This window comes from Podarcis erhardii, assembly GCF_964252035.2.
Source record: "Podarcis erhardii genome assembly, chromosome: 6".
NCBI classification, from domain to species: Eukaryota; Metazoa; Chordata; class Lepidosauria; order Squamata; family Lacertidae; genus Podarcis; species Podarcis erhardii.
In genome coordinates this window covers 91,844,880-91,903,507 of record NC_138510.1, presented here as the reverse complement: position 1 = coordinate 91,903,507, position 58,628 = coordinate 91,844,880, and the positions used below count along the sequence as shown (strand labels likewise).

General features: G+C 44.4%; 2 protein-coding genes across 3 annotated transcripts; both read right to left on the bottom strand.

Moving 5' to 3' along the window:
- Window positions 1–299: 299 nt before the first annotated feature.
- LOC309343851 (flavin-containing monooxygenase 3-like) lies at window positions 300–20,928 on the bottom strand. Of its 2 annotated transcripts, none has more exons than XM_081865983.1 (9): window positions 20,693–20,928; window positions 19,438–19,575; window positions 11,976–12,164; window positions 10,229–10,391; window positions 9,345–9,487; window positions 6,988–7,187; window positions 2,958–3,316; window positions 2,057–2,129; window positions 300–698 (listed from the first exon to the last, which is right to left on the bottom strand). In XM_081865983.1, the coding sequence occupies exons 2-9, from the start codon at window positions 19,567–19,569 to the stop codon at window positions 356–358; spliced, it is 1,602 nt and encodes a 533-aa protein (XP_081722109.1). In that variant the 5' UTR covers window positions 19,570–19,575; window positions 20,693–20,928; the 3' UTR covers window positions 300–355. The 2 variants fall into 2 exon arrangements, with proteins under 2 accessions (XP_081722109.1, XP_081722108.1); XM_081865982.1 differs by having other exon boundaries at window positions 20,698–20,926.
- Window positions 20,929–36,434: 15,506 nt separating this feature from the next.
- Window positions 36,435–57,862, bottom strand: LOC309343857 (flavin-containing monooxygenase 5-like). Its single transcript, XM_081865998.1, has 9 exons — window positions 57,508–57,862; window positions 54,567–54,704; window positions 52,649–52,837; window positions 48,141–48,303; window positions 44,080–44,222; window positions 43,295–43,494; window positions 40,413–40,768; window positions 39,958–40,030; window positions 36,435–38,227 (listed from the first exon to the last, which is right to left on the bottom strand). Exons 2-9 carry the CDS (start codon window positions 54,696–54,698, stop codon window positions 37,873–37,875), a joined length of 1,611 nt encoding a protein of 536 aa, XP_081722124.1. The 5' UTR covers window positions 54,699–54,704; window positions 57,508–57,862; the 3' UTR covers window positions 36,435–37,872.
- Window positions 57,863–58,628: the final 766 nt, after the last annotated feature.

Here is a 58,628-nt window from a genome sequence, read left to right as displayed (position 1 = left end):
GTCCCCAAATTCTTTTCTCCTCAGACCAGCTGGGTATGTTCTGAGCAGGAAAAAAGGTACTTGACAAGTAAGGCTGTGGGGAGGTGGGAGGGATGCCTTATTTATTACTACTACTATTATTACTACTACTATTACTGTTGTCAGCCCTTCTTTCCCACCTTTCCTATTTGGCTTCATGTTTAACATCATGCGCACTGATTTCTGTATCTCCCCTACCATGCTTCACTTATGTTTATGCATGCTATTTGCTTTGGGGTTTTTTTCTCTCTCTCTTGCATGAAAAAGTTTACATCTTCAGCTTTTCCAACAAAAACCACATGGCATTCTGTCACGTATATTTTGGCACTGCAGTCACTCAGTTGAACATCATGAAAATGGCAAGAAGGAGAAGGGGGAGGGCGAGTATTTTGAGCATAGAAAAGAGCGGGAAAGAATTCTGGTCGCCCTTCACAGCACGGGTTCTTGTGGCCTTCAGCGTTCGGTCCCACTGCGTCAAGATGGCGTCTCTGGCTCCGTCCCACTTCCCTGGTCCGGACAAACGAAACTGATATGGACTGCAGGGGCCAAAAAAAACCTGCAAAGCCAACTTGGGATCTGTCAGGAAAAGGACTGGAATATTGGGCTTCACACCGATACTGGAGGCAAGTTCATCCATGTAGACCACGTAATCTGTTTGTATGGTATCGCTCTGGCCGTACCTGAAAGGAAAGGAAAGGGGACGTTTGGTAGATGTATTTCTAAGCAGAACAGGAAAAAGGCAGAAGAAAACTGTCAGGGAACTTTATTCCCATGTGGCTAAATTGTGCCATCTAGAACGTCTGGGATTTTACACACCCTGCAATGAACCAAGTCCTTTGCCTCTGAATAAGCAGAAGTGAAGCTCATTGAAAGAACTCTGTGTCTAGCTGGAATTGGCTAGCTCTTTTGACATGTGCATGCAAAATCATTTAGGAGATAAATTTTTCATAATTTTCTGATTGGCCATGGATACCACTGATCCGATGGCGTAGAGTTTGTGACTGGGGCAAAAATTCAACATAGCTAAATGGAAGCATAAAAGCCTACAAAACCAAACAACATATTAATTGTAAAAACACAGCAGCAGCCTAAAACACTTGACAACAGTGATTATCCCTCATCCCCTTCAAAAGCTCTGTTACCTGGGGTTATGGAGCTCCACAACACAGGGGCCACTGTTGAAAAGTCCCTCTCCTTTGTGGCTGCTGAGGGCTTCTCCATACTTTCCCTTCCTCTGCTCTTTCCAGGCAAGGCCAACAATTTAAAATTCCATGTCTAAGAACCCTTTTCTTTTTTGCTCCGGAGCTTTCCCCATGAAAACCCGCTCTTTAAAGCTCAATTGGAACAAAAGTCAGTCTGCGGAAAACCCCAATTGCCGTTTGCTCCGACTGAGCTCTAAAGAGCAGTTTTCGCCAGGGGAAAGCAGTGGGACTGGTGTGGGTGAGCCCTTCACCTCGCATAGAGTTGGGACAGATAGTGACCAAGAAGGCAGCTTCATATAGGAACAGCTGGTCCTTCAGGGTTGATGCTTTCAATATTTCCAAGAACGTTTTTTGTGATCTCCATGGAGGACCAGCTGGGGCAACTGTAGCATATACACATAAGGACGATGGACCAATTGAAGCATATTGTAAATTTTAGCATAGAATCCTCAAAACACCTGATTGCAGGAAATCAAAGAATCCTTTAAAATGCAGGAAGATTGAGGAGTTTCCTCCTAGGTGAGCAGAAAACTAAAAACAAACAAAAAAATCTAATATGTAGAAGAAGACGAAGAGTTTGGAATTGATATCCCGCCTTTCACTCCCTTTAAGGAGTCTCAAAGCGGCTAACATTCTCCTTTCCCTTCCTCCCCCACAACAAACACCCTGTGAGGTGAGTGAGGCTGAGAGACTTCAGAGAAGTGTGACTAGCCCAAGGTCACCCAGCAGCTGCATGTGGAGGAGCGGAGACGCGAACCCGGTTCCCCAGATTACGAGACTACCGCTCTTAAACACTACACCACACTGGCTCTCTAATAGGTGTACTTAAAACTCACCATTTGAGCTTTTTCCCCATTTTCTCATCTATGTCATCCATCATGCTCCTCTGTGGAGGCAGCTTACATAAACCTGAAAAATAAAAAAGAACTAATGTCCCTTGAAACTCACTTTCCCAAATTTATAACAAACAAATGCAAAAAAAACACACCAATGTGCATGCAATCTGGAATACCCAGGTAAAGACGCATAATAGGTTACTGGAACATAGGGAGCTGCCTTATACTGAATCAGACCACCAGTCTATTTTTTTGTAGGGAGGGGGAGTTAAATGCAGACTTTTCTGGGGGCGGGGGGGAGGGGACTGTTAAAAGTCCCTTCTCAGTACTGCATGCCCAAATTGGCTACTTTTAACTTTAGGTAAAGGTAAAGGGACCCCTGACCATTAGGTCCAGTCGTGACCGACTCTGAGGTTGCGGCGCTCATCTCGCTTTATTGGCCGAGGGAGCCAGCGTCATGTGGCCAGCATGACTAAGCTGCTTCTGGCGAACCAGAGCAGCACACAGAAACGCCGTTTACCTTCCTGCTGGAGTGGTACCTATTTATCTACTTGCACTTTGAGGTGCTTTTGAACTGCTAGGTTGGCAGGAGCAGGGACCGAGCAACGGGAGTTCACCCTGTCGCGGGGATTTGAACTGCTGACCTTCTGATTGGCAAGACCTAGGCTCTGTGGTTTAACCCACAGCACCACCCGCATCCCCACTTTTAACTTTAAGCAACCAAATAAACATGGGAGATCTTGAACATGGATCTCCAGTTTAAGTCAGCTTCCTATGTTCATATTAAGATGGGAGATAGCCGCTTGTTTACTGCCACCTAGTATGTTAAGGGAAGCATTGAGATTTGAAACAGGGGTTTCCAGCTCACAGGTCCATTACTTAGCCATGATGCCATGCTCACCTTTAAACACTCTCACGGCCCACCGGGCCTGAAGGTCTGCAGTTGGGATAGCTGCCCCAAGCGACTGGACTAAGCCAATAACCGCCAGGGTGGGTTTTTCCAGCAGAGGAGGGACAATGCTTTTGTACAAGGTGACTTGGTCATTCCTGCATTTGATGATGGACTCGTCCTCCACGAATGGGTAGGCAAAGCTGTAGCCCGTTGCAAAAATGACATAGTCAAGGCCTTCCTGCGCAGTGCCATCTTGAAATATCGCAGACGTTTCCCTGAACTCCTTCACATTTGGCTTAACAACCACAGTTCCGCATGCGATGCGGCTTGGGAGGTCATCGTTGAAGACAGGCTCCTTGCGCAAGGTTCTGGGGTAGGGAGAGAAGAAGAAGAGGAGGAGGAGGATTTGATATCCCACTTTATCACTAAGGAGACCCTAAGGAGTCTCAAAGCGGCTCACAATCTCCTTTCCCTTCCTCCCCCACAACAAACACTCTGTGAGGTGAGTGAGGCTGAGAAGAAGAAGAGGGAGGTGGTGGTGGTGGTGGAGGAGGAGGAGGAGGAGGAGGAGTTTGGATTTGATATCCCGCTTTATCACTACCCAAAGGAGTCTCAAAGCGGCTAACATTCTCCTTTCCCTTCCTCCCCCACAACAAACACTCTGTGAGGTGAGTGAAGCTGAGAGACTTCAAAGAAGTGTGACTAGCCCAAGGTCACCCAGCAGATGCATGTGGAGGAGTGGGGAATCGAACCCAGTTCACCAGATTACGAGTCCACCGCTCTTAACCACTACACCACACTGGAGAGAGACAGAAACCAGAGCCAGGGCTGTACGCTATCTCCTGGAAAGTGACATTTTCCACTGTGAGAGAGACAGGCATTGTGCTCCTCCATCATCCCATGGAAGATGGCCTTTTAGTGCTCCCAGAAGTCAGCTCCACCTTTTGGGAGGGGCTGCTTTGCGGGCAGGAATCCCGGTCCACGCAGCGACCCAGGAACGGGCGGAGGAATGGCGCCTACGTCAGCGAGATCCCCGGCCGTGTCACGCCCCTGACCAGCCAATCGGGTTTGCCTAGGGGCGTGGCTATGCCTGCTTAAATTGTGGCACGGGACATAAAATCCACACAGAAACACATCATTGCTTGTTTTAACTCGCTTGTGGGAACAACTCAGAGGCTGTGAAAGAAGAAAGGTTAACAACAGAAAGAATTAGAGGAACCATCGGAAGTGACTATGAAAAGCAGTAGAAGTATGAGATGATCAGAACCCTCCGAACTTGAAGTCCTATTTAAAAATTTATAATTTGGTAGAATTTTCGGATTATTTGATATGTATATGTATAATTTGGAATTTTTAATGTGATTTGATTGGGTTGCTAAAGTGGAAAATTTAATAAAAATGAATTTGAAAAAATAAATTATGGCACGGCCAGGGAAGCAGCCTCCTTCTGCCTCCATTCGTTGTTGTTCCTCCACCTGCCTGTCCATGTTAAGGGTATCCCATTAAAGGGATCCGGGGGTATGGTTCCTGTCCAAAGCCTGGGCATGGGCCATGCCACATCCCCAACGGTGACCCTGGGGGTGCTCAATTGATGTACATCATAGGGCTCCCCCTTCCGGTGGTTGACCCTTAGGAGACTTCCTGCAGTCAGGCAGGAGTCAAGATTTAGTCTTGCTTCACCCAATTGCCTAAGCCAAACCACTCACATCTGTAACCCATAGCATTGTGGCCTAATTCATCCCATTAACCAATACACTTGTGTTTGTGTATTTATTTTGGGGGGAACTAGGGGGTCCAGGGCCTTGGCACACAAGCTCTCCTTCTCCCAGTAAAAAGCGATCTTTTTACTTTTAAAGAGGGGCTTAAAAGCAAAATCCAGACAGGCTCTCTTCTCCCCCAACCCAGGTTAAGAAGCCATCTGACCTGGAAATGAGTGCTTGGTGGTTGTGGAAAGGAGTGGCATGCAACTGACCTCATGGCACCCTGGGAAATTTCTGTTTTGTCCAGAGAGTAGGTAGGTACTGAAGAAATCAAGTATCTTTTGCAATTTGGCTGCAGTTTATTCCTACATCTGTGCTGTGGCTCATGCAAAAGGCCCAAGAACTAATGCGGCAGAATACTACTCTTCTGTCTTGGGGTTACCTTGGAGCAGGTCCCAGCCACCCAGAAAGCATTCCTAAAATCACTCAGGATTTTTGCATAGGGTCAAAACAAGTTCTGAGAAAAACAAAAACAGTGGTCCTCTAGCAGTTGGAGATTGAAGTGAGCTTTGTGGCTGATTTGAACTATGTTGGTTTGTTGGGATTTGGCAAGTCAGTCTTAAGACATTGCTTGTAGGGTATGTTTTCCTGGTTGGATTCTGGCCAAGATGATTTTTCTTCTTCTTTAGAAGTTTCTGTGAGCTCTGGTTATTCTCTTCTAATCTCAAAGTTTGTATAAAGTTAACAGCATGTACAAATCAAATTCACTTCAGAAGAGCATTTGAAATATTTTGCAGTTCTGCCACACCTCTTACTTGGCTATTTACATAAGAAAAATAATTCTTAATGTCTTTCCAGGAAAAGATAAGTGTTTGTTGCTTGATCTCATAAATGTTCTTGGCTAGAATATTGACTGAATATTTCGTTATATAATTGTTTTGTTAACAACTATATTTTTTCTAGAGGGTATGAAGGTTATAATTGCCCGTAACATAAAACCTAGATTCCACACCCACATGTCCCTTCGTGGTTTCTCATTTGGCAGACCTTTGTCTTGCTTTATAATTTTTATTTTCACTGAATGATTATGTAATCAAGTTTTCCAGAATTCAGGTGACAAGCCTCCAGCCAGAGTCAAAGCGGCCTCTGGGCATCAAAAGTTTTTAACAGCACAAAATACATCAACTTTGCTGAATTGTTCTCTTATGGGCACATCTTTTTCTGCACCAATCATCTGCTGCTGCGGTTTTGCACTTATAATGCAGTTTTAATTAATGTACTGTTATAAGATGGGGCAAGACTCCCCTAAAAATATCAAGAGGTAAACAGCAGAATGACTCAGCCATTTACCCAGGCTTCCTCAACCTCGGCCCTCCAGATGTTTTTCACCTACAACTCCCATGATCCCTAGCTCGCAGGACCAGTGGTCAGGGATGATGGGAACTGTAGTCTCAAAACATCTGGAGGGCCAAGGTTGAGGAAGCCTGCATTAACCCATTAAGAATGCGATTAACAGAGACTCTCAGGGCCAGGCAGAAAATGGGGGAAGCCCTTCCCTGAGGTGACAGATAGTTAGCAGAGACAAAAGGCCAAGGTGTTGGGATGGATGGATGGACAGAATTGCAGTGGGGGATGAGGTAAGTGAACAGGAAAAAAAGGTGTCACTTTTGAAGTCTGTTTTATGATGTTTGGTGTCTCTTGGAATCTGAGGCTGCAGCAATGGGAGGAACAGGACCTTCTTGGGACGTGAATGTGTTGAACTCTCTCCAACTAGACACAAGCTGTATATATATATGTGTGTGTGTAAATAAGCCATATATCATAAAAACACTACAGACTCCACTGTGCCTCATTGTTGGGCACAACCAATCCACTTCAGAGAAAAGGTTACAGATCAGATAAGGCACATCCCTCAAAAACCCCTCTCCTCGGCTGCCTTTCTCTTTGATGGATGAAAAGAAACAGACTGAAGTATCTCTCAGGGAGGGAAGTAGCTGGGGGAAGATTCTGAACAAAACAATGGGTGACAAAGAAAGTTTCCCCCACCTCTTCCAGTTCCTTCACTCATCTACAAACACCTCCTTTAGAAGACATCTCTCAGGGACACACAGCCACAAAGCTGCGTGTGACTAGCTGCTCTGGTTTAATACAATTCTGCTTTGCAGGGTTGTTGTAAAGAGATTATCACAAGATCATGTATGTGAAGTGCTTTGCATGTTCAAAAGCAGCATTCAAATGCTCCAGGTCATTTCATTTGCCCACCAACATGGGGTTTGGCTCCAAAGTGTTTGCGTTTTCAAAGCTAATCAACCTACAACCTCTTTAGTTTCCAATATTACCTATGCAGTGGCATCAAGCCATAATTCTCATGTTTGAACCATCTGTTCATTTGCTTCACATACAACCAGTCACTGATGGCCGTTGGGAGGGTGTTCCTGAGGAATGTTTCAAAGCGACTGATGACCACCATGTCCCAGGGATAGCCGTTGTCCCAAACACGACTCATGACCCAGGATCCACTTCGAGAACTGAGATAAACCTTTAAAAACAGGTAAGAGAAAAGGCGAGAGACACACACAAAAGAGGTTCACGTTACCAAACATCATTCTTGTGTAACTTCTTTCTCACTCCATTCAACGGAGCTTGCACATGAGCGAGCTCAGATGATTGCATCCTGGTAAGGTGTGCCCAAAGGTTGCAAAATGATTGCAACGGAAGTCTCCAAAGACTATTCTATTTCAGTGCTCTAGCATGAGCATATTTTGCCCGTTTCAAGAGACAGATGATGGTATAAACCACACATGAAAAATCTGTGCTCCTCCAGTTGCTTTGGGGCTCCAACTCCCCTCTGGGCCTAACCAGCATGGCCAGTGGTCTGGAATCGTGGGGATTTAGTCCAACAGTATCTGAATGGCATCAAGCTGGCTAACTCAGTAGGCAATACTGGGCTAGACACACATAGTCCAACCTGATATAAGATAGCTTCCCAAGTTCCTTCCTATAAAGGTAAAGGGGCCCCTGACCATTAGGTCCAGTTGTGGCCGACTCTGGGGTTGCAGCGCTCATCTCGCTTTATTGGCCGAGGGAGCCGGCGTACAGCTTCCGGGTCACGTGGCCTGCATGACTAAGCCGCTTCTGGTGAACCAGAGCAGCGCACGGAAACACCGTTTACCTTCCTGCTGGAGCAGTACCTATTTATCTACTTGCACTTTGACGTGCTTTCGAACTGCTAGGTTGGTAGGAGCAGGGACCGAGCAACGGGAGCTCACCCTGTCACGGGGATTCGAACCTCCGACCTTCTGATCGGCAAGTCCTAGGCTCTGTGGTTTAACCCACAGTGCCACCCGCGTCTATTCCCCCACCTGCTCTACAGTTCTGTAGTGCAAATATGCCCTTCATTTGAGCACCCCCCTAAAACTCTTCTGCAGCTTCCCCCACCCTCCGGAGCAGACTTGGAGAGGGGAGGAAAGGCCCATGGCTCAAAAGTAAAACCTTGTGCTGACAGGATGCTCCACTGGGTACAAGCTTCCGTTCAGGAATCTGGGATGTGAAACCTGTGGCTTTTCAGATCATCTCACTCTACAGCTTCAATCATCCCTGGCCATTGGCCATGTTGACTAGGGCTGAGGGAAGTTGGAAGTGCAACGGCATCTAGAGTGCCACGAGTCTCCCATCTCTGTTTCAAACATTCGTTTCGGCATGAATTTATAACCTTTCAGTCTGACAGGGAATAGATATAAGGAACTGCCTTACCTTGAGCCAAAGCAAACCCAGTACAGTGGTACCTCGGGTTAAGTACTTAATTCGTTCCGGAGGTCCATTCTTAACCTGAAACTGTTCTTAACCTGAGGTACCACATTAGCTAATGGGGCCTCCTTCTGCCGCCGCCACCGCGTGATTTCTGTTCTCATCCTGAAGCAAAATTCTTAACCCGAGGTACTATTTCTGGGTTAGTGGAGTCTGTAACCTGAAGCGTATGTAACCCGAGGTACCACTGTATTGCCTACTTTGCCCCAATCTTTCCACTGCTTCCTGAGATCTCTTAAAGCTGGAGGTGCTGGGGATTGCACTCCAGACCTTACGTACCTGCATAGGTAAAAAAGGTAAAGGACCCCTGGACGGTTAAGTCCAGTCAAAGGCGACTCTGGGGTTGTAGCACTCATCTCACTTTCAGGCTGAGGGAGCCAGCATTTGTCCACAGACAGCTTTCCGGGTCATGTGGCCAGCAGGACTTAACTGCTTCTGGTGCAACAGGACACCATGATGGAAACTAGAGCGCACAGAAATGCTGTTTACCTTCCCGCTGCAGTGGTACCTATTTATCTACTTGCACTGATGTGCTTTTGAACTGCTAGGTTGGCAGAAGCTGGGACAGAGCAACAAGAGCTCATCCCATCATGGGGATTTGAACCGCCAAGCTTCTGATCAGCAAGCCGATCAGTGGTTTAGACCACAGTGCCACCAGTGTCCTGCATGCAAGACATAGGATTCATCCCTTCCCTATAACCGCACATTCCCCACCCCACTAACTAGCGCCTGCACAGCAGCCAAAACCTAAGCATTTCCAAGTCCATTAGACTCAAATGGGGCACTTAATATCTCTCCCACTGAAATCGATGGGACTTAATAGTGCTTACCCTTTGGCTGCCGATTATTAAGTAGAATGAGAGCTCCCAAGTGCTGCGGGAGAAGGTACCTGTGAGGCTGTGGCACTCAGCTCCACAGCAATGTCACAGCCAGAATTCCCAAGGCCAATCACCAGGACTTTCTTCCCCTTGAACTTTTCGGGTCCCTTGTAATCCCGGCTGTGGAAAACTCTGCCCTTGAACTTCTCTATCCCTACGCAGAAAGGTGGAAAATGAATAAATGTTTTAAGGAAACAAAAACTTACAAATGCATCTTGTTGGCATTAAGGTGCTGTGAACTGCAAGGCTTGATTATCTGGGCTCTTGATGACTTTGGTAGCACAACTGTTAATTTCACAAGTCCTCAGACAATTATTCAGACCCTGAAAACTGATCTCGTAATAAACTCTAGGCCAGGCATAGGCAAACTCTGGCCCTCCAGATGTTTGGGACTACAATTCCCATCATCCCTAGCTAACAGGACCAGTGGTCAGGGATGATGTTCCAGGAATTGTAGTCCCAAACATCTGGAGGGCCGGAGTTTGCCTATGCCTCTTCTAGGCTGTATTTGTTTGTTTCGCCCTTGTTAGTAGCCTAACTTGAATCCTTCTCAGTGACTGACATACTTTCCATTTTCTTGCAGTGGGGATGGGTGTGTAGCCAGACTTGGATATTTGGGCACCTGAGGTGGGAAATCTGAATCAGTGCCATTGCTGTGGTAAAATATAGTAACAAACAAAACTGACCCCCTTGAATGTGCTGCATGAAGTGACCGCATCATTGCCCCTCACCCTTAGCCCAGAGGAACCTTCAACAATGCCTGAAGTCAACTGGACTTTAGCTCTATCCTCCACCGAAAGACAGTATAAGGCACAGAGGCCTCTCACACCACAGCAGTTCGTGAACCGGAGCTCACATTATCTTTAATCATATATATTTTTGTATCGTCACTTACCAGGAAAGCTACTCTTTGGAATATTCGGATAGACATGATGTCCGGAGCAAATCATAACAGCATCAAATACGACTGATTCCACCTTCCCATCCTTTTCTATTACGACTTCCCATTGGCCGGTAACAGGGTAATCCGGGCGTTTCCTAATTTTACTCACAAGAGTCTTTGAGGAAATGTTCAAGAAAGTGTATCAGTGTGGTTTCGGCTTGAAAGATAGACATAATTAAGTCATGAGTCCAGGGTCTGATTTACCAGAAAGGGCTGTGTCAGGCAGGGCTTATCTAAATGTCACCTGATTGGAGTAAGGGATTTGACCAAAGAATCCTGCATCAGGGTCCACACTCTCTTCCTAGTCCTGCGCAAGCTAAAATGCAACACCCCTTTGGCAGAAAGGCCAAAAGCCGCAGGACAGAGGAGAAGAGCACACAGACACAAAAGTTTAGCCCATGGCAACCATGCTGATGGATTATGGGCTGAACTTTCTCTTCCTGCCTCCACACACAGAACTTCTGGAACCATGTAAACACGGCTTCCTGTGGAGAGATTGCTTCAATCTTCAGATATTTCTAATTTGGGTGCTGCCTGTCTGTAGGTCTGCTGCTTCTAAATTAGCCTCAGCTTAGGCCTTTCCTGTTGGAATGTTCAGGGATGCAGGAGAGGATATATTGTTTGATTATAGCCTTTCCAACCTGTGTAAACAAGTTCACAATTTAGCAGAGTAACATTCCCCTTTTTAAATTCATAGCGGATGCATTTGCTCAGGCTCACTAACGCCTCTATAATAAATGTTCTGGTATTTTCCCCTTATTCCCTCATAAAAGATAAGACACAACACAGTTTTCTATAAAAGTACACAAAGAGTTTACTCACATTCTGTTCACAATTGGATCCCAGAAGGCAGACTTATCTTAGAAAAGTAACATACACCCAGAAACTATCTCATAAGGAGACAATCTCTTTGTTCTCTCTTGGCTGGAGGCCAAGAGAGCATCTTTGGCTAAGCAGATGTTGCTTCTTCGACAAAAGTAATCACAGAGAGAGAGATGGCTGTCCTGCCCTGTGCTTTTGTTGTTACCTGCACAGGTGAGGCCACGCCCACTTCTAGTCACATGTAGAGGAAGTCTGTCCCAGCCCAGAAGGAAACAGGAAGTTTACCTGCTGCCTGGACAAACATCCTCCCCATGTGTAAACATGTTCACTCTAGGAATGTTGTACTTGACTGCTCTTGTGTTTCACATCCCCCATTTCCTCCATGCTTTCCAGTCACAGCCTGCACTTTAAAGCTCCATGTCCAAGCGTGCTTTTCCTTTCCTTTTTTTTCGACCCGGAGAGCTCCCCACAAACACCTGCTCTTTACTGCTGAATTGGAGCAAATGACAAACTGTGGAAAAACCCACACTGCCATTGGTTGCGCTTCAGCTTAAATGTGCTCCAGGGCAGAAAAGAAAAAAGAAAGAATGGTCCAACATGGAGCTTTAAAGCATGTGTCTGCAAAGAGCAAAAGCTTACATGTGGATAAGCCCTTAGCAGTTGTCCCATCGAGCTCTGCTTTTCAGCACCCTGGACCTGAAGAAGAGATCCCAGATCATGGATGCCGACATTTTCAAATACTCTGGAGGAGCTGTTTGCAATCTTGCAAAATGATTTGTCCTGCTGGGGCCAATTCTTGTATCCACAGATAATGGTCATGGCACACAAGCCCCGTGCATACCCACAATCTCCCGTCAGTTCGATTGCAATTTCTTACCTTAAACTTTATGTATTTGACAAGATCGAAGTGTTTGGCATACAACTGGATATATTCTTGAAGCTTGGAATTGTGCATGTAATTTGGGAATTCCACTGGGAAAGGGAAGTCTGGAAAGCACATCATTTCTTTGCAAGAGTTGGTGAACACAGAGTGGTAAATACTGGCTCTGCCTTCCTCTGCAGACTCCTAATGGGGAAGGCAAGACAAAGCATGAACAACAGAAAATAGCACAGCTTCAGGAGGTGAAAATCCTTACAGTTAACATGCAACTGGGATGTTACATGTCCAGCTTTCCTTCAAATACAATACAGTGGATTTCTCATCAGAAGATGAAGGTACTAATGCTATTCTAGGCTGCATCAACAGATGTTGTGAATCACCCTGAGATCTACGGATGAACAGCAATACACAAATTTAATATATAAAATACATAAAAATAAAGTATGGTGGCCAGATCAAGGCAAGTAACAGTACCACTCAATTCTGCCTTGGTCAGACCACACCTGGAATAAAGTAAAGGTAAAGGGCCCCTGACAGTTAAGTCCAGTCACAAATAACTCTGGGGTTGCAGTGCTCATTTCGCTTTACTGGATGAGGGAGCTGGCTTTTGTTTGCAGACAGTTTTTCCGGGTCATGTGGCCAGAATGACTAAGCCGCTTCTGGCGAAACCAGAGCAGCGCATGGAAATGCTGTTTACCTTCCCGCCAGAGCGGTACCTATTTATCTACTTGCACTTTGACGTGCTTTCGAACTGCTAGGTTGGCAGGAATTGGGACCAAGCAACAGGAGCTCACCCCATCGCAGGGATTCAAACCGCCGACCTTCCGATCGGCAAGCCCTAGGCTCAGTGGTTTAGACCACGGCGCCACTCTGGAATACTGTGTCCAATTCTGGGCACCACAATTTAGGAAGGAAGTTGACAAGCTGGAACGTGTACAGAGGAGGGCAACCAAGATGACCAAGGGTCTGGAAACCAAGCCTTATGAAGAATGGCTAAGGAAGTTGAATATGTTTAGCTTGGGAAACAGGAGACTGAGAGGAGATATGACAGCCATCGTCGAATATCTAAAGCGTTGTCCTTTTGGAAGATGGAGCAAGCTTGCTTTCTCCTCCTCCAGTGGGTAAGACCAATGGCTTCAAGTTATAAGATAGAAGATTCCGACTAAACATCAGGAATAACTTTCTGATAGGAAGAAGAGTTTGTATTTGATATCCCATTTTATCACTACCCTAAGGAGTCTCAAAGCGGCTGACATTCTCCTTTCCCTTCCTCCCCCACAACAAACACTCTGTGAGGTGAGTGGGGCTGAGAGACTTCAGAGAAGTGTGACTGGCCCAAAGTCACCCAGCAGCTGCATGTGGAGGAGCGGAGACTCGAACCCGGTTCCCCAGATTACAAGACTACCGCTCTTAACCACTACACCACACTGGCTCTCCAGTAAGAGCTGTTCAGCAGTAAGTAGAAAAGACACCCAGAAGAGATGGTGGACTCTCCTTCCTTGGAGGTTTTTAGCAGAGGTTGGATGGCCATCTGTCATGTATGATGTAGTTGAGATTCCCACATTGCAACGGTTGGACTAGAGGACTCTTGGGATCCTTCCAACTTCACAATTCTATGATTCTTATATTCTATGCTGCCTACCTCCTTTCAAAAGTCCGGAACAGATCAGTGGTGAATGGTTGGGATTACATTACACTTTCCATCACTTTGTCCATAAGTGCCCCATGCAATTGGACACCTTGCTTTTTGGGAAATCCCAGATTGTATGTAGAGAGCCTACACATGCCCAGCTTGCGTACATTCTGAGCATACAAAGGGGATGCCCAGTGGTCAAGTCAGGTGTGGGAACAGCAGGAACAACCTCCTGCTCCCCCTGTGTGCCAATAATAATAATAATAATAATAATAATAATAATAATAATAATAATTTATTATTTAAACCCCACCCATCTGGCTTGGTTTCCCCAGCCACTCTGGGTGGCCTCCAACAAAATATTAAAATACAGTGGTCTGTTAAACATTAAAAGCTTCCCTAAACAGGGCTGCCTTCAGATGTCTTCTAAAAGTCTGGTAGTTGTTGTTCTCTTTGACATCTGGTGGGAGGGCGTTCCACAGGGCAGGTGCCACTACCGAGAAGGCCCTCTGCCTGGTTCCCTGTAACTTGGCTTCTCGCAGTGAGGGAACCGCCAGAAGGCCCTCAGCACTGGACCTCAGTGTCCGGGTAGAATGATGGGGGTGGAGACACTCCTTCAGGTATACTGGGCTGAGGCTGTTTAGGGCTTTAAAGTCCAGCACCAACACTTTGAATTGTGCCCGGAAACGTACTGGGACCCAATGTAGGTCTTTCAAGACCGGTGTTATGTGGTCTCGGCGGCCGCTTCCAGTCACCAGTCTAGCTGCCACATTCTGGATTAGTTGTAGTTTCACATCATGCTGCTAGCTTGTCTGTACAGTGGTACCTCAGGTTAAGTACTTAATTCGTTCCAGAGGTCCGTACTTAACCTGAAACTGTTCTTAACCTGGAGACCACTTTAGCTAATGGGGCCTCCTGCTGGTGCTGCGCCGCCGGAGCATGATTTCTGTTCTCATCCTGAAGCAAAGTTCTTAACCTGAAGCACTATTTCTGGGTTAGCGGAGTGTGTAACCTGAAGCGTATGTAACCTGAAGCGTATGTAACCTGAGGTACCACTGTGTCTGATGTAGGGGAGCCCTACATGTTTCCATCAGTCTGTCCCTTCACACGTTTGTTTGTTTGTTTGTTTGTTTGTTTGTTTGATTGTTTGTTTGCATGTGAGGCAGGGACTCTTGGCCACAGGAAGGAGGAACGGTTGAGACAGCCCACTCACATGTGCTTTCAACATGTTATGTGAACCTCCCTAGAGAGAACGCATGCAGTGAAACCAAAGGGCCTATGCTACTATATGTAAGAGTAACTCAGTTTGAAGAATTTGGAAATCATAAGCCATATATTGTCATACTTTGCTTCATAAACTGGGGCGGGAGGGAGTTCTCTTGTGGTGGTGTTACAAGTAGGGTGGATAAAAATCAATGATTTTTTTAAAAAAAACAGATTTTTTTATTTAAATTGGGTTTTTTAAAATTCAAATCGGATTTCTTTGATTTAAATCAGATTTTTTAAATAAAATAATCGGGGGGGGGGGGAATCTTTCTAAAGACAGTTTTCCATTTAAGTTACATTATATTCCAAAGGCTTTTCATCAGGAAATAAGGATTTGTTTAAAGCTTTCATGTGTGCTAAAACTCAGTCTAAGGTTTTTGTTTTTTAAAGTTTAACCATATCAGTTAACAAACATGGATACGTATGCTGTAATGTTACTGTTTCAGTTAAATAAATTGTTTAAATTGTTATTAAGGAAATGATTATTTTTCTCCTTCCAATAAAGTAGGACAGAAAAGTTGTCCAAATATAAACAGTTAACTTATTAAACCTCACAATAATTTCATAATTATCTGTCAATGTATTTCTAATAGTATAACCAAATCAGTAATTTTTGATATAACTGTAAAAACTACTGTGAAAATTTATTATTCCAAAAATGAAACCTTCCTCTAGTTTTAAATATTAAGATTATACCAGCAAGAATGAGTCTTTCTGTATAATAATAATAATGATGGTGACTTAAATCAAGTCTTACTGACTAGTGATTTAAATTGTGATTTAAATAGATTTGATTTAAATCAAATCCACCCTGCTGATTCTGAAGCAGGCAGAGGGTTCCTCCTCACATCTGCCAGGACCTGAGTGAGTTAAATGTCCTTGGCAGAGGAACTGCATTGATCCACGCTAGATCACGCTAGCTACACGCCCTGTAAAAATGCTTGCAAGCAGGGTCAGGGCCATGCAACTGCTGACCCCAGCTCTACCTTCCCCCACAACAAGGCCCTAGTGCAAACAGCTCAAGCCTTGATGACTTCGCTTTCAATGCTTACAAAGTTGAGCAACAGGATGACTGTCCATCTCCAGTCCTGGGAAGAGCTAATGGCATTTCTTTATGTGCAAGAGGGTTCAAGACGATCCTTTTCTACGGCTGTTCTAACGCCAGCTTTGGATCAGTGCCCCAGTGTGGAAATCTTTACATGAAACGGCAGGCTACCCACGCACACTTGCGTGTGAGGATTTCCCCACGTTCTCATGGTGGGTTGGGTGGGGCAGAAGGAAGGGGACTCAAATAAAAATTAAAAACAAATTAAAGACATTTTAGTGGCGTTAAGGCAATTGCCACTTTGGAAGCAATCTAAAGATTAAGGCAGGCTATTGTCTAGGCAGGCAGTTTTTCCGTGTTCTCTTTTCTCGGATTACTCTTCTGTAAATAGTTAAGAATGGTTATATAACAGACAAAAAAACAGCATTCATTCGCAAGCAAGGGAAAAGGAGAAACCCAGGTGTTTCTCGACTGCTTCTTAACTGCACTCTAATCAGCAGGTAAAGAGGCTTATGTGATTTTTATGGCCTCTCTGGGAATCCTCACAGCACCCAGAGCACATTTTGCTTTTTATTTTATTTTATTTTTTGCTTTAAAAAGAGTATTGGTGCCAGGCTCCCTTAAATTCCTAGCTCAAGCGGGTGTTAGAATTTTTTTGGGGGGGGGGTTAAACTGGATGCCAGGACGCGGGTGGCACTGTGGGTTAAACCACAGAGCCTAGGACTTGCCGATCAGAAGGTCGGCGGTTTGAATCCCCGCGAGGGGGTGAGCTCCCGTTTCTCGGTCCCTGCTCCTGCCAACCTAGCAGTTTGAAAGCACGTCAAACTGCAAGTAGATAAATAGGTACCGCTCTGGCGGGAAGGTAAACGGCATTTCCATGTGATGCTCTGGTTCGCCAGAAGCAGCTTAGTCATGCTGGCCACATGACCTGGAAGCTGTACGCCAATAAAGCGAGATGAGTGCCGCAACCCCAGAGTCAGTCACGGCTGGACCTAATGGTCAGGGGTCCCTTTACCTTTTTAGACTGGATGCCAGATTCCTAACCCAGCTTCCTGTGTTCAGGAACTCACCTGGGGTGATGGGTCATTAGGAGAAGAAAAACAAAAAAAATGACAACCGTTAGGAAAGTGAAAGAGGGGGGGCTCTGCACCAGACAGCGAATGGGAGGGAATCCTTGCTCAACTCAGAGTTAGTATGAAAAGAAAGGCAGAGTTTGAGGCAGAGCTGAGAGTTGGCTGGAATGTGAGCTGTAGGATAGAGAGGGTCAGAGCAATGTCTGATTTCTGTTTGAATCCAAGGCTGTGGCTATGGGAGAAACAGGACCCCTTTGAGTTGTCAAGGCTGTGAACCTCTCCATCACAGACTCAAGTTTTATATATGTATAAATACACCATATATCCTAAAGAGAAAGACGCCTAGGACCCTCGTACCTACGGGACCGCCTCTCCTGGTATGTCCCACAGAGGACCTTACGGTCTTCAAATAAAAACATCTTGGAGATCTCAGGCCACAGGGAGGTTAGGCAGGCCTCAACCAGAGCCAGGGCTTTTTCGGCTGCAGCCCCGATAATAATAATATTAGCCACCCACCTGACTGGGTTGCCCCAACCACTCTGGGCAACTGAACCCCTGGATTCACTTAAAGAATAAATAAATTGGTTGTTATATTGATATATTGGACACTTTTCAATTTCTAGTATGTGAAGGTTAATCTTGGGGACAAGTTACTTAATCTTGTTAGAAGATAAACCATTTCACATCTGACTTCGTTCAGAACTCTTGGGTGGCTGCCATCTGGACCTGATGATTTGTCTTTTTTGTTTTGTTAAAATGGCCTAGGACGTCATCTCCCTGTTGCCACTATTTGACTCCATGGAGGAGAGAGAAGTATGTTTAACACATCACAATGCCTAACCTATAAATATCCTCTTTTATGCTTTTGCTATTGAAATGGAAGGGTACATTTTAGAAACAGTTCACGAAACAGCTGCTCAAAATGGTTGCTTATAAGAATTTGTGGAACGACTCTGGTCATACTGAGACGGTCAACTTTTATTGCAAACCATTCCACTTTAGATGTCAGATTGGGCCCACACAAGTGAATAGTTCTCTGCTGCTAAAATCCCATTCACATAGAAAACTACTAGGAAGAAGAGGTCCCACCGAGTCTTCTCCCTGACATACTAGCTTTCTATGAGCAGGGACTTTTTGTATACTGGGGGTCCTGCAGCCTGGACCCTTGACACAGGTTTAAAATGGAGACCTAGGCCTATTTCAGGTGGAGAGTGGCAACAGTTATTTTCAGAAAGTTAAAGGCAGTTTGAAAGAAGGATTATTGCTTGTATACCAATCCCACTTTCTTCCAAGCTAAACAAGTTTTGCAGGGGTTTCAACTGTCTGTAAAAGAAAGATGTATGTTCAGCATGAGAAGCACTGCCTCTCTTAAACTGGAAAATGCCTTAAAACCACATGATTAGCAGCAATAAAGGTTATTCCAGGTTTTGCAACAACCAGCTTGAGGGCAATAGTCACATTGGCAATGCTATGAAATTCCCTGAACTTATTAACTTTTCTCAGTTGATGCCCGACCAGTTATGCATTTTACCCTGGCTGACTCTGCTGAGCTGCTGAACTGCTGCAAAGGTTTCTTGTGTTTGCAGACTAAAGTGACTCCTTGTGCCTTTTTCATCCCCACCAAAAACTGTCCGATGAATCTGGCACATAGCACAATAGATGGCAAAACAACTCATAATGACAGAACAAGCAACACTCAAGAAGTTTCTTCCGTGGGTTCCTCCATGTTCATCTCCCCAAATTAATTTTTGGAAGTCAAATGCACATTTGCAACAAAATGAGTTGTAAAACAGGTTCACATCTTTTATCAATCAATCAATATGCATGTTTTTTGTAATCATCGAGTTGACACATTTTCACAACTAGATATCTGTGGCGCTGTGGTCTAAACCACCAAGCCTCAATGGACTTGCCGATCAGAAGGTTGGCGGTTCAGATCTGTGCAATGGGGTGAGCTCCCATTGCTCTGTCTCAGCTTCTGAAAACCTAGCAGTTCAAAAGCACACCTGTGCAAGTAGATAAATAGGTGCCACTGCGGCGGGAAGGTAAACAGCGTCTACGTGTGCTCTGCTTTCCACCATGGTGTTCTGTTGCACCAGAAGCGGTTTAGTAATGCTGGCCACATGACCCGGAAAGCTGTCTGTGGACAAATACCACTCCCTCGGCCTGAAAGCGAGATGAGTGCCGCAACCCCACAGTCTCCTTGGACTGGATTCAGCCGTCCAGGGGTCCTTTACCTTTACAAGTCAAAATCTCTAAGCATGATTGCAGCTCCCCATGTCTTGTGATTAGATCTAATACCAAACCACATCAGGTCAGATCTGGCCAGCCAAATAGGTTGGGATTGCAGGCTTCAGTCATAAGGAGGGAAATATGTAACAAGCTACAAGACCAGCACATTCAGTGGACAGATGGGACATTTGTCCCTGAATACACACTCACCGTGAACCGCCACAGTCCCCCAATGCCATCACTCCTCTCAAAGCAGGTGGGCTCCAGTCCTTCATCTAGGCAGCATTTGATGGATGCCAGTCCACTCACTCCTGCTCCAATAACTGCTACTGTTTTTACCATGGTCACCTAGAACAGGGGGAATTGTACAGATCCTTCCTCAGAACCAGTTAAAATCATCAACAACAACAACAACAAAAACACCTTCCCCCTTTATTTCATTAAAAAATAGTACAATAAAACACAACTTCAGCACATTCCGTTTGCCCCAGTGATGCCCACCCACCATTTTGGCTCATTTGGTGTACCAGTGTAAACTCCCCGTGAACCACCCACCCCTCTCTGTTTTCCCCCACCCCCAAGGACTACTTGAAATCATTGGGAACCAATAAATCTAAAACAGATGAAATAGAAAAAAGGATAAAATAAGGGGAAGCAAAAATACAGAGAAGAGCAAAGAAAGCGTACCTCCTTTGCCATTTTACACGCAGTATGTTACTAGTCTCCAAAGACCCCCCAAAGGAAATTGGGCTCCCATGCTAAATGATTTTCCAAACCCCGACACAACTCACAACCAAAAAGCTCGCCCTTCCCTCCGTGAGCATTCACACACACTCTTGCAAACCAGGACCATACACTCACAGCATGAATGCAAAGTTCCCCCACTTCTTGGAAAGCCTGTCCTCTTGACTCTAAAACGACCAGCGATAGTTGGCATTCCCAGCCTGGCTAGGCTCCCAGTGAGCCAGCTTCCCACCACTGCAAACATGTCCTGCATCGTTTCTTTAAAAAATAATTTTTATTTAAAAAATTTCTTAGGTTACAAAAAGGTTATGTGCACCCTCTCTTTTCTTTTCAGGTCTTTTCTGCAGATCAGTTTCATTCAATGTGAGAAAAGGAGGATACGGCCGCTGAAAAGTGCCTCAAAAAGTCCACAGCAGAGCAAGGCTTGTACTCCCATCACATTTTTGGTATTAGGGTTAGGCTACCCCTACTCAAGCCCTAGAGATGCCATGGGCTTGGAGAAGCCCCTGTGGCTACAGGGCTTTGAAACACGAACATCTGTACGAGCAGCAAAGCTGCTTACACGAACCTTGCCCTTTCCTCCAGCTGCAGCCTGTTAGGCTGTAACTGCAACAGAATGAGGATTTGGCAGATACAGACTCAATGAGTCTGGGGAAAGATGCTGCGATTTGCCCCCTTCCAATTCCAGCTCCACTTTCCCTTGTGTAGCCACTAGTATCACCTTACTTTTCCTTGTTTGCTGCTCCTCTTCTTCCAGTCCTGCCAGCTCCCTGTCCGCATGCAAGTGGGATTCACCAGAGAAGGCAAAACTTCTCCCTCTTAGCTTTGGAAATGTGGGAGGAGTTTATTTGAAAGCCAGGAGGCACGACATACATTATCTGGGCTGACCCTGGTCCTATATCCATTCCCTGTCCTCAGGGAAATGTTGGTTTGGAGAGTAGCTCACTTCTGCCTTAAGTCCTGTACAGGCGTATTCTAGCACTGCCATTTTTTGAAGAGCAAAAAAGAGGACAGATGTGCGAGGACACATTTATAGGTGGGCCAGGGGGGAAGGGGGGGATGAAGGGGGGAAAGCAGTACTAACGTGTGTGTGCAGTAAAAGACAAAAGGTGTATGGAAATATTTAATAATGGTAATAAAAATGAAAGTTAGAAATAAAAATGAGGGGGCAATAATTAACAGGTGTCAGTGAAAGCAGAGTAGAAAGAGAAATGGAGAAGGGGATTAAAGAGAAAAGGAAGGGAGGAAATGGCTAAAAATACAAAAACGAACCCCCCCCCCAAAAGGAAGAGGGGTGTGTGTGTGTGTGTGTGTGTGTGTGTATGTAATCAGGATGAGGATGGTTATTGCGGTGTCTGGAGGTTGGAGCCGTTCTGCGGGCTAGGATTGCATCACTGAGGGAAAGCTCTCATCAACTTAGGCCTCCCCAGCAGTGGCGGAGGAAGAGGGTTCTGGAGGCGCGGTCCGCCCCGGGTGTCACCACTAAGGTTGGTGACTAAATGCTGGGTGGCAACCAACAGCAGCTTCTAATAGATAAATAAATAAATAAATGGGACCAAACCAAGCAATCCAAGGCAAAACAAAACAAATTACTCGTTGGTTGGGCTTGGGGAGTGGGTCTGATCTGCAACAGCAGGCTCCTGGGGCTTAGCTGCCTGGGGACCAATGCAGCAGCTGTGGTCCTGGGAGAACACGAGTGGCACCATGGTCTAAATCACCGAGCTTCTTGGGCTTGCCAATCAGAAGGTCGGTGGTTCGAATCCCGCGAAGGGGTGGAAAGCAATGCTGCTGAAAGGTGCATATAGTATTCTGCTAGAATGGGAGACGAAAGATGAAGAGGTGAAATCAGTCATGATTAAATGGGCACAAGACATAGGTCGTAACATCATGTTGGAAGACTGAGAAATGCTATGGAAAACTGACTTAAAATTTACAGACTGCTCCTTGTTGAAAGAAAATTATATGAAAATGATGTACAGATGGTATATAACACCTGTGCAGTTAGAAAGAATGTATAAAACCAGTTCAAATATGTGTTGGAAATGTAAAGAAAAAGAAGGGACCTTTTATCATATGTGGTGGGATTGTAGCAAAATTTTTAAAAAATGGGAAATGATATATAATGAAGAAAATGTTCCAATTAACATTTGTCAAAAAACCTGAAACATTTTTTGTTAGGGATTGTAGGAAAAGCCAAGCAAACTGATAAATATCTTCATGTATGTGACAATGGCGGCAAGAGTCTTAATAGCACAAGGATGGAAGAATGAAGAAATCCCGACTAAAGAACTGTGGCAAGGGAAACTAATGGACTATGCAGAATTGGCAAAACTGACACATAAATTACGTGGCAAGGATAACTGTGACTTTAAAGATGAATGGGAACCCTTTACAAAGTATTTAAATAAACAACAAAATGAATTGGACTCCTTGGCAGGTTTTGAACAAACATTCACAAACTTTTTATAGACAACATTTAGATAGATAAATTAAGGATCTGTACAAGGAGAACAGGACGACAGAGGACGAGATGGTGTTCTTGAAGCATGAGTTTGACCAAACTGCGGGAGACAGTGGAAGACAGGAGTGCCTGGTGTGCTCTGGTCCAAGGGGTCACGAAGAGTTGGACACGACTAAACGACTAAACGACTAAACAACAACAACAAACAATTTTGTAATTTGCAGAGAATAACATATGTTGATAAACCAGAGAAAGGAGCTGAGGGAAGTCTGGGGGGGAGGGGGTTATATTTTGGGGAGGGGAGGGAAAATAGGGGGGAAATTAAGGATGATATGTTTTCTGATAAAATGTTATGTTGAAATTCCTAATAAAAAATATTTTTTTTAAAAAAAGAATCCCCATGACAGGGTGAGCTCCCATTGCTCTGTCCCAACTTCTGCCCTCCTAGCAGTTTGAAAGCACACCTGTAAGTAGATAAATAGGTACCACTGTGGCGGGAAGGTAAACAGTGTTTCCATGTGCTCTGGTTTCCATCATGGTGCTCTGTTGCACCAGAAGCAGTTTAGTCTTGCTGGCCACATGATCCGGAAAGCTGTCTGTGGACAAATGCCATCTCCATCAGCCTGAAGTTAGAAGAGTGCTGCACCCCATAGTCACCTTTGACTGGACTTCACCATCCAGGGGTCCTTTACCTTACCTTTACCTGGGAGAAGCAGCACCAGGAGCCACCCTGCTACCTCTGCCATATATCACAGGTCTCGGCTCTCGGTCCCTGGCTTTGTGGCACTGGGTTGGCAACCCTAGCTGTTCACATCTTTCATTACTATGTCGTAGGACGTTGGTAGAAATATAGATACATAAAATACCGTAGGTAATGGCATCTTTCTGTTTGCTTGCTTAAAGAAGGTAGAATTCCAGGAGGGCACTGAGTAATTTTTTGTCTTTCTGAAAATCGGGCAGTAGGCCAAATAAGTTTGAGAACCTCTAGGCCACATGATGGCAGGTAGGGGGTGACATTTCAGAGGAGGTCTGGATACACATAATGAAGCATGTTTGACTAGACTGTTTTGATAAATTGCCTGCCTCAGCAGCCCAATTCTGTCCCTAAGGTGGATAAAATAGGAACTTGAGGTGGCAAGCTGGTCAAAGGCAATACAGTGGTACCTCGGGTTACAGACGCTTCAGGTTACAAACACTTCAGGTTACAGACTCCGCTAACCCAGAAATATTACCTCAGGTTAAGAACTTTGCTTCAGGATGAGAACAGAAATCGCGTGGCGGAGGCACGGTGGCAACAGGAGGCCCCATTAGCTAAAGTGGTGCTTCAGGTTAAGAACAGTTTCAGGTTAAGAACGGACCTCGAGAATGAATTAAGTTCTTAACCTGAGGTACCACTGTATATATTAATTACATTCTTTGCAGCATTTGACTCCCACTCCACCGCCCAAACCATTCACATTATCCTACGTTGGGACCCAGTTCCCCTTTGTTCAGGTTTGCTAGGCTTTGAGTGAACAAAATACGATGCTTTTCTTGGCTGTGCGTTTGGTATGTCTTGGCCTCAGCTTTGAGCTAAAAGTTCAGAACTTTTAGAAGGGGAATTTATGGTGGAAAAGGCAAAGCAAATTTACTCTATGGCAGATGTTTATGCTGACCTAGCAGCCTTCTCTAAATCAAGGAAGGTTTTTACTAGGGTACTGCAGGACTCCTCTGATTCAGTGGTTGGGAATGAGCTGAGACTATAGCAGCAAGAGTCTTGACTATGCTACCACTCAGTGGATTTGTAACTGGCTGACTGACCAAACCCAAAGGGTGCTCATCAATGGTTCCTCTTCATCCTGGAGAAGAGTGACTAGTGGGGTGCCACAGGGTTCTGTCTTGGGCCCGGTCTTATTCAACATCTTTATCAACGACTTGGATGAAGGACTCAAGGGCATCCTGATCAAATTTGCAGATGACACCAAACTGGGAGGGGTGGCTAACACCCCAGAGGACAGGATAACACTTCAAAACGACCTTGACAGATTAGAGAACTGGGCCAAAACAAACAAGATGAATTTTAACAGGGAGAAATGTAAAGTATTGCACTTGGGCAAAAAAAATGAGAGGCACAAATACAAGATGGGTGACACCTGGCTTGAGAGCAGTACATGTGAAAAGGATCTAGCAGTCTTGGTTGACCACAAACTTGAGCCAACAGTGTGACGCGGCAGTTAAAAATCCAATGCAATTCTGGGCTGCATCAATAGGAGTATAGCATCTAGATCAAGGGAAGTAATAGTGCCACTGTATTCTGCTCTGGTCAGACCTCACCCGGAGTACTGTGTCCAGTTCTGGGCACCACAGTTCAAGAAGGACACTGACAAACTGGAACGTGTCCAGAGGAGGGCAACCAAAATGGTCAAAGGCCTGGAAACGATGCCTTATGAGGAACGGCTAAGGGAGCTGGGCATGTTTAGCCTGGAGAAGAGGAGGTTAAGGGGTGATATGATAGCCATGTTCAAATATATAAAAGGATGTCATATAGAGGAGGGAGAAAGGTTGTTTTCTGCTGCTCCAGAGAAGCGGACACGGAGCAATGGATCCAAACTACAAGAAAAAAGATTCCACCTAAACATTAGGAAGAACTTCCTGACAGTAAGAGCTGTTTGACAGTGGAATTTGCTGCCAAGGAGTGTGGTGGAGTCTCTTTTTTTGGAAGTCTTTAAGCAGAGGCTTGACAACCATATGTCAGGAGTGCTCTAATGGTGTTTCCTGTTCGGCAGGGGGTTGGACTCGATGGCCCTTGTGGTCTCTTCCAACTCTATGATTCTATGATTCTATGATTATTGTGATTCGAGGACCCCTCCCCTGCTTGGGAATAATAAAGACACATGGACACAGTATATTAGGTTAATGGGCTAGAAAAGCCCACAACTTTATTGATTACAGCATGTGAGAGGTATTGGCTTAAGCATTGGACAACAGCAAATTTTGACTCCACCCACTCGGAGAGGGGTGAGTCTGACAAGAGTTAACCACCAGTAGGGGGAGCCTGTTGATGCAAATACAACTGTAAGTTCTCCCCTGATGTCACCGGGGGTCGTGGCAAGGCCCCCAGCCACACAGGGCATCGGACAGGATCCACGACCGCCAGATTCCTTTAACGGAATACCCAAAAGTGAAGGGGTAGGTGATGGCCACACCTTGCCCTTCATACACCAACAACACATTCCAATGACTAACCGCCAAATACCAAGAAAGTTGTGGCGATTGCTACGAGGTAGGCGAAAAAACCAAGAGGCCGGTGACAATTTGCCAAGTGGGAAAAAACTCCTACCAGGCCCCCTGGGCAACCAAGGCAACCAACCATAAGGTCCATAGCAAGGCCAAGCGAGAAGCTACGCACTAAAGGGAGTGGTGGGTGGGTGACGCGATGAAATCCGGCAGCGCAATGGCAGGGAGAGCTGGCGCGGCCACATTTGAGTGGCTAAACCATGCCCCCAAGCTGCCACCTGATTGGGTGCTGTTCCGGGGGCATGGCGCGCCAGCGACGAGGACAGGGCAGGGGCTGGAACGCCCTCTGCGCAGCGTGGGAATAGGTTTCCCGTTCACAATCCCTCCCCTCCGGGAGGAGGAGATGCTTTAGCACGAAGATGAAAGAATGAGGAAATCCTAACGAAAGAACAGTGGCAAGAAAAACTGATGAACTATGTGGAACTGGCCAAATTGACATATAAACTACGTGAGAAGGACAATTGTGACTTCAAAGAAGATTGGGAACTTTTTGCAAATTATTTGAAAAAACAACAAAATGACTTGGACTCCTTGGCAGGTTTTGAATAAACATCCACAAATTTATTAATAGAATATATGATAGATAAGGTAATGATATGTACAATTTTTAACATGCAGAGAATAACAAGTGTGAACAAATCATACCTCTACCTCTCTTTCAAATCAGAACCAGTGAAGGCGGTGAAGGTCCTGTGTGAGTGTCTGGAGGCGGTTGGAGGATGGATGGCGGCTAACAGATTGAGGTTGAATCCTGACAAGACAGAAGTACTGTTTTGGGGGGACAGGAGGCGGGCAGGTGTGGAGGATTCCCAGGTCCTGAGTGGGGTAACTGTGCCCTTGAAGGACCAGGTGCGCAGCCTGGGAGTCATTTTGGACTCACAGCTGTCCATGGAGGCGCAGGTCAATTCTGTGTCCAGGGCAGCTGTTTACCAGCTCCATCTGGTACGCAGGCTGAGACCCTACCTGCCCACGGACTGTCTTGCCAGAGTGGTGCATGCTCTGGTTATCTCCTGCTTGGACTACTGCAATGCGCTCTATGTGGGGCTACCTTTGAAGGTGACCAGAAAACCACCAGATGTCAAAGAGAACAACAACTACCAGACTTTTAGAAGACATCTGAAGGCAGCCCTGTTTAGGGAAGCTTTTAATGTTTGGTGTATTACGGTATTTTAATATTTTTTTGGAAGCCGCCCAGAGTGGCTGGGGAATATCATCATCATCATCATCAGAGAAGGGAGCTGAGGGAAGTCTCGGGAGGGAGTGTGAGGGAGGGACGGGGAAGGGGGGATAAAAAGGGGGGGAAATAATGCAATTGATTACTTGGATGGATAATTTGTTTTGTTAAAATTGTTTAATAAAAATATATTTTAAAAAAGAGAGAGACTGAGCTGAGATTCACTCTGGGCCAATTCAGACCTGACCCTTGAATCCAAATCAGAATTCAGAAATCCAAATGGGAAACCAAAATGGCTGTAACTTTTTTTCTAACACAATGAAGGAATACAGGATTTTGGACAAGTTCTTGTTGTAGGGCTTCCAGTGAAATCTATTTCCGTGTTTGGGCATCCAGTAACTAATTCTATGTATCAAGTTTCATATCAATCAGAACATTAACGGAAGAGATATGCATGAAAACCCTGAACACTATCCCAGGAAACCTCAGCTTCCCTCACTTCCAGTTGTGGCTTTCCAGCTGAGAAAGAATCTTTTCTTCCTTATGCAAAAGTTCAAATCTATCCACTTGTTTTTCAGTAAGCATTTTTTGATTATTTAATTATAATTTCCACACCATATTAAAAATGTCTCCAAACAGAGTACAAAAAAGAAGCAACGACAGGCAACTTAAACAAAACATTAAAAAAATATTACAGTTGCATATGGAAAAGTGACATTAATACAAAGTTACTAATATATATAAATAAATATAATTTCATTTCCCTTCTGACGTACCCACCCTCTCAGCCTCCAGGTTCACACCCAGGGTCCAAACAAATTTTCCGTTCACCCACAAAAGTCTCACAATGAGATGATTTCCTGGGAACAGCGGACATCACCCTAGTGTCTCACTCTGAAATTGCTTTTTATGGGCAGGCTCAAGGTACGTGATGCTCAGGTTGCCTACAGTTGTGTTCCAGGTGCAGCAAGTTTGTTGAGGTTCCCAGGTGGTCCAAAGGATGGGGAAATGGTCCCCCTCCACTCACAGCTCTTCCTTCACCCTCTGTCATCTCCTCCTCCTCTTCCTCCTCCAGCTACACACCACCACCCAAACATACATACTTCACTAAATTAGCGATTAAAAACAACAACATAAAAACACCAAAGCCATTTAACCTCTTCATAAGGACTTACTGTTCAACAAGATATCAATAGCTTGACTTTAACATTTAATGTTAAACAGCCTCGGTTCAGTATACCTGAAGGAGCGTCTCCACCTCCATCGTTCTGCCCGGACTCTGAGGTCCAGCTCCAAGGGCCTTCTGGCGGTTCCCTCACTGCGAGAAGCCAAGTTACAGGGAACCAGGCAGAGGGCCTTCTCGGTAGTGGCACCCGCCCTGTGGAACGCCCTGCCACCAGATGTCGAAGAGAAGAACAACTACCAGACTTTTAGAAGACATCTGAAGGCAGATCTCTTTAGGGAAGCTTTTAATGTTTAACAGACTACTGTACTTTAATACTTTGTTGGAGGCTGCCCAGAGTGGCTGGGGGAACCCAGCCAGATGGGCAGGGTATAAATATATTATTATTATTATTATTATTATTATTATTATTATTATTATTATTATTATTAATGTGTACAGAATTACACAAACATATCCGCTAAAATCCTCTATTATTATCTTTTATAAGATATTTATTGAGGTTTTCAAAAATAATACATTGTAAAACAAAAAGAAAACAACAAAAGTTCAAAAGTACAAAAATAAAAACAACTAAAAACACATAGTTTCCATTTACTTATTTTCTTTTAACTTATTCTCCCAACCTCCTCATACCTCCCTTTCTTGTATTCCAATTTAGATTATTTGTTCAGCAAATCCTCACCATTAATTTTTTTACTTATTTCAAAACCTTATTCTCCATATCTCTTAAGCATTACAGCTGGAAACCACTTAATTTCTGTCCAACATCATTCTAACATTCATTAATTTTACAATATTTCTGCAGATAGTCTTTAAACTTCTTCCAGTCTTCTTCCGCCGACTCTTTTCCCTGGTCTCGGATTCTGCCGGTCATTTCTGCCAGTCCCATGTAGTCGATCACCTTCATCTGCCATTCTTCCAGAGTGGGTAGATCTTGTGTCTTCCAATATTTTGCAATAAGTATTCTTGCTGCTGTTGTCGCATACATAAAGAAAGTTCTATCCTTCTTTGCCACCAATTGGCCAACCAATCCTCTCAAAGGTGGCCCTGATGTAAAAGGAGAAGGCAACAGTCACCAGGCCCTTTGGGAAAGGTAAGAATGTGTAGTTACTCCCTGCCCCCCCCCCCACACCAGCTCTTCAGAATGATTTAGTCAGCAAATCACAATGCCAATGAGAGGTTTTTATCCCATTTTTGCTTCCAGGGAGAAGCATCAGGCATGTGACTTTTGCTGTTCTGTGCATGACATATTAATTCAATACATGTTCAAGCCTTTGGCACCAAGAACATGACTGGGAGTTGATTTTTATCAATGCTCCTTTATTTTCTCTATCGTTCTAGTGGTACTCTGTGCTGCCATTGAACCGTCAAACAAGCAAATAAAAAACATCCCACACATCTAAATATAGCTTGTGACAGAAAAACTGAAGGTCTTGATGGGCAAGAGTAAGACAAGTTCTCAAAACACTTACACCCCAGTAGTCTTTCTGAGTTCAGTGTTGCTACTCTGGTGTAAGGAGTAGCTTGACATTGCCAGGCCCAGTTACATAAACTAGGGCTAATAAACAAAAATGTTCCCTCTATCCTAATTAGATGCAGACATTTCCCTTGCGGAGACTTAAATCTTCTGGAATGAAGTTCAGAACATTTTTTGGAAACATTAAAATCGTTTGTTTCCAGCTTTGTTTGGACTACTCTTTATTTATCATCGTAACCCATAGAAATTGGATATTAGACTGTAGGGGAAGCCTGGGAAATGGACTTACTTTCTGCATGGTTCTTCCACTAAACTAGTTTTGACCAGGGCTACTTTAAAAGCAGAGACATCACCTTGCCAACAAAGGTCCATATAGTTAAAGCTATGGTTTTCCCAGTAGTGATGTATGGAAGTGAGAGCCAGACCATGAAGAAGGCTGATCACTCAAGAATTGATGCTTTTGAATTCTGGTGCTGGAGGAGACTCTTGAGAGTCCCATGAACTGCAAGAAGATCCAACCGATCCATTCTGAAGGACATCAGCCCTGAGTGCTCACTGGAAGGACAGATCATGAAGCTGAGGCTCCAGTACTTTGGCCACCTCATGAGAAGAGAAGACTCCCTGGAAAAGACCCTGATGTTGGGAAAGATTGAGGGCACAAGGAGAAGGGGACGACAGAGGATGAGATGGTTGGATAGTGTTCTCGAAGCTACCAGCATGAGTTTGACCAAACTGCGGGAGGCAGTGGAAGACAGGAGTGCCGGCATGCTCTGGTCCAGGGGGTCACAAAGAGTCGGACATGACTAAACGACTAAACAACAACTTTCATGGAGCTTGTGGCTCTGCACAACTACTCCAACCACACTCGCTTAACCAACATTTCCAATTCCAAGAGCTGTGCTGAGTACCTTTGAAGACCTGAAAGGACCAAGTTGTTTGAAGAACCATCTCCTCCCATATGATCCTACCTATCTACTCAAGCTTTTGAAGAAGTCTCTGCTCTGCATGTCCCATCATCGCCATCAAGGTGTAGTTGGTGGGCATGTGAAGGAGAAGCTTCTCTGTCATGCCACTGAAGTTGTGGGACTTCCTGTACCTGGAGATTAGATTGGTCCCATTTCTCATCTCATCTAGATTCCTTTAGTCTGTTTGGCTTTTAAACTATTTGTTGCTAACTCATGCTGCTTTGTTAGCTGAATTGTAGTGTTGAGGGAGTTGGAGAAGGCAAGACTTATTAGGAACAGTTGAAGGAGCTGGGTATTTTTAGCCTGGGAAAGAGGAGACTGAGAGGAGATATGACAACCATCTTCAAATATCTCAAGGGCTGGCACATGGAGGATAACAACAACAACAACAACAACAACAACAACAACAACAACAACAACAACAATTTATTATTTATTTTCTACCCCACCCATCTGGCTGGGCTTCCCCAGCCACTCTGGGTGGCTTCCAACTAAATATTAAAATATAGTAATGGATCAAACATTAAAAGCTTCCCTAAACAGAGCTGCCTTCAGATGTCGTCTAAACGTCTGGTAGTTGTTGTTCTCTTTGACATCTGGTGGGAGGGCATTCCACAGGGTAGGTGCCACTTCCGAGAAGGCCCTATGCCTGGTTCCCTGTAACTTGGCTTCACGCACTGAGGGAACCACCAGAAGGCCCTCGGCGCTGGACCTCTGTGTCCAGGTAGAACGATGGGGGTGGAGACGCTCCTTCAGGTGTACTGGGCTGAGGCCATTTAGGGCTTTAAAGGTTAGCACCAGCACTTTGAATTGTGCTCGGAAACGTACTGGGAGCCAATGTAGGTCAAGACCAGTGTTATGTGGTCTCTGTGGCCGCTTCCAGTCACCAGTCTAGCTGCTGCATTCTGGATTAGTTGTAGTTTCCGGGTCACCTTCAAAAGTAGCCTCAAATAAAGCATATTGCAGTAGTCCAAGCGAGAGATAACTAGAGCATGCACCACTCTGGTGAGGCAGTCCATGGGCAGATAGGATGGAGCAAGGTTGTTTTCTCCTGCTCTAGAGGGTAGGACCCAAACTAATGGATTCAAGTTACAAGGAAGGAGATTCCAACTAAGCATCAGGAAAAACTTTCTGACAGGAAGAGCTATTCAACAGTGGCATGTTCTCCCTCCAGAGGTGGTAGATTCTCCTTCCTGTCAATATTTTCATACTCTCCCATTGCTGGATGTGTGATTGTTACATCACATGTCTGTGTTTACCTTCCATGCTTGGAAAGTGTGGGAAACGGAAGCCAGTCCTATCTCTTCCGTTGTATTGTACTTCCTTCTTTCTCTCTCTCTCTCTCTCTCTCTCTCTCTCTCTCTCATGATTGCTTTGTCCTGTATATATTGCTTAATAAATTACTTAGATGCCACACCTCATAGCCTCAGCTTCCAACTTTACTCTGCTATTTGAGTGTGCATATATTTTGGGATATGTGTCACTGCTGCGCAATGGGACTGAATAGTTATGACCGTTCCATGCTGCGTTCCAGAGGAAGACGCCCGGAGATGCTTATCTCGATCTGGGGGCTATGTGGTGCCCCCCGGCACTTCCTTGGAGGTTTTTAAGCAGAGGTTATAGGCCATCTGCAGGGATTCTTTAGCTGTGATTCCTGCATGGCAGAGAGTTGGAATAGAGGACCATTTTGGGTCACTTCCAGCACTACAATTCTATGATTAGTCTGTTGTATAGCTTTTTGCTTTTTGCTTTTTTTCTAACCGTATGTTATTAGCCACTTCTGAGCATCTCATTATGGCCATTCTGAACCCTTTTGTTCCTCTACCCAAAATCTCCTTTAACCTAAACAACTTTGCAACAGTTTGCAGCCATGCCTTCTTTCACCATACTTGGATGGCAGCTGTTAGCATAAGTTCAGAAGTGTTTCCAGTTGAGCAACCACCCCCAGTCAATGTTTGGAACATGCCCATCTTCTTATTTTTGAAGAATAGGCACATCAGTGCAAATAGGAGTCACAGAACATAACATTTGTGTGTGTCTCTTTCTGAAAGATATTGGAAAATGAGCATTAAACCTGCTGCATCTCAAGCCAAATAGACATTTTTGTAAAGTCAACTGGCCAACATTAATGCTGAAGTACAGGAAGAAACATCACAGACAGAATAATTGCCACACGCAGGAAGAATAAGGACATAGTTTGAGTGCCTCACCTGTAGTTTCATAAATCACTTAATGTGTCAACACAAATTGAAGTTGTTAACATTGCAGTTGTTGTATATGGGATTGTTATCTTGACTGGAGTGTAATTGAAATTAATAAGAATTTGGAATGCAGAAATAAAGCACATCACCAAACCATCAATTCTAGCACGTGGGGGGGGCACCTAAATTATATAATTTGGTATCTGAATTATTGGTATTAGCAATTGTATTATAATTTGGCATTGTTATAATGAGGCTATTAAAAGGTAAAGGTAAAGGGACCCCTGACAATTAGGTCCAGTCGTGACCAACTCTGGGGTTGCGGCACTCATCTCGCTTTATAGGCCGAGGGAGCCGGCGTACAGCTTCCGGGTCATGTGGCCAGCATGACTAAGCCACTTCTGGCGAACCAGAGCAGCGCACGGAAACGCTGTTTACCTTCCCGCCGGAGCGGTTCCTATTTATCTACTTGCACTTTGATGTGCTTTCAAACTGCTAGGTTGGTAGGAGCAGGGACCGAGCAACGGGAGCTCACCCCGTCACGGGGATTCGAACCGCCGACCTTCTGATCGGCAAGTCCTAGGCTCAGTGGTTTAACCCACAATGCCACCCGCCTCCCTAATGAGGCTATTGTTGAACTCTAATTGAAAACTAATAAAAAATATTATTAAAAAACACATTAATGCTATAGTTTGGACTTATAGAACACTGGTAGGAATCTTTGCAAAAATGAATAGCACAGCTATAAATTGCTCATCCACAGCAATCCATGCTTGCCAACTTCCCTCAGGTGGTGGATATAAGGCACCATTATAAGCTAGCAAATGGTCAGTTATTTTGTTTACGTCTTTAACAACATGGGGGCAATTCAATTCCTCAAGTCTTTGATTACACACTGGAGCAGGTTGAAGATAATATGTGAAAACCAATCCACGAAACATGTGGTGTGACCCATAAAATGTCCACCTTGTAAAGCTATAATCTTTTCAGCTCCATATACTCTTGTTATTGAATACCTACCAAAAACCAAAAAAAAAGCTCTCGCATTGCTTGCAGACATGAACTTGTTTATACTTCCCCAAAACTAAAATTACTCAATTATGGGTTTAACCGAGTTAATACAATTAATTGTGGGAGCTAATTGCTAGGTCTGGTAGAAATTATAGGTGGCCATTGGGGCAGTTAGCAATTACTCCGTTGCGACTATGTGCTTGGTGATTAAATCTCAGCTGTGTTGTGAATAGATCCCATGAATAAAATAATCTTGCAAAAGCAGCAGTTTACAGCAGACAGATCTGACCTCTGCTGCTCTGCAAAGGGGTTTTGGAAAGGGAAACATAAAATCAAACAAACATGGAGTTTCACGTGCAAAAAGCAAGGAGCTGAACTGCTAAGGACCAGGTTGCTTGAACACCAAGATAGGAATCACCACATTTTAGTCTTAATTGTATTGTAGATAGGCTGTGGCAAGCTACTCAGTTGTGAGAAGATCTCTCTCTCTCTCTCTCTCTCTCTCTCTCTCTCTCTCTCTCTCTCTGTGTGTGTGTGTGTGTGTGTGTGTAAGAGAGAGAGATTTTCTTTGCAAAGCATCTACAAAGGCATATGCGAAATGCATGCAAGACAACATGCCACCTATGGTTCCTTTTCCAGTGGCATGTCATAATGTTTTTTGATGCATGTTTTTTGTGCTTAGCTTTGAGAACCACAGCAGAATTGGAGCTTAACAATGGTGCTACTGCTCAAGGTCTCTAAATTGGGAGCAATGGTAGTAAATGGCATAGTTATAGTCTATGCAGATGTGTCTATTGTATATGTAGCACCAATCGCTAAACATGCAGAAAAATGAAGCATCGCCACCTGCAAGCAGAGATGGTGGTTTTCCAAAGCTGCCTACTGAACATTCCAAAGCATGTTCTGATCTTCTGTGTCCTTAAAGCAGAACACCTAGCCAGCAAGTCAATAACCTCCTGGGCATGCTTCAAAATACGTTTGTTTGTTTGTTTGTTTGTTTGTTTGTTTGTTTGTTTGTTTGTTTGTTTTTGCCTGGAACACCTGTGCTTGAGTGCAAATTAATTTGTAAATGAATTGGCTCTGTAATATATGACTTAATCTACAGACTCATTCACATTACCATTATTCAAAATACTGTCATCAATGTAATTTGACTTTTTGAGCTGTGGGTGTATGAGTTTTCTATTAATCCTGGGAGCAATTCTGTAAATGTGCAATCAAATATAAATTTCAAAGTTATTTCAGCAGACATAAATCTCTCTCTCTTTTTAAAAACACCTGACCAATATTTGACAATGTCAAATCATATAACTGTCACACCTGAGCAAATTGCGGCAGAGGCTCCAAGTGTTGGTTCCTACATCTGATCTCTGCCTGGCCACAAACCACCAACTCTCTGCGTCAGACTTAAGTGTTCCTGGAAAACGATTGGAAGCATTTTTCAATGGACATAAGTTAAAGGTGTATCTCTATGTGGCCAACTGAATGCTACCAAACAGTGTGCAAATGTTTGTGTTCCCTAGAACTCTTTTATCAGGCTGGCTATTAACAATGAAAGCAGGGATTTTTCAACAGAAAGAGACGGAGCCCAGTCAGTTGTGGATCTCAGACGACACCTTGTGGAAGGCAGAAGAATGGAGGGGTTTAATGCTCAAGCCCTTCTCTGGGCCTGGACCTCTGGCGCTCGTGAGAACTGTAATTCTCTGAAGAGTGTAGAAGCAGCTCTCAGAGAATTCTCAATTCCTTCCTGCAATGGAGGATGCAGAGACCAACTTTGGTGCCTCTCCCATTCTGCACATTTCGTCCTCTCTAACTTTCAAGTTTGGGGCTTGCAGAGCACCCAGCTTATTGTTGGGCATGTGGGATGTGTATCGCAAAGCACTATGCTCTGACACACGGCAACCACCTGCTGTCATTATGACATTAGATGATCGTGACATCAGGAGATTGACAAGTGTGTGCTCCCCACCCCATAGGGAGGAATTCGGCATTCCACTCTTAGAAAGGTCTGTGTGCGTAGGCCCTTCTGCTTGCCCAATGGAACAATCTCCCCTCTGCTCCCCTGCATGCTATCCTGGGATTCTCCTCGCACACAGCCCAAGTTATTTTGGGCCACATGGGGGGGAGGAAGTGGGGAGAGGTGGCACTGCTCTAGCAGAAGTATTTTTGTGAGCTTCTGCTAATTAGGACTAGCAAGCTGAATCTGGTCCTGTGTACTAGTCCCTAAAACAGGGGTCAGCAAACTTTTTCAGCAGGGGGCCAGTCCACTGTCCCTCAGACCTTGTGGAGGGCTAGACTATATTTTTTTTGGGGGGGTGAACAAAATCCTATGCCCCACAAATACCCCAGAGATGCATTTTAAATAAAAGGACACATTCTACTCATGTAAAAACATGCTGATTCCTGGACTATCCATGGGCCGGATTTAGAAGGTGATTGGGCTGGATCCGGCCCCCGGGCCTTTGTTTGCCTAAGGTAAAGGGACCCCTGACCATTAGGTCCAGTCGTGACCAACTCTGGGGTTGCGGCGCTCATCTCGCTTTATTGGCCAAGGGAACCGGCGTACAGCTTCCAGGTCATGTGGCCAGCATGACTAAGCCGCTTCTGGCGAACCAGAGCAGTGCACAGAAACACCGTTTACCTTCCTGCCACAGCGGTACTTATTTATCTACTTGCACTTTGACGTGCTTTCGAACTGCTAGGTTGGCAGGAGCAGGGACCAAGCAACGGGAGCTCATCCTGTCGTGGGGATTCGAACCGCCAACCTTCTGATCAGCAAGTCCTAGGCTCTGTGGTTTAACCCACAGCACTACCCGCATCCCTTAGTTTGCCTATCCATGCCCTAAAAGGTTGCCCATCCCTACTTGATATCTTACTGATAATGTTTCATTTCATGCACTTCAGTAAACAGTCACTGTGATTAGCTCAGCATATTATATGTTTTATTTCTTAGAAATTCAGCAAGCATCCAGTTTTGACATTTCTCCATCTCACAGAAGCTTAAGCTGCTAGAGTTTCCCAGGGCCTTGTGGCATCTTAAAAGACGGGCAGATTTGTTGTGTTATAAGCTGTTGTAGACTGGCAGCTGCATGAATAAAATATTAACGTGGCTATTGCTCTGTAATTTCAAAAACTGTTTATCCTCACTTCTCAGGAGTTCAAAAGCCTGATCCGTGCAGGAAAAGATGGGGGATGTTCATAGAACTCATACAAGTCACAAGGTAGCTTTTTATTATCTGTCATCATAACAGGGTTTGCTTTCCTTAGGAACTTTTGAATGTGAGAGTCCTCAGATTAGGGTGCTGAACACATTGAGAGAGCCAGGGTGAGAGGGAAAATGATGAAAAAATGTTATTTATTAGGACAGTGTGACTTTTGCAGCTGTTGTGAAAGTTGCAAAATAACGAAGCACGGGACAGAGTGAGGGAGAAATTTCTGGAACCACAATGGGATATCAGCTCCGCCCAAGGCATGATGGATAACAGCAACAACCAGGAAAAGGCATACGTAACATTTTACATGGACAGGAAGAAACACCATGGACAGAATAACTGCCACACACAGGAAGAACAAGGATTATAAAACTTGTAGTTTTATAAATCATTTAATGTGTCAGCACGAATAGAAGTTATTAATATTGCAGTTGTTGTATAAGGGATTATTATTATGACCGGAATGTAATTAAAATTAATAAGATTTTGGAATAAAGAAAATCATCAAACCATCAATTCTAGCATGCGGGGGGGGTGTCACCTTATCTAAATTATATAATTTGGTATTTGAACGATTGGCATTAGAAAATGGGTATTGTTATAATGAGGCTATGATTGGACTGTAATTGAAAACTAATAAAAGTTATTATTTTTAAAAAAGAACAACAGCAAAAAAGAAGTGCAAGTATTATCCTGAATATGCCTGTGAGGGCAGAGTCCCCTTCGTTGTGTGAATGTTAACAAGCAGACTAGTGTAAGGGAGAAGACGTTGGGGGAGGAATTCATTGCACGATCTGCTCACTGCTGAACAAGCTAGAGTTAACATGTAACAGATTCTGCTCTTTTTAAAGCCACACCTGTTCTTCCCAGCATCCTAGATGTTTGCCAGCTACAAGGGTGTGCAGGTACAAGGAAATGGGTTCCCCTCTGGCTCCAATCTACAGGTAAGCTACTAGGATGGCAAAGATGGCAAAACAGCCAAGAACTTTGATGAAGAAACAAGGCGTCGAAGGCAGACTGGTGCCCACGCAGCTCTGCAGGCCTCGGGTCTTGGTGGCCTTGACAATCCTCTCCTTCTGGGTCAGGATGGCGTTTCTGGCCCCCTCCCACTTCCCAGGCCCGGTCAGACGGAACTGCGCCGGAGAGCAGGGCCCAAAGAACACCTCCCAGGCCAGCTTTGGGTCCGTCAGGATGAGACGCAGCAGGTTGGGCTTCACTCCCGACAGGGAGGCCAGTTCGTCCATGTGATCAACATACTGCACCTGCAGCATGGTGTGCTGGCTTGGCACATATCTAAGGAGAGAGGGGGAGAATTGGCAGGCATTAGTTAGACCCCTGGGCTTGCCGATCAGAAGGTTGGCGGTTCGAATCCCCGTGACAGGGTGAGCTCCCATTGCTCGGTCCCTGCTCCTGCCAACCTAGCAGTTCGAAAGCATGTCAAAGTGCAAGTAGATAAATAGGTACCTCTGGCGGGAAGGTAAACGACGTTTCCGTGCACTGCTCTGGTTTGCCAGAAGTGACTTAGTCATGCTGACCACATGACCCGGAAGCTGTACACCGGCTCCCTTGGCCAATAAAGCGAGATGAGCGCCGCAACCCCAGAGTCAGCCACAACTGGACCTAATTGTCAGGGGTCCCATTACCCTTTACCTTTAAGGAGACGTTAAACTAGCGGTTCTCAACCTGTGGGTCCCCAGATGTTGTTGGACTACAACTCCCATCATCCCTGAGCTCTGGCCTTGCTAGCTAGGGGTGATGGGAGTTGTAGTTCAACAACATCTGGGGATCCACAGGTTGAGGAAGGCTGCCTTAAACCATGGGTAGGCAAACTAAGGCCCGGAGGCCAGATCTAGCCCAATCGCCTTCTAAATCCAGCCCGCGGATGGTCTGGGATTCAGCATGTTTTTACATGAGTAGAATGTGTCCTTTTATTGAAAATATAGTCCGGCCCCTAACAAGGTCTGAGGGACAGTGGTCTGGCCCCCTGCTGAAAAAGTTTGCTGACCCCTGCCTTAAATGCGGCTCCAGCTTCGTCTCCCTACAGCCACACCCTCTCCCCTTTGCCAAGTTTGGCGCATTTGGCTGCTTTTAATCCCAGGGAGCAAGACTCATCATTTCCAGTGGCAACACACTCCCTACTTCTGCGAGAGGCTTCAGGACAGAACTGCAGGGTCCCCTTTCCTGTGGACGGGAGAGCATTGGAGACTTATCATCTCTTGTGGCTATTTGCTTTGTTTACAAATATCCAGGCTGGGCAGAGGCTGCACATCTTAGCAGGCAACAAAGTTGGCACCGTATTTTTCACTCTATAAGACGCACCAGACCACAAGACGCACCTAGTTTTTGGAGGAGGAAAACAAGAAAACAAATATTCTGAATCTCAGTAGCCAGAACAGCAAGAGGGATCTCTGTGCAGTGAAAGCAGCAATCCCTCTTGCTGTTCTGGCTTCTGGGATAGCTGCGCAGCCTGCATTCGCTCCATAAGACGCACACACATTGCACCTTTTTAGGAGGGAAAAAGTGAGTCTTATAGAGCAAAAAATACGGTAATTCTGCATCAGGTCACCAAAGAGCAACTGTGGACTGGAAGGATGCTTCAGACTCAGTCAACTCACTGCTCTTTCTGCTTCCCTGACTCCTAGTTGAAAGGGGAAACTAGCCCCAAACTGTTCCTCTACCCCACATCCTATTGCTCAAGGGTTACTAGTCTTCCCAAATTGGTGGTCAAAGGTCACACACTTGCCACCCTATTCAAACACTGGGGGAATCCTGCAGGGGAAAAGCTTGTACACTGGCACAAATATTGCTTTTCTGCCACATTTTATCCATGTGCATGTACCAGCAATGTAGAGGTGAAAAACGACATGAACTAATGGGAAGCTCTGGCAAACTACACATTTGAAGAACACTCTACAAAGCTAGAAATGAGACGCAAGCTTCCGAGACCATGAAATTTAGCATGCTGAAGTCCCAGGAGAAATCAACATCCCTCACTGTAAGTATGGAAAGATGGCACAACCTACCGTTTCTCATTATACTTGACCTTCTCGGTAATGTCAGCCATCATTTCATCCTCTGAAGGCAACTTGAGCAGGCCTGAAAAATAACACACAGATATGTACCAGTTAAGCATTTCAAATAAAGGATCAGCTGGCCAATTGTTTCGCAGCTCTCTTTCTCCTGACCAAGAATGCAAAAAGCTGCTCATTTCTTCCTGTCCTCTCGGGTAAAACTCTGGTTCAAGCCCTGGTGTCCTTGCCTACTGCAACCTCTCTCATAACTCAGTCCTCTCCCAGACACAGCTACAGAAATGCATGGTTGGATTAGAAGCCACCTTTTCACACCCATGAGAATCCACCCATAATTCTTTGTTGTTCCAGCATGGATCAGGGAGTTCATTATACAGAACAGAGCCCAAGCTGGAGACCTCAGCAGAGCAGTAGCTTGGGAATCCCCAGTGTATTCCTCTCTTCCTTACCCTTGAAGATTCTCGTGGCCCAGCGAGCTTGGAGTTCAGCTATTGGCATGATGGCTCCCAAAGGTTGGAGGAGGCCAATGATTGCCAGTGTGGGCTTTTCCAGCTGTGGTGGGAAGACAAACTTATATAGCGGGATCCAATTGTCCCTTGTCTGGATGACTCCCTCCTCAACAAAGGCAAATGAGTAGTTGTATCCTGTGGCAAAGATCACCACGTCAATGTCTTCCTCTCTGCTGCCATCTTCAAATATCACTCCTCTCCCAGTGAACTCCTTCACGTTTGGCTTCATGAGCACCCTGCCAGAAATTATGGCGTTCGGAAGGTCATCAGCTGCAATGGGATACCTACTGAGGAACCTATGGAGCAAAGAAGGAAAGAGACCTTGAAGTGCTGCAACCTCTGGGTGGGTTGTTCTGTGCTTGCAGAAGTTGATTTAGATTTATTCCTTGGTTGTCTGTCACCCTCCAGTGTGCATGGCTCTTTACGGAGCAAAAGGGGAGAAGCCTTTGCTTCTCTGTGTGTATGTGTCAGGACTGAGGAGGAATGGTGGGGACCACCCCCCTTCCTGAATCTTCCCAAGAAGAGGAGGACAGTATAGATTTAGAACAGTGGTTTGCAGAAGGTCATAGTTCAGAGGCTGCAGAGGGGAGAAGCTAGGAAATATTGGGAGAGGAGCAGCAGGAAGAAGAAGCACCAGGGGAGATACAGCTAACAGACTCAGTAACTTTAGAAAGCATTCCTAACCAACCCCCCTCCCAGGACCTGGCGTGCATTGAGAGTAGTAGAACAGAAAGCTCAGAGGCAGAAAGCACAGGTCAGTCGACACAAGGATGATGTATAATAGGAGAGACGGAGGGGGTGGGACTGTACTCGGAGCAACGACATTATCTAAGAGAGATGGCTTTTCTGTGTTCTCTCTCTGTGAATATTGAATAAAGACTTGGTAAGAACTCTTCTTGTTATCTGCTTCTTGGCTGCCACGGTGGGAGGGATCGAATTCCCTGAAGCCTGACAGTATGGATACATATATATTTTCACGCACGTGGACAGAAAGAAAAATGGAGAGGAGATTATTACAAGTGAGGCCAGAGAGACTAGCTGCATGTTCCCTGTGGTGCCGGCCAGGATGGGGTGGGAAAGGCAGGATGTGTCAAAGGATGAGGGAACTCTCAGAATGGAGGTGGAGAGAGGTCAGGCAGTGATGTGGGAGAAGAGGAATAAGAGAGGGGAGCTGGTTGATTCAGCCCCATCCATTTGGCTCTCACCTTTGGAAGCTATAAAGGTAAAGGGACCCCTGACCGTTAGGTCCAGTCGTGACCGACTCTGGGGTTGCTGCGCTCATCTCGCTCTATAGGCCGAGGGAGCCGGCGTTTGTCCGCAGACAGCTTCTGGGTCATGTGGTCAGCATGACTAAGCCGCTTCTGGCGAACCAGAGCAGCACACGGAAACGCCGTTTACCTGCCCGCCAGAGAGGTACCTATTTATCTACTTGCACGTTGACGTGCTTTCGAACTGCTAGGTTGGCAGGAGCAAGAACCAAGCAACGGGAGCTCACTCCGTCGTCGCGGGGATTCGAACCACCGACCTTCCAATCGGCAAATCCTAGGCTCTGTGGTTTAACCCACAACGCCACCCGCGTCCATTGGAAGCTATAGCGGTAAAGAAAAAGAATCTGATAGAAGGGTGGACAGCTTAAAGAAATTTATTAAACCAAGAGGGAGGAGAGTATCCATTAAAAGAATTTAAGGAATTATCAGGAAAATTAACAACATGAATACAATATCATCATTTGAGTGAAGTATTTAAGAAAGATAGGATACAAGGGTTTGGGAAACAAATATCACAACTGAAGAGAGATCTGTTGGCATGTAATGTAAAAGTCCTGTCTAAAATGTATAAAATATTATTGGAATGGGAGATAAAAGGATGAGCAAGTAAAATCCTCAATGATACATTGGACAATAGTTATTGGTTATAATCTAGATATGGAAGCATGGGAACGATCGTGGAATATGGATATAAAATTTACAGCATGTTATGGTCTAAAAGAAAATTATATGAAAATGTTATATCGGTGGTACCTAACACCGAATAAATGGCAAAAATGTATAAATCAATATCAAATAAGTGTTGGAAGTGTAAAGAGAAAGAAGGTTCTTTTTGACCATATGTGGTGGTCTTGTAGTAAGGTTAAAGCTTAACTGGGAAATGATATGTAATGAATTGAAAAAGATGTTTAAAAAAATGTTTGTAAAAAAACCAAACCCAGAAGCTTTCCTTTTGGGAATTATAGGGACAGAACTACCCAAACTGTATTGAAATTTATTTATGTATGCGACTACAGCGGCAAGAATGTTACTTGCCCAAAAATGGAAAGAAGAAGACGTCCCAGCGAAAGAAGAATGGATATAAAAACTTATGGAATATGCAGAAATGGTGAAACTTACTGGAAAAATAAGAAATCAAGGTAACCAACTTTTAATAAAAGAATGCAAATGGTTCCTTGAATATTCACAAGAAAAAGAAGAAATGCTAAAAACAGCAAAGAAAGGCATAATTCCCCACCCTTCACAATTCTCCAAGATTAAAAATGATGAAGAAGAAGAGTTTGGATTTGATATCCTGCTTTATCACTACCCGAAGGAGTCTCAAAGCGGCTAACATTCTCCTTTCCCTTCCTCCCCCACAACAAACACTCTGTGAGGTGAGTGGGGCTGAGAGACTTCAGAGAAGTGTGACTGGCCCAAGGTCACCCAGCATGTGGAGGTCACCCAGCATCCTGCATGTGGAGGAGCAGGGAATCGAACCCGGTTCCCCAGATTACAAATCTACCACTCTTAACCACTACACCACACTGGCTCTCAAAAAGACTCCTGCCTTACCTGTGCTGGGGTTTTATACCATAGTTCTCATGATTAAACCTCGCGTTCAGCTTCTTCTCTCCCCACAGGTTCACCAGAGTGCAAGGAAGCATATTGCGAAGGAGGTTTTTGAAGCGTGTAAAATGAACCACGTCTAAGGGGTACCCATCATCGGAGACACGATTCACCACCCAAGTGCCAGTTCTGGTGCTCAGAAAGATCTATCCGGAGGAGACAGGGGCAGGTTAAGGAAGAAAAACCCACCACAGATGCCTACTGAGAGCCAAGTGTAATGGAATCACATGTTTACATGTTCAGGCATAACCGACACATATACTAGAATGTGCTGGCAGTGTCCTTGTAGGGGTTTGACACACTATCCTTTGATACACGGCAGGTGGGGGAAACCATTTTGGAATATTATCCTACAGGGGGAACTCCAGTATATTTTCCCCTGTGGGTGAAAAATTGGTAGGATTTTGTAGGGGCTCCAAGAGCTAAGCAATCCCACCCTCTGTGGGTCCATTGCTCAACTTCAAAGTCACCCATGAATTGCTTTGTGTTTTGTTTTTAAATTGCATATTTAGGAAAAAGATTCTGAGGCATCAAGTCCCATTGAGTTAAGTGAGACTTTCTCACAAATAAACACTTGCAGAATTAAGCAGTTAAGTGTCGCTAGCAGGAGCTCACTTCTCTTGGTTTCAGTGGCACTACAGGGCCCAAAGCTTGAGAAAGGTGCCCCAGAAAGATATTTATGAGAATATAAGGCAAATGATTTATTTGTTTTTTTCTTAAGTGAGCAGCACCTGCTTAGTGACATGGCTGAGGTCCACAGAGATGTCTGCTCCAGAATTTCCCAAGCCTATCACGAGGATTCGCTGGTCCCGGAATTTTTCAGGGTGCTTATATTCTCGGCTGTGCATAATTTTCCCCTTAAACTTCTCAACACCTGTGAAAAGGAGAAATAAGCCATTTTGCATGATGCTGAGCAAGGTGTATCCTTGTTGCTTCCACTGTCAGGGGGAAGCCTCAAATTTAAACATCTGTACAGGTTTCACAGAGTTATCTGTGTCCCTAGCAAGGATTGTCAAGACTGACATCGCCCCAGGGAGGAAATGCTCTTCCTCCAAGCAGAGATAATAATAATAATAAATATAATAATATTTTTTTAATTTATACCCCGCCCTCCCTGGCCAGAGCCGGGCTCAGGGCAGCTAACACCAGTAAAATTACAATTAAAAAAACAAACCAATTTAAAAGACAGGTTAAAATATACTGTATTTTTCGCTCTATAACACGCACCAGACCATAACACGCACGTAGTTTTTAGAGGAGGAAAACAAGAAAAAAAATATTCTAAATGAAATAGTGGATATATGATTTTTGTGGTTCATGCTGTGGCCACAGACATGTGATCTGACAGTGAGTTTGGAGTAGCCCAATGCAAAAATCCTGAGGATCCATGTGGATCCATGCTTTGTAACCACGGAGGAGGGAAGGAAGGGGGACCATGGATCCTCTGCTCACGACTGCAGCAGATCCCCCCTGCCACCCACAGGCATTCGCTCCATAACACGCACAGACATTTCCCCTTACTTTCTAGGAGGAAAAAAGTGAGTGTTATGGTGCAAAAAATACGGTAACTTAAAATGCAGCCTCATTTTAATAGTAGCCCATAGATCAAAACCATAAAGGGAGGGAAACATAAGGCTGAGTCCAAACCAAAGGCCAGGTGGAACAGCTCTGTCTTGCAGGCCCTGCGGAAAGATGTCAAGTCCCGCAAGGCCCTAGTCTCTTGTGACAGAGCGTTCCACCAAGTCGGGGCCAGTACTGAAAAGGCCCTGGCCCTAATTGAGACCAATCAAACCACCTTGCGACTTGGGACCTCCAAAGTGTTGTCATTTGTGGACTTTAAGGTCCTCCACGGGGCATACCAGGAGAGGCAGTCCAGTAGGTACGTGGGTCCTAGGCCACATTGGGCTTTAAAGAGATGGGGCACTTGTAACCCTCCTGGTGCTCCTGGACTCTAGTTCCCATCAGGCTGGCTTTCTTTCTGTTTCATACTGCTTGGAGCTTTACTGCTGCATCTATTTAGAGTTTTTGTTCTTTCAGCTAAATTGCATTTCCTTTAACTAAGCTCTTCTGTAAACCACCTCGATAGTTTTATAATGGGTGATATATAAATGCCATAAGCTGTGGAGAACATTTGGCCTGTCAAATGTTCCTGAACCAAAACTCTCACCAGGCTGCAAGTGTGGCCAATAGCCAGCGAGGATGGGAGTTGTAGTTTAGCAACATCTGGAGTGTGAAAGGTTCCCCACACTTGCCATAATCAGCCAATTTAGGAAAAGCTTTTAATGTTTAATAGACTATTGTATTTTAGTAGTCTGTTGGAAGCCACCCAGAGTGGCTGGGGAAACCCAGCCAGATGGGTGAGGTATAAATAATAAATTGTTGTTGTTGTTGTTTTGTATTCGTCACCCATATATATTTACTGCATGCTACCTAGCATATCCCAACACCAGTTTCTACAATCTGGGATAGGTGTTGTTGTTGTTGTTTAGTCGTTTAGTCGTGTCCAACTCTTCGTGACCCCATGGACCAGAGCACACCAGGCACTCCTGTCTTCCACTGCCTCCCACAGCGTGGTCAAACTCATGTCCATAGCTTCGAGAACACTGTCCAACCATCTCGTCCTCTGTCGTCCCCTTCTCCTTGGGCCCTCCATCTTTCCCAACATCAGGGTCTTTTCCAGGGAGTCTTCTCTTCTCATGAGGTGGCCAAAGTATTGGAGTCTCAGCTTCAGGATCTGTCCTTCCAGTGAGCACTCAGGGCTGATTTCCTTCAGAATGAATAGGTTTGATCTTCTTGCAGTCCATGGGACTCTCGAGAGTCTCCTCCAGCACCATAATTCAAAAGCATCAATTCTTCGGCGATCTGCCTTCTTCATGGTCCAGCTCTCACTTCCATACACCACTACTGGGAAAACCATAGCTTTAACTATACGGACCTTTGTTGGCAAGGTGATGTGTCTGCTTTTTAAGATGCTGTCTAGGTTTGTCATCGCTTTTCTCCCAAGAAGCAGGGATAGGTATAGCTGGCTAAATAGACACTGGATGAGATGATGATGAACCACCTCTTCTTGCAGTCCCTACAGCCAAAAAAAGGCAGTGGGCAGCAGCGTCTAAACCAGCCTTTCTCATCCTTGGGTCCCCAGATGTTGTTGGACCACGACTCAAATCATCCCTGACCATTGGTCCTGCTAGCTGGGGTTGATGGGAGCTGTAGTCCAACAACATGTGAGGACCCAAGGTTGAGAAAGGTTGGTCCAGACCATCAGGTTTGGGGCAGAAAGCATGGGTTGCAACCCAGCGTACATGTGGTGTTGTAGCTAAGTTCGGGAACAGGAATTGACCACTGGGAGGTAATATGGAGAAAGAAGGTTTGGGGCTCCTTCTTCATTTTCTTCTTATTGTGTGTCATATTTGGAACCTTCTAAACCCTCCACCTTTTATTTGACTGGGGTATACAAGGAATTAACAAAATATATGGATGACATTATTACATCTGGTTCAACTTTAAGTCACTGTAGGGAGGTCACTGGCCCTCAGCCTAACCAACTGAACCAAGGGTCCTTGTGAGATTTTAACACTTTTGTGTCCTAAATGAAACAAAATAATTACAGCTTCTTGGGCAGCACCATGTGCTTCCAAAGTGCCAAATTTATTTCCACAGGTCTCCTCTTTTTGCCTAGCAAACTTGTTCACATCTTGATATCTGGCTTGGGTCCCAAACTAGGACAAAAAGTAAACTAACACTAGTTGGGCTAGTGTCATTCATTCAAAACCTAGAACCAGATCTCTTCCCAACAGACACAATTCCCGGGAAAGTTCCTGCTGGTGCTACCATTATGCAGCTGAGGCACCTTAACCCAAAGCGAACTTTCTCTGTTGGAATTTGAACTCAGGTCTTTTACACCCAGGTCACATAGAAAAACTTCACCTGGGATCATGGAGAGCTTTTGTCGTTTTAGGCCAGGCATGTCCAAAATATAATAATAATAATAATAATAATAATAATAATAATAATAATAATAATAATTTATTTATACCCCGTTTCCCCAGCCACTCTCGGCGACTCCCAATCGAGTTTTGGGGCCTAATCCGGTCCACCAGTCAATTTAATCCAGCCCATGTGGCAGTATATGTCTTTAAAATCTTTAAAAACGCTCAGCAACTTTGGTTGGCCCTCACGCATGTTCACTTCATCAAATCTGGCCCTCTTTGGGAAAAGTTTGGGCACCCCTGTAAATTTAGGCTAAGCATGGCATGTGTCCTTTTTGCACAGGCAAAAACAAAGTTGCCTAGAAATTTGCTCTTAAATGTTGGCGTCCTAATAATCTCAGCGGCATTGTAAACTGTTCCCACACACAGTGCCTTAAATATTTGAGGCTGTTGATGTTACTATATTATAAATATTCTATGTTAAGTTGTGGGTGAACATATCAGACAACACAGCGATTCTTCGAACAGCTCTTGTTTATTCACAGGCCAGAACAGAACTGAACTGAAGGGTTCAGCCAGCCTGCTTATATAGGGCTCCACTAGAACACAACAGTAACCATTTTCTGTAACTATCCAATCACTGAACGTCACTTTCGATCCCTTATTTGCATATGTGGACCTGAACTATCTGCCGTATCCCCCTGCTGGCCCAGGGTTAGAGCTTCAGTACATAACATTCTAAGACACCGAAATACCCTAAAAAGAATAGCGGGGTGAACCATACTCCTGCCACGGGGATTCTGCTTTCATACGGGTTCCCCAAAATTCTCAAGCAGTTGACCACATCAGAAAATCCCACCTACCAGGAAACAAATCCAGTGGAAAATAAGGATCTATGTGGTGTCCAGTGCAGACCAGGACAGCATCAAAGATGGCAGATTCCTGCTTCCCATATATTTCACTTACAACCTCCCATTGGCCAGTAATGGGGAAATCTGGACGTTTCTTTATGCTGCAGACACAGGCCTTGAAAGACAAGGGAAATGGTTTTTATGCTTGGCTTTATATGCACATTTCACAGCAATGAAGCACATGAATTAAAATATGCTCACAAAGGCCAGTGAGTGGGGTTGCAAAGTGGAACATTTATCAGATTGGGGGGTCACAGAGATGAGGTTCCTTTGAATCATTTTGGGAACTGCTCATACATTGAATATCTAGACGCAGGGCCGGATTTAGGTTTGATGAGGCCCTAAGCTACTGAAGGTAATGGGGCCCTTTATATGTCCACCTGTCCTTTGTCAACAACAAATTGTCGCTGGTTTTTTGTGTTGAATATATGCTATATGGTAATTTATAGACCTAATAGGTATCTAAAGCCATTTGCACATGCAGAATGTAGGCACCCTATATATAGAAATGAGCAAACCAGTGATATTTTAGGGAGCAGGCTAGCAGGCGGGGCCCATTACTTACATCATAGGAGCCTACACAACACAAAACACTGTTGCTGTATGTCGGTTTTATTTTATTTGTTTTTTATCTAATATTTTGGAAATGTACATCCAGGTTGTTTCTTTCCTTTAAATTTTTTGGGGGCCCCAAGAGAGTGGGGTCGTATGCTATAGCTTGTTTAGCTTATACATATATCTGTCACTGTCACTGAGCCCGGTCTTGGCTGGGGAGGGTGGGGTATAAATAAAATATTATTATTATTATTATTATTATTATTATTATTATTAGACATAAAGGCCACTGCCACCCCTCAATGAGGTGTTATAAACCTGTTCTTGGATAAGACCAGATCAGGTTCCAGGTGGGAGCTGACATGGCTAAATCGTGCTCCTCCGCACAGAAAACAAGAACAGCCATTGTGCAAGTTTCCAAGGTGTGGGAGCCTTATAAAAACTGTACCATTTGAGACAAGATTGAACGTCCACATAAAATCATGTGAGGCCTCATTTACAATCTCATGTGGTATGACCCGTACTAGAGGAAGCTGACAAAACACGACTGTAGTTGCTGTGCACATTCAGAAGGCTCCGGTGCAATACTTGGCACTCCCAGGAAGGGCGGGAAGCTGCGAGGGAGCGCTGCTTAGCGGTCAGAGCTGACGAGAAGGCTGAACTGGATGGGCCAATAATATATCATACATAAAGGGAAAGGGAAAGGGACCCCTGACCATTAGGTCCAGTCATGGCCGACTCTGGGGTTGCGGCGCTCATCTGGCTTTATTGGCTGAGGGAGCCGGTGTACAGCTTCTGGGTCATGTGGCCAGCATGACTAAGCCGCTTCTGGCGAACCAGAGCAGTGCACGGAAACGCCATTTACCTTCCCGCCGGAGCGGTACCTATTTATCTACTTGCACTGTGTGCTTTTGTTTTATTTTAATTTCTTTTTATTGAGTTTCACTTAAATAACCAAAAGGAGGGAAAAAACAAATCAACAATTTCAAAAGAAATATCCATACATAGCACAAAAATAACATCAGTTTCCGTTACAGTTCTTTGTCTTCTTCCTTGAATCTTTATATCTTTAGATATTTAAATCTTTCCTCTACGCACCTACTGACCTCCTTCCCTCCCGATTTCGGGCCTCTTAATAAAAATTCTTCCTTTTTTCTGCAGCTATTAATTGTTAATGGTTTGCGCATCGTAAGATTTATATCAAACCTGCTATAGTTTTTAAGTTTCTATAATTTCCTTCAATGTATTCCATAAATTTATTCCAGTCACCAATAAACTTTGTATTTTTTTGGTTTCTAATTTTTTGTGTCATTTTTGCTAATTCAACATATTCGAATAATTTTGTTTGCCAATCTCTGATCGTTGGGGTGTTTGAACTTTTCCAATTTTGTGCAATTAATATTCTAGCCGCGACTGTAGCATACTGGAATAGTGTCTTATTTTCTTTTTTAATTTCATCCCCAATTATTCCTAGTAAAAAGGCCTCTGGTCTTTTAGGGGAAATGTATCTAAATATTTTTTTTAACTCATTATAAATAAGTTCCCAGAACCTCTTCATTTCTTCGCAGGTCCACCACATATGGTAGAAATTGCCTTCTTTGATTTTACACCTCCAGCAAGCCTTATTTCCTGTTTTGTACATTTTCCCTAGTTTTGCCGGTGTATTGTACCACCTATACATCATTTTTTCCAAATTTTCTCTGAGTGCGACACATGCCGTGAATTTCATTCCACTAGTCCATAATTTCAACCACTTATCATATTCTATATTGGGATACAAGTCCATTGCCCATTTTGTCATGACCTCCTTTATTTCTTCATCTTTAGTGTCCCATTCTAGTAATATGTTATACATTTTAGATAACTTGGATTTACCTTCAATTATTTCTATCTGAAATTTAGATTTTTTCCTCATTTATCCCTACTTTTTTGTCTTCCTTCCATACTGCATTTATTTGATGGAATTGCAGCCAGCCTGTTAATTTGTCTTTCAACTCCTCATATGTTCTCAATTGTGTGCTTTTGAACTGCTAGGTTGGCAGGAACTGGGACTGAGCAACGGGAGCTCACCCCGTCACGGGGATTCGAACCGCTGACCTTCTGATCAGCAAGTCCTAGGCTCTGTGGTTTAACCCACAGCACCACCCATGTCCCATATTATACATAATGAAATCATAAAACATATATATAATAAAATATCATGGCATGGAATATCAAGTTCATACCTCAAACAAATCTGGGAGGTTGTGGTGGTTTGTCAAAATGTCCCCCACCCCAACCACTCCAAAAGTGCTTTTAGTTTATTATATCAGAGGCTGTCTTTTTTGAGCCTGTAACTTTGTGCCTCTTTAGAGTATAAAATTTGTGGGGTTTGGTTTTTTTACAAATTTCCCTTGAAACATGTTGAAAGTTGCCTTTGTGGCATTTTATTTGTTTGTTTGTTTATATCTTGCCTTTACCCCAAGGCAGCTCGTAACATGAAAACAGTTTAAAAACACACAAAGGATACGCACTCACCCACAATTAAATAAAAAACCTTATTAAAAGCATCATTTGAGTTTAAAACCATTTAAAGAAAAGGAAGTGGGAGGCACAGCAGGAGAATCTACTTCTGTTTTCCATTCCCAGCTGTTTTCCACCATCCCTACTGTGATCATGCTTGGTGCTACGCCTTGGTAGCCAGAGAACAGGTAGGCAAACATCACGAGGCTCCAAAAATAACAGATTGGCAAATCAAATTACAGGAATTGGTGGAGATGGCTCAGTTGACTAGCAAACTCACAGGAAACTCAAAGCAAAAATACAATAATAGTTTTGACTCCGTGCTAGCATTCGAGTGATAAAGGAACTAAAAGGAGGTGGACAACAATTAAGGATTTATTATGTTTTCAGAATGTATTGGAAAATTTATATAGAAAGGTTTATTGTTTTGTGTACGTTTGATTGTAAGATAAAATATATGCAAAGGGACTTGACAGGAAGTCAAAGGGGAAGAAAAGATTTTATAAGATAAAAGGGGGAAAATATTTACTTTCATTATTATCGTGTGTGTGTGTGTGTGTGTGTGTGTGCATATGTGTGTTTTTGTATGGAATGTTTGGGAGGAAATAAGACGGTAAATAACAAATATCAAACTAAATATTGATGTATGTAATTTTATTTCTTAATTATATTTAGTGGTAGTATGGTTGTAATGGTTTTTTTGTAACATAAAATCATTCAGTAAAAGTTATTTTAAGAGAGAGAGAGAGAGAGAGAGAGAGAGAGAGAACAGGGGTAGGCAATCTAAGGCCCAGGGGCTGGATGCAGCCCAATTGCCTTCTCAATCCAGCCCATGAATGGTCCTGGAATCAACATGTTTTTACATGAGTAGAATGTGTCCTTTTATTAAAAATGCATCTCTGGGTTATTTGTGGGGCATAGGAATTCATTCATATACAGTGGTGCCTCGCAAGACGAAAAGAATCCGTTCCGCGAGTCTCTTCGTCTTGCGGTTTTTTCGTCTTGCGAAGCAAGCCCATTAGCGGCTTAGTGGCTTAGCGCTATTAGCGGCTTAGCGGATCAGCTGATAAGCGGCTTAGCGGCTTAGCGGATCAGCTGATAAGCGGCTTAGCGGCTTAGAAAAAGGGTGGAAAAAGGGGGGGGGGAAACCACAGGAACTCGCAAGACATTTTCGTCTTGCGAAGCAAGCCCATAGGAAATTCGTTTTGCGAAGCACCTCCAAAACGGAAAACCCTTTCGTCTAGCGGGTTTTCCGTCTTGCGAGGCATTCATCTTGCGGGGCACCACTGTATTTTTTTCAAAATATAGTCCGGCCCACCACATGGTCTGAGGGACGGTGGACTGGCCCACGACTGAAAAGGGTTGCTGACCCCTGCCATAGAATGAGGGGCCAGGCTTCTTACCTTGAACCGTATGTGTCTGAGCAAGTCAAAGTGTTCTGCATACATCCTGAAGTACTCCATCACTTTGCTGTGGTGCATGTAGTTTGGGTACTCAGCAGGGATGGGGAAGTCACTGTAGCTCATCATCTCCTTTGAGGTATTGATGGTTAGAGATTTATAAATGCTGGCCTGGCCCCCATTATCGTGCTCCTGAAGGAAATTGCAGAATTAAGAACAGGGCTTCTAAAGCTGAACATAAATAATGTTGTTGTTTTTTCAGGTACTTAGTACCTGAAGGCACAGTCTGACCCCCTCCTTCTGTAATCCGCATAGAACTCTAGCCCGATGGTTGCCATTAATTTGACTCTGAATTGATTTTTAAATGAACTGATTTTAGAATGTATTTCAATTAATTGATTGTGATTTTATGTAAACTGTGTTATTTTTACTGTTGTTAGCCGCTCTGAGCCCGGCTTTGGCTGGGGAGGGAGGGATATAAATATTATTATTATTATTATTATTATTATTATTATTATTATTATTATTATCATCATCATCATCATGGCTCCAGGCTATGGTTTCTGATCCTGCACATTTTGCCAGGTTTCCATAGTGCTTCAAAAACCATTTTTGACCAGAGACCCATAGTGAAACTTAAAGAATGAAAGTAGCTCATTTTCAAGGCCCTGGGAAAACGTGCAGCTTTTCTTAAACTAGGAGCTTAGCAATGTGTATATCGTTGTTCTATATTTTACTGGCTTCATCAAAACAAATATTCAGAATCTGCAAACTATTATCCTGTGATTCACACTTTGAGAAACTTCTGTTTCAAAATGCAAAGCATTTTTTAGCATTGACTGCTTGAATCTTTCAGCCATTTTGATTTTGGCCTGTTCTAAATCTGAAATATCACTTGCAATCACAACCTCTTCCCAAGAATAGCCAGTCAGATATCTCACCTGTGATTTGTCCCCGGCTAAATGAAAATTCCTTTCAGCCACCCATGGCTTACTGCTGCTGCTGACGGAGGGTGTGGTGCTCGGGTATACAAAGGTTTTTATAGGATCTTCCAATGATTGGCAATCCCTCCCCCATCCAAATATAACTTTGATCTCCCAGCCTCTTTTTCTTCCCCCACATATTCTTTAAGCAGATACAGGTGGACAAAGCAGAAACAAAACACCATTCTGTTTGCTGGATGCTGATCCTGACGCAAGGGGCACTATTGCTGTTTGCACATGGACATTTTGCTATTCCCTTGTAAACAGAGCCGTCTTTCCCATAGGGCTTAGTGGTTCGTTGCGCCAGGACACCAGCCTCTCAGGGGCACCCCAGTGAGTGAGGGAGCTGCGCAGCTTTGCTGGCGGCCTACCCTTTCCCTGCACGCCCGCCAGCTGCGCCCTGCAAACTATATGGCTGGCAGGCATGCAGCTTGCCTCCCCAGCCTTCCCTCCCTCACCCCACACCCCCAGTCTTCCCTGCATAAGGCAGCATCTCCCTCCCTCGAGAGCCAGTGTGGTGTAGTGGTTAAGAGCGGGGGACTCGTAATCTGGTGAACCGGGTTCGATTCCCTGCTCCTCCACATGCAGCTGCTGGGTCACACTCCTCTGAAGTCTTTCAGCCCCACTCACCTCACAGAGTGTTTGTTGTGGGGGAGGAAGGGAAAGGAGAATTTTAGCCGCTTTGAGACTCCTTTGGGTAGTGATAAAGCGGGATATCAAATCCAAACTCTCCTTCTCTTCTTCTTCTTCTTCTTCCTTCACCCTACACCCCCAGTCTTCCCTCCGTGAAAGTAGCATTTATTAGTACTTGGGAGGAGGCAGCGGCAGCAGCTGTAATGAACATTTGGGGGCGCTGGGCGGATCTTTGCACCCCGGTGCCACCTATGCTAAAGACAGCCCAGCTTGTAAAGAAACAACAAAGCCAGACTTCGACATACCTGGAACCTCCACAGCCCACCAATGTCATCACTTCTTTCAAAACATGTTGGCTGGAGACCTTCATCCAAGCAGCATTTAATAGCGGTTAGGCCACTGGCCCCAGCTCCAATGACAGCAACCCTTTTCGCCATGCCTGCCTGCCACAACAACAATAATACTACTAATAATAATTTTATTATTTGTACCCCGTCTCAGCCATTCTGGGTGGCTTCCAGCAAATATAAAAACATAATGAACCATCACACAGAAAACAGCTTTCCTATACAGGGCTTGATACAAGGAGGCAGCAGACCATTGGTTTTCTCCAGTTAATTGTACAAATGATTGAGCGCCTCCCCTGTTAAAGCCAATTGAGGAGACACTGGGCAGAAAGGGTATTCAGTTCACTGAGAGATGCTTCAATCAAGACACGGGGTGAATAAGATCACAAAGCCTGCGTGCCGAACATCGGGGGAAGCAGATACTTATACATATCGTGAAAATACCTGAGCTCATGGCTGATCTCTATATGGTAACCCAGGTCGGCGAAAAAACCTCAACAACTCTGGGCAAAACTTTTTTCCTTTTTGCCAAAAAAAAGCTCAACAATGTTCACTTTCTGAAATATGGCAACCCGAGGTTTCGGTACATCTGTACTTTCCAGACCCTAAAGATCACTTTTACTGTAATTTCCTAAGAAAATCCTTATGACCACTGCTCCTTGTGCATTTTTCTAATCTATGGGTTGTGCTGAAGAAGATTCCAGTGAAACAGTCAGATTATCCGGGATCACTGTCCTACGTTGTTATTCGCTTACTACTTTGGCACCATGAACCCCTAAAAAGTTTTACCGCTTAGCCCACAGGATAGCATCTATTACTTTTTCAACTATAGATTTATTATACTTCAACGGACTTTCAAAGATTGACAGACGTGTGTTCATTTGATTTCAGATATATTACAGAATTTACAAGTGTACACATTTTGTTTTTGTTGTACTAAATTATGTATATTATGCAATAAGAATTGCAGTGCTATCTAGTATACTGGTCATCGTGTTGCTTGCATTGTTTGTTGTGTTAAGTTTGTAACACAGCGGCTTGTTGTTCTGCACTTTTTGAAATATGGCAACCCGAGGTTTCAGTACATATGTACTTTCCAGACCCTAAAGATCACATTTACTGTATTTTGCTAAGCTGGTAGAGTCTTATCTCTATTAGTGGAGCAGTCTGCGAATTCATGCAAGCATAAAAGGGCTTCTGCCAGACCATGAAGAAATGTCCTAGTGATAATGATTGTCCATAATTGTCCACCTAGGCCTGGATCCCTTGTGGGCTGGCTATCAGACACATTACTGACATTACAAGACATTCAACTGCTGCAAAAATAGGCAAGATCATCCGTTTCTTCCACAAATTTTACATGGGAGCAAGTTTCACTCAAGCCAAAATCCTTTTGTTAGACACAAATGATAACAGGTCAAATGTGTCTCCTGCCTGAGAAATGTCCCCCATACACAATAGATTCTGGTACTGTTATAGGAATGGCCTCCCGCCCCCAGCATTTTACACTGATCTATCAGCTTTTTCAAAATTTCTGCCTCATCTGATTCATCAAAAAGCATAAGTCCACATTTTATATAATCTATCTCTTCCATTAAAGATACTTGAGGGAGTTTTTGAAGTGTGCATGTATGATTATCCTTAAATGGTATGGTAGGTTTTTAAACTGTGTTACAGGAAGTCAGCCTATTGCAAATTGTGTAATACATTCTCTGGGAGGTGGTCCAGTGGTATGGTGTTTGTGGTTTTTGTTTTATTAAGCCTGTAGAAATCAACTGCCTGAAATATTCTAATGCTTGAGTCTATATAGCTACCACATTTCCAATAAGCTCGGTGGTGCAATGTACCACAGCACAGTAATTTATGTTATATATTGACAAATCGGGCCCTCCCTTAAAGAGGGCACATATTGCGGTGAGACCTGGAAAATCAACACCCTGTGTTGTGGGTAGGTACGATTGGTCAGCCACAACACCCGATTGGTAGGTCCCTCATACCTGGGTGCAATCTGGCCAATGGGATGCAGTCCAAACGGTTCGAGGGACCTATTTATGCCCATGCACGTGACCCAGAGCCCACCTCTCTCTAGTTTTAGGGCTTTGTGCTTGACCTTGCTATGCCGTCGTGTGTCGTCTGTCGTTGGGACAGGGGCACGGCAGGAATTTTCCCCACTTGGCTGATTGGCTGCTGCCATTTGGGTTTCGCCTGCCGCGTAGCAAATTGTCACAACTTGTAATGTTGCGGATAGGCTCTGGTTCAGGTGGCAGGGATGGGAGAAGTGTATTCCGTTAAAGGAATCCAGGGACTCAATGGTTTGGTCAACCCCTGAGAGAGGGTTGTGCCTGTGCCGGAGTCTAGGGGGACATTTGGGTGGCGGAGATAGTCTGTTTCCGCCTTTCCGCTTATCCAGGTGTTCACCCTTGGCTGAGCTATGCTGGAACCCTGGGTCAGCACTACCTGCATGGCAGGGAGCTAGTCGAACCAGAGCCTATGCAACCATTCACTTGCTGTAATCAATAAAGTTGTGGCCTAAATTCTGCCAAAAACCAAAACCAAAATTTGAGTCAAGTGTGAATTTATTTAGGGGGGAGGTTTCTGGGTCTGAACACGCAAAAAAGCTATGCCAGAGGCACTATGCCCACCCTGACTTTCTCCATATCTCATAATGTAACCAATGGAAACTATATTGAACTGCTGCTTAGCCTCTTTATTTTAAACAATCACCTGATGAACAGGTGGGGGGGGGACCTTGTAGAGTCTGATCCTACGAGGGATTCTTTCTGATGCAGACAATACAGCAGTCCTTACACATGATGACTGAGATAGTCTTGGTGTAGGCGGCAGCTGTGTGAATCTGTGTGGGCATTAATAAACAGAGATGCCATCTATCTCTACTTACGTGTCTGCTTTTGAGAACCTCTTTTTTCTCTCTTCAACAGCTCTTCACAGAAGTTTCTCTTAGAAGTTGTATGCGAAGAAGGAACCCCTCAGAGGACTTCTCTGTTCCTGACTTCCACCAACTGTAGGAGGCAGTGTTTTAGATGGGTTACGGCGGGGCTGTCTTGATGTCTTATAAAACCACCTGACAATCAGGCCAGCCTACTATATCAGGATTAATGACCCCCCCGCCGCCACCTCCCGCTCCTCAATTTAGTCCAGGACATTTTTATAATGGGCATCCCTGTGCTCTTTATTATCCCTATGGCAGACCACTAAATCACCCAAAGGTTAAATAATCAGAGCACATTGCTTAACAAGGTTAGATAATATCTGCTTGTATATGTGCCAGCAATTTCTAGTAATCAATTACATCAGATTAGAGGCAGAGAATTGCTTCATTTGATAACAGTTTTGTGGCTCTTCTGAAGATGGACTGTTTACATCTCCAAAAGCTTAGATTATCCCTTAAAGTCAGATATCTGCTTGTATACTTTCCATTAACCTGCAGTGATCAATTATGTCTGATAAGCATTCCTACCATTAGCCAAATGAGGCAACAGATTTTGTATATCCTTAAGCACAGCTGAACAGGAAGCAGATCTGACCTATGGGGTGCAACCCACCATAAAGTTCTTCTATGCAAGCCCCACTGAAAAGAACGGAAACTCTGCCCATGGAGTTCCTATGGAGTTCCAGAGCGAGCTAAGATAGGGTCACTTTTTTGATATGTCACTGCCCAGATTAAAACTCCATCTTGCCAGAGGGTGATGTCACCCAGGCAAGATGGCTTCTTAGCTTGCTGCTCCAATTGCTCTGAAGGCATTTCAACACCCTGACTGCAAAAGAGATGCACCTCATTCGTCTTTTGGATTGCCCCGAATGAGCTATGATTAGCAGAACCTGTGGAACACAAAACAACACACTAGATGGTTAGCTTCCTCAGAGCACTTGTGAAAAAGAAAGGATTCTTCAGGAATTCTCAGAATTGTGTGCCAAACTGTGCACACTAGGCTCCTCAGAGTGGCTGGGGAAATCCAGCCAGATGGGCGGGATATAAATAAATTATCATTATTATCATTA

Bases quoted from the DNA above. Each gene is read 5' to 3' on its own strand.
- LOC309343851 (XM_081865982.1), bottom strand. From the start codon at position 20,751: ATGCGGACAGGGAGCTGGCAGGACTGGAAGAAGAGGAGCAGCAAACAA. The intron at 19,576-20,697 runs GTAAGGTGATAC...CCCCTGTTCTAG, and splicing joins GGAGCAGCAAACAAGGAAAA to GTGACCATGGTAAAAACAGT. The intron at 2,130-2,957 runs GTGAGCATGGCA...TTTATTTTTCAG, and splicing joins GGCCGTGAGAGTGTTTAAAG to GTTTATGTAAGCTGCCTCCA.
- LOC309343857 (XM_081865998.1), bottom strand. From the start codon at position 54,698: ATGGCGAAAAGGGTTGCTGTCATTGGAGCTGGGGCCAGTGGCCTAACC. The intron at 48,304-52,648 runs GTAAGAAGCCTG...TTGTCTTTCAAG, and splicing joins TCAGACACATACGGTTCAAG to GCCTGTGTCTGCAGCATAAA. The intron at 38,228-39,957 runs GTAGGTTGTGCC...CTCTCTCCTTAG, and splicing joins GTCAAGTATAATGAGAAACG to ATATGTGCCAAGCCAGCACA.